Source organism: Petromyzon marinus, unplaced genomic scaffold, assembly GCF_048934315.1.
Source record: "Petromyzon marinus isolate PM22_M1 ecotype Great Lakes invasive population unplaced genomic scaffold, UKy_Petmar_22M1.pri1.0 PM_Scaffold_15, whole genome shotgun sequence".
Taxonomy (NCBI): domain Eukaryota; kingdom Metazoa; phylum Chordata; class Hyperoartia; order Petromyzontiformes; family Petromyzontidae; genus Petromyzon; species Petromyzon marinus.
Genome location: NW_027423113.1, coordinates 198144 through 270018, shown reverse-complemented (window position 1 = coordinate 270018; position 71875 = coordinate 198144). Strand labels below are relative to the sequence as shown.

General features: G+C 48.3%; 3 protein-coding genes and 2 long non-coding RNA genes across 8 annotated transcripts in view; all 5 read right to left on the bottom strand.

Annotated features, from left to right (window-relative positions):
- Positions 1–30786: 30786 nt before the first annotated feature.
- LOC142922724 (mucin-2-like) lies at positions 30787–40304 on the bottom strand. The gene is made up of 3 exons (XM_076063556.1): positions 40120–40304; positions 37052–38077; positions 30787–31080 (listed from the first exon to the last, which is right to left on the bottom strand). The coding sequence occupies exons 1-2, from the start codon at positions 40291–40293 to the stop codon at positions 37769–37771; spliced, it is 483 nt and encodes a 160-aa protein (XP_075919671.1). The 5' UTR covers positions 40294–40304; the 3' UTR covers positions 30787–31080; positions 37052–37768.
- Positions 40305–40319: 15 nt separating this feature from the next.
- Positions 40320–49635, bottom strand: LOC142922723 (mucin-6-like). 4 transcript variants are annotated; one of them, XM_076063555.1, is made up of 10 exons: positions 49495–49635; positions 49082–49234; positions 48449–48587; positions 46941–47070; positions 46482–46531; positions 46327–46356; positions 45404–45507; positions 44301–44445; positions 43559–43697; positions 40320–41109 (listed from the first exon to the last, which is right to left on the bottom strand). In XM_076063555.1, exons 8-10 carry the CDS (start codon positions 44420–44422, stop codon positions 40975–40977), a joined length of 396 nt encoding a protein of 131 aa, XP_075919670.1. In that variant the 5' UTR covers positions 44423–44445; positions 45404–45507; positions 46327–46356; positions 46482–46531; positions 46941–47070; positions 48449–48587; positions 49082–49234; positions 49495–49635; the 3' UTR covers positions 40320–40974. The 4 variants fall into 4 exon arrangements, 3 of the variants coding, with proteins under 3 accessions (XP_075919670.1, XP_075919668.1, XP_075919669.1); XR_012940259.1 differs by having other exon boundaries at positions 40347–41109; positions 49495–49629; XM_076063553.1 differs by having other exon boundaries at positions 40348–41109; positions 48449–49234; positions 49495–49627.
- A 99-nt stretch (positions 49636–49734) lies between these two features.
- On the bottom strand, positions 49735–52783 carry LOC142922727 (uncharacterized). The gene is made up of 3 exons (XR_012940261.1): positions 51010–52783; positions 50180–50248; positions 49735–50062 (listed from the first exon to the last, which is right to left on the bottom strand). It is a non-coding gene; the product is annotated as an uncharacterized LOC142922727 (long non-coding RNA).
- Positions 52784–55115: 2332 nt separating this feature from the next.
- Positions 55116–59215, bottom strand: LOC142922725 (uncharacterized). The gene is made up of 6 exons (XR_012940260.1): positions 58990–59215; positions 58165–58233; positions 57613–58047; positions 56793–56860; positions 56344–56675; positions 55116–56204 (listed from the first exon to the last, which is right to left on the bottom strand). It is a non-coding gene; the product is annotated as an uncharacterized LOC142922725 (long non-coding RNA).
- A 10666-nt stretch (positions 59216–69881) lies between these two features.
- Positions 69882–71875, bottom strand: part of LOC142922726 (mucin-6-like) — an 8592-nt gene continuing 6598 nt past the window's right edge. The window contains exons 10-11 of the mRNA XM_076063558.1: positions 70989–71092; positions 69882–70031 (exon numbers count right to left, since the gene is read on the bottom strand). Coding sequence (XP_075919673.1) covers positions 69882–70031; positions 70989–71092 — 254 coding nt within the window. The remainder of the gene's footprint in view (positions 70032–70988; positions 71093–71875) is intronic.

Sequence of the window (71875 nt, the reverse complement as noted above, 5' to 3'; positions counted from 1 at the left end):
GATTAACACTGAACCCTGTGGGAGTCTCACTGATTAACACTGAACCCTGTGGGAGTCTCACTGATTAGCAATGAACCCTGTGGGAGTCTCACTGATTAACAATGAACCCTATGGGAGTCTCACTGATTAACACTGAACCCTGTGGGAGGCTCACTGATTAACACTGAACCCTGTGGGAGTCTCACTGATTAACACTGAACCCTGTCGGAGTCTCACTGATTAGCAATGAACCCTGTGGGAGTCTCACTGATTAACAATGAACCCTATGGGAGTCTCACTGATTAACACTGAACCCTGTGGGAGGCTCACTGATTAACAATGAACCCTGTGAAAGTCTCACTGATTAACACTGACCCCATGGGAGTCTCAGTGATTAACACTGAACCCTATGGGAGTCTCACTGATAAACACTGAACCCTGTTGGAGTCTCACTGATTAACACTGAACCCTGTGGGAGTCTCACTGATTAACACTGAACCCTGTGGGTGTCTCACTGATTAACACTGAACCCTGTGGGAGTCTCACTGATTAACACTGAACCCTATGGGAGTCTCACTGATTAACACTGAACCCTATGGGAGTCTCACTGATTAACACTGAACCCTGTGGGAGTCTCACTGATTAACACTGAACCCTGTGGGTGTCTCACTGATTAACACTGAACCCTATGGGAGTCTCACTGATTAACACTGAACCCTGTGGGAGTCTCACTGATTAACACTGAACCCTGTGGGAGTCTCACTGATTAGCAATGAACCCTGTGGGAGTCTCACTGTTTAACAATGAACCCTATGGGAGTCTCACTGATTAACACTGAACCCTGTGGGAGGCTCACTGATTAACACTGAACCCTGTGGGAGTCTCACTGATTAACACTGAACCCTGTCGGAGTCTCACTGATTAGCAATGAACCCTGTGGGAGTCTCACTGATTAACAATGAACCCTATGGGAGTCTCACTGATTAACACTGAACCCTGTGGGAGGCTCACTGATTAACAATGAACCCTGTGAAAGTCTCACTGATTAACACTGACCCCATGGGAGTCTCAGTGATTAACACTGAACCCTATGGGAGTCTCACTGATAAACACTGAACCCTGTTGGAGTCTCACTGATTAACACTGAACCCTGTGGGAGTCTCACTGATTAACACTGAACCCTATGGGAGTCTCACTGATTAACACTGAACCCTGTGGGAGTCTCACTGATTAACACTGAACCCTGTGGGAGTCTCACTGATTAACAATGAACCCTATGGGAGTCTCACTGATTAACACTGAACCCTGTGGGAGGCTCACTGATTAACAATGAACCCTGTGGGAGTCTCACTGATTAACACTGAACCCTATGGGAGTCTCACTGATTAACACTGAACCCTGTGGGAGTCTCACTGATTAACACTGAACCCTGTGGGAGTCTCACTGATTAACACTGAACCCTGTGGGTGTCTCACTGATTAACACTGAACCCTGTGGGAGTCTCACTGATTAACACTGAACCCTATGGGAGTCTCACTGATTAACACTGAACCCTATGGGAGTCTCACTGATTAACACTGAACCCTGTGGGAGTCTCACTGATTAACACTGAACCCTGTGGGTGTCTCACTGATTAACACTGAACCCTATGGGAGTCTCACTGATTAACACTGAACCCTGTGGGAGTCTCACTGATTAACAATGAACCCTGTGGGAGTCTCACTGATTAGCAATGAACCCTGTGGGAGTCTCACTGATTAACAATGAACCCTATGGGAGTCTCACTGATTAACACTGAACCCTGTGGGAGGCTCACTGATTAACACTGAACCCTGTGGGAGTCTCACTGATTAACACTGAACCCTGTCGGAGTCTCACTGATTAGCAATGAACCCTGTGGGAGTCTCACTGATTAACAATGAACCCTATGGGAGTCTCACTGATTAACACTGAACCCTGTGGGAGGCTCACTGATTAACAATGAACCCTGTGAAAGTCTCACTGATTAACACTGACCCCATGGGAGTCTCAGTGATTAACACTGAACCCTATGGGAGTCTCACTGATAAACACTGAACCCTGTTGGAGTCTCACTGATTAACACTGAACCCTGTGGGAGTCTCACTGATTAACACTGAACCCTATGGGAGTCTCACTGATTAACACTGAACCCTGTGGGAGTCTCACTGATTAACACTGAACCCTGTGGGAGTCTCACTGATTAACAATGAACCCTATGGGAGTCTCACTGATTAACACTGAACCCTGTGGGAGTCTCACTGATTAACAATGAACCCTGTGGGAGTCTCACTGATTAACACTGAACCCTATGGGAGTCTCACTGATTAACACTGAACCCTGTGGGAGTCTCACTGATTAACACTGAACCCTATGGGAGTCTCACTGATTAACACTGAACCCTGTGGGAGTCTCACTGATTAACAATGAACCCTATGGGAGTCTCACTGATTAACACTGAACCCTGTGGGAGTCTCACTGATTAACAATGAACCCTGTGGGAGTCTCACTGATTAACACTGAACCCTATGGGAGTCTCAGTGATTAACACTGAACCCTGTGGGAGTCTCACTGATTAACACTGAACCCTGTTGGAGTCTCACTGATTAACACTGAACCCTGTGGGAGTCTCACTGATTAACACTGAACCCTATGGGAGTCTCACTGATTAACACTGAACCCTGTGGGAGTCTCACTGATTAACACTGAACCTTATGGGAGTCTCACTGATTAACACTGAACCCTATGGGAGTCTCACTGATTAACACTGAACCCTGTGGGAGTCTCACTGATTAACACTGAACCCTGTGGGTGTCTCACTGATTAACACTGAACCCTGTGGGAGTCTCACTGATTAACACTGAACCCTATGGGAGTCTCACTGATTAACACTGAACCCTATGGGAGTCTCACTGATTAACACTGAACCCTGTGGGAGTCTCACTGATTAACACTGAACCCTGTGGGAGTCTCACTGATTAACACTGAACCCTGTGGGAGTCTCACTGATTAGCAATGAACCCTGTGGGAGTCTCACTGATTAACAATGAACCCTATGGGAGTCTCACTGATTAACACTGAACCCTGTGGGAGGCTCACTGATTAACACTGAACCCTGTGGGAGTCTCACTGATTAACACTGAACCCTGTCGGAGTCTCACTGATTAGCAATGAACCCTGTGGGAGTCTCACTGATTAACAATGAACCCTATGGGAGTCTCACTGATTAACACTGAACCCTGTGGGAGGCTCACTGATTAACAATGAACCCTGTGAAAGTCTCACTGATTAACACTGACCCCATGGGAGTCTCAGTGATTAACACTGAACCCTATGGGAGTCTCACTGATAAACACTGAACCCTGTTGGAGTCTCACTGATTAACACTGAACCCTGTGGGAGTCTCACTGATTAACACTGAACCCTATGGGAGTCTCACTGATTAACACTGAACCCTGTGGGAGTCTCACTGATTAACACTGAACCCTGTGGGAGTCTCACTGATTAACAATGAACCCTATGGGAGTCTCACTGATTAACACTGAACCCTGTGGGAGTCTCACTGATTAACAATGAACCCTGTGGGAGTCTCACTGATTAACACTGAACCCTATGGGAGTCTCACTGATTAACACTGAACCCTGTGGGAGTCTCACTGATTAACACTGAACCCTATGGGAGTCTCACTGATTAACACTGAACCCTGTGGGAGTCTCACTGATTAACAATGAACCCTATGGGAGTCTCACTGATTAACACTGAACCCTGTGGGAGTCTCACTGATTAACAATGAACCCTGTGGGAGTCTCACTGATTAACACTGAACCCTATGGGAGTCTCAGTGATTAACACTGAACCCTGTGGGAGTCTCACTGATTAACACTGAACCCTGTTGGAGTCTCACTGATTAACACTGAACCCTGTGGGAGTCTCACTGATTAACACTGAACCCTATGGGAGTCTCACTGATTAACACTGAACCCTGTGGGAGTCTCACTGATTAACACTGAACCTTATGGGAGTCTCACTGATTAACACTGAACCCTATGGGAGTCTCACTGATTAACACTGAACCCTGTGGGAGTTTCACTGATTAACACTGAACCCTGTGGGTGTCTCACTGATTAACACTGAACCCTGTGGGAGTCTCACTGATTAACACTGAACCCTATGGGAGTCTCACTGATTAACACTGAACCCTATGGGAGTCTCACTGATTAACACTGAACCCTGTGGGAGTCTCACTGATTAACACTGAACCCTGTGGGTGTCTCACTGATTAACACTGAACCCTATGGGAGTCTCACTGATTAACACTGAACCCTGTGGGAGTCTCACTGATTAACACTGAACCCTGTGGGAGTCTCACTGATTAACACTGAACCCTGTGGGAGTCTCACTGATTAACACTGAACCCTGTGGGTGTCTCACTGATTAACACTGAACCCTGTGGGAGTCTCACTGATTAACACTGAACCCTATGGGAGTCTCACTGATTAACACTGAACCCTATGGGAGTCTCACTGATTAACACTGAACCCTGTGGGAGTCTCACTGATTAACAATGAACCCTGTGGGAGTCTCACTGATTAACACTGAACCCTATGGGAGTCTCACTGATTAACACTGAACCCTGTGGGAGTCTCACTGATTAACACTGAACCCTATGGGAGTCTCACTGATTAACACTGAACCCTGTGGGAGTCTCACTGATTAACACTGAACCTTATGGGAGTCTCACTGATTAACACTGAACCCTGTGGGAGTCTCACTGATTAATACTGAACCCTATGGGAGTCTCACTGATTAACACTGAACCCTATGGGAGTCTCACTGATTAACACTGAACCCTGTGGGAGTCTCACTGATTAACACTGAACCCTGTGGGTGTCTCACTGATTAACACTGAACCCTGTGGGAGTCTCACTGATTAACACTGAACCCTATGGGAGTCTCACTGATTAACACTGAACCCTATGGGAGTCTCACTGATTAACACTGAACCCTGTGGGAGTCTCACTGATTAACACTGAACCCTGTGGGTGTCTCACTGATTAACACTGAACCCTATGGGAGTCTCACTGATTAACACTGAACCCTGTGGGAGTCTCACTGATTAACACTGAACCCTGTGGGAGTCTCACTGATTAACACTGAACCCTGTGGGAGTCTCACTGATTAACACTGAACCCTGTGGGTGTCTCACTGATTAAAACTGAACCCTGTGGGAGTCTCACTGATTAACACTGAACCCTGTGGGAGTCTCACTGATTAACAATGAACCCTGTGGGAGTCTCACTGATTAACACTGAACCCTGTGGGAGTCTCATTGATTAACACTGAACCCTGTTGGAGTCTCACTGATTAACACTGAACCCTGTGGGAGTCTCACTGATTAACACTGAACCCTATGGGAGTCTCACTGATTAACACTGAACCCTGTGGGAGTCTCACTGATTAACACTGAACCTTATGGGAGTCTCACTGATTAACACTGAACCCTGTGGGAGTCTCACTGATTAACACTGAACCCTATGGGAGTCTCACTGATTAACACTGAACCCTATGGGAGTCTCACTGATTAACACTGAACCCTGTGGGAGTCTCACTGATTAACACTGAACCCTGTGGGTGTCTCACTGATTAACACTGAACCCTGTGGGAGTCTCACTGATTAACACTGAACCCTATGGGAGTCTCACTGATTAACACTGAACCCTATGGGAGTCTCACTGATTAACACTGAACCCTGTGGGAGTCTCACTGATTAACACTGAACCCTGTGGGTGTCTCACTGATTAACACTGAACCCTATGGGAGTCTCACTGATTAACACTGAACCCTGTGGGAGTCTCACTGATTAACACTGAACCCTGTGGGAGTCTCACTGATTAGCAATGAACCCTGTGGGAGTCTCACTGATTAACAATGAACCCTATGGGAGTCTCACTGATTAACACTGAACCCTGTGGGAGTCTCACTGATTAACAATGAACCCTATGGGAGTCTCACTGATTAACACTGAACCCTGTGGGAGTCTCACTGATTAACAATGAACCCTGTGGGAGTCTCACTGATTAACACTGAACCCTATGGGAGTCTCAGTGATTAACACTGAACCCTGTGGGAGTCTCACTGATTAACACTGAACCCTGTTGGAGTCTCACTGATTAACACTGAACCCTGTGGGAGTCTCACTGATTAACACTGAACCCTATGGGAGTCTCACTGATTAACACTGAACCCTGTGGGAGTCTCACTGATTAACACTGAACCTTATGGGAGTCTCACTGATTAACACTGAACCCTATGGGAGTCTCACTGATTAACACTGAACCCTGTGGGAGTCTCACTGATTAACACTGAACCCTGTGGGTGTCTCACTGATTAACACTGAACCCTGTGGGAGTCTCACTGATTAACACTGAACCCTATGGGAGTCTCACTGATTAACACTGAACCCTATGGGAGTCTCACTGATTAACACTGAACCCTGTGGGAGTCTCACTGATTAACACTGAACCCTGTGGGTGTCTCACTGATTAACACTGAACCCTATGGGAGTCTCACTGATTAACACTGAACCCTGTGGGAGTCTCACTGATTAACACTGAACCCTGTGGGAGTCTCACTGATTAACACTGAACCCTGTGGGAGTCTCACTGATTAACACTGAACCCTGTGGGTGTCTCACTGATTAACACTGAACCCTGTGGGAGTCTCACTGATTAACACTGAACCCTATGGGAGTCTCACTGATTAACACTGAACCCTATGGGAGTCTCACTGATTAACACTGAACCCTGTGGGAGTCTCACTGATTAACAATGAACCCTGTGGGAGTCTCACTGATTAACACTGAACCCTATGGGAGTCTCACTGATTAACACTGAACCCTGTGGGAGTCTCACTGATTAACACTGAACCCTATGGGAGTCTCACTGATTAACACTGAACCCTGTGGGAGTCTCACTGATTAACACTGAACCTTATGGGAGTCTCACTGATTAACACTGAACCCTGTGGGAGTCTCACTGATTAATACTGAACCCTATGGGAGTCTCACTGATTAACACTGAACCCTATGGGAGTCTCACTGATTAACACTGAACCCTGTGGGAGTCTCACTGATTAACACTGAACCCTGTGGGTGTCTCACTGATTAACACTGAACCCTGTGGGAGTCTCACTGATTAACACTGAACCCTATGGGAGTCTCACTGATTAACACTGAACCCTATGGGAGTCTCACTGATTAACACTGAACCCTGTGGGAGTCTCACTGATTAACACTGAACCCTGTGGGTGTCTCACTGATTAACACTGAACCCTATGGGAGTCTCACTGATTAACACTGAACCCTGTGGGAGTCTCACTGATTAACACTGAACCCTGTGGGAGTCTCACTGATTAACACTGAACCCTGTGGGAGTCTCACTGATTAACACTGAACCCTGTGGGTGTCTCACTGATTAAAACTGAACCCTGTGGGAGTCTCACTGATTAACACTGAACCCTGTGGGAGTCTCACTGATTAACAATGAACCCTGTGGGAGTCTCACTGATTAACACTGAACCCTGTGGGAGTCTCATTGATTAACACTGAACCCTGTTGGAGTCTCACTGATTAACACTGAACCCTGTGGGAGTCTCACTGATTAACACTGAACCCTATGGGAGTCTCACTGATTAACACTGAACCCTGTGGGAGTCTCACTGATTAACACTGAACCTTATGGGAGTCTCACTGATTAACACTGAACCCTGTGGGAGTCTCACTGATTAACACTGAACCCTATGGGAGTCTCACTGATTAACACTGAACCCTATGGGAGTCTCACTGATTAACACTGAACCCTGTGGGAGTCTCACTGATTAACACTGAACCCTGTGGGTGTCTCACTGATTAACACTGAACCCTGTGGGAGTCTCACTGATTAACACTGAACCCTATGGGAGTCTCACTGATTAACACTGAACCCTATGGGAGTCTCACTGATTAACACTGAACCCTGTGGGAGTCTCACTGATTAACACTGAACCCTGTGGGTGTCTCACTGATTAACACTGAACCCTATGGGAGTCTCACTGATTAACACTGAACCCTGTGGGAGTCTCACTGATTAACACTGAACCCTGTGGGAGTCTCACTGATTAGCAATGAACCCTGTGGGAGTCTCACTGATTAACAATGAACCCTATGGGAGTCTCACTGATTAACACTGAACCCTGTGGGAGGCTCACTGATTTACACTGAACCCTGTGGGAGTCTCACTGATTAACACTGAACCCTGTCGGAGTCTCACTGATTAGCAATGAACCCTGTGGGAGTCTCACTGATTAACAATGAACCCTATGGGAGTCTCACTGATTAACACTGAACCCTGTGGGAGGCTCACTGATTAACAATGAACCCTGTGAAAGTCTCACTGATTAACACTGACCCCATGGGAGTCTCAGTGATTAACACTGAACCCTATGGGAGTCTCACTGATAAACACTGAACCCTGTTGGAGTCTCACTGATTAACACTGAACCCTGTGGGAGTCTCACTGATTAACACTGAACCCTATGGGAGTCTCACTGATTAACACTGAACCCTGTGGGAGTCTCACTGATTAACACTGAACCCTGTGGGAGTCTCACTGATTAACAATGAACCCTATGGGAGTCTCACTGATTAACACTGAACCCTGTGGGAGTCTCACTGATTAACAATGAACCCTGTGGGAGTCTCACTGATTAACACTGAACCCTATGGGAGTCTCACTGATTAACACTGAACCCTGTGGGAGTCTCACTGATTAACACTGAACCCTATGGGAGTCTCACTGATTAACACTGAACCCTGTGGGAGTCTCACTGATTAACAATGAACCCTATGGGAGTCTCACTGATTAACACTGAACCCTGTGGGAGTCTCACTGATTAACAATGAACCCTGTGGGAGTCTCACTGATTAACACTGAACCCTATGGGAGTCTCAGTGATTAACACTGAACCCTGTGGGAGTCTCACTGATTAACACTGAACCCTGTTGGAGTCTCACTGATTAACACTGAACCCTGTGGGAGTCTCACTGATTAACACTGAACCCTATGGGAGTCTCACTGATTAACACTGAACCCTGTGGGAGTCTCACTGATTAACACTGAACCCTGTGGGTGTCTCACTGATTAACACTGAACCCTATGGGAGTCTCACTGATTAACACTGAACCCTGTGGGAGTCTCACTGATTAACACTGAACCCTGTGGGAGTCTCACTGATTAGCAATGAACCCTGTGGGAGTCTCACTGATTAACAATGAACCCTATGGGAGTCTCACTGATTAACACTGAACCCTGTGGGAGGCTCACTGATTAACACTGAACCCTGTGGGAGTCTCACTGATTAACACTGAACCCTGTCGGAGTCTCACTGATTAGCAATGAACCCTGTGGGAGTCTCACTGATTAACAATGAACCCTATGGGAGTCTCACTGATTAACACTGAACCCTGTGGGAGGCTCACTGATTAACAATGAACCCTGTGAAAGTCTCACTGATTAACACTGACCCCATGGGAGTCTCAGTGATTAACACTGAACCCTATGGGAGTCTCACTGATAAACACTGAACCCTTTTGGAGTCTCACTGATTAACACTGAACCCTGTGGGAGTCTCACTGATTAACACTGAACCCTGTCGGAGTCTCACTGATTAGCAATGAACCCTGTGGGAGTCTCACTGATTAACAATGAACCCTATGGGAGTCTCACTGATTAACACTGAACCCTGTGGGAGGCTCACTGATTAACAATGAACCCTGTGAAAGTCTCAATGATTAACACTGACCCCATGGGAGTCTCAGTGATTAACACTGAACCCTATGGGAGTCTCACTGATAAACACTGAACCCTGTTGGAGTCTCACTGATTAACACTGAACCCTGTGGGAGTCTCACTGATTAACACTGAACCCTATGGGAGTCTCACTGATTAACACTGAACCCTGTGGGAGTCTCACTGATTAACACTGAACCCTGTGGGAGTCTCACTGATTAACAATGAACCCTATGGGAGTCTCACTGATTAACACTGAACCCTGTGGGAGTCTCACTGATTAACAATGAACCCTGTGGGAGTCTCACTGATTAACACTGAACCCTATGGGAGTCTCACTGATTAACACTGAACCCTGTGGGAGTCTCACTGATTAACACTGAACCCTATGGGAGTCTCACTGATTAACACTGAACCCTGTGGGAGTCTCACTGATTAACAATGAACCCTATGGGAGTCTCACTGATTAACACTGAACCCTGTGGGAGTCTCACTGATTAACAATGAACCCTGTGGGAGTCTCACTGATTAACACTGAACCCTATGGGAGTCTCAGTGATTAACACTGAACCCTGTGGGAGTCTCACTGATTAACACTGAACCCTGTTGGAGTCTCACTGATTAACACTGAACCCTGTGGGAGTCTCACTGATTAACACTGAACCCTATGGGAGTCTCACTGATTAACACTGAACCCTGTGGGAGTCTCACTGATTAACACTGAACCCTGTGGGTGTCTCACTGATTAACACTGAACCCTATGGGAGTCTCACTGATTAACACTGAACCCTGTGGGAGTCTCACTGATTAACACTGAACCCTGTGGGAGTCTCACTGATTAGCAATGAACCCTGTGGGAGTCTCACTGATTAACAATGAACCCTATGGGAGTCTCACTGATTAACACTGAACCCTGTGGGAGGCTCACTGATTAACACTGAACCCTGTGGGAGTCTCACTGATTAACACTGAACCCTGTCGGAGTCTCACTGATTAGCAATGAACCCTGTGGGAGTCTCACTGATTAACAATGAACCCTATGGGAGTCTCACTGATTAACACTGAACCCTGTGGGAGGCTCACTGATTAACAATGAACCCTGTGAAAGTCTCACTGATTAACACTGACCCCATGGGAGTCTCAGTGATTAACACTGAACCCTATGGGAGTCTCACTGATAAACACTGAACCCTGTTGGAGTCTCACTGATTAACACTGAACCCTGTGGGAGTCTCACTGATTAACACTGAACCCTATGGGAGTCTCACTGATTAACACTGAACCCTGTGGGAGTCTCACTGATTAACACTGAACCCTGTGGGAGTCTCACTGATTAACAATGAACCCTATGGGAGTCTCACTGATTAACACTGAACCCTGTGGGAGTCTCACTGATTAACAATGAACCCTGTGGGAGTCTCACTGATTAACACTGAACCCTATGGGAGTCTCACTGATTAACACTGAACCCTGTGGGAGTCTCACTGATTAACACTGAACCCTATGGGAGTCTCACTGATTAACACTGAACCCTGTGGGAGTCTCACTGATTAACAATGAACCCTATGGGAGTCTCACTGATTAACACTGAACCCTGTGGGAGTCTCACTGATTAACAATGAACCCTGTGGGAGTCTCACTGATTAACACTGAACCCTATGGGAGTCTCAGTGATTAACACTGAACCCTGTGGGAGTCTCACTGATTAACACTGAACCCTGTTGGAGTCTCACTGATTAACACTGAACCCTGTGGGAGTCTCACTGATTAACACTGAACCCTATGGGAGTCTCACTGATTAACACTGAACCCTGTGGGAGTCTCACTGATTAACACTGAACCTTATGGGAGTCTCACTGATTAACACTGAACCCTGTGGGAGTCTCACTGATTAACACTGAACCCTATGGGAGTCTCACTGATTAACACTGAACCCTATGGGAGTCTCACTGATTAACACTGAACCCTGTGGGAGTCTCACTGATTAACACTGAACCCTGTGGGTGTCTCACTGATTAACACTGAACCCTGTGGGAGTCTCACTGATTAACACTGAACCCTATGGGAGTCTCACTGATTAACACTGAACCCTATGGGAGTCTCACTGATTAACACTGAACCCTGTGGGAGTCTCACTGATTAACACTGAACCCTGTGGGTGTCTCACTGATTAACACTGAACCCTATGGGAGTCTCACTGATTAACACTGAACCCTGTGGGAGTCTCACTGATTAACACTGAACCCTGTGGGAGTCTCACTGATTAACACTGAACCCTGTGGGAGTCTCACTGATTAACACTGAACCCTGTGGGTGTCTCACTGATTAACACTGAACCCTGTGGGAGTCTCACTGATTAACACTGAACCCTATGGGAGTCTCACTGATTAACACTGAACCCTATGGGAGTCTCACTGATTAACACTGAACCCTGTGGGAGTCTCACTGATTAACACTGAACCCTGTGGGTGTCTCACTGATTAACACTGAACCCTATGGGAGTCTCACTGATTAACACTGAACCCTGTGGGAGTCTCACTGATTAGCAATGAACCCTGTGGGAGTCTCACTGATTAACAATGAACCCTATGGGAGTCTCACTGATTAACACTGAACCCTGTGGGAGGCTCACTGATTAACACTGAACCCTGTGGGAGTCTCACTGATTAACACTGAACCCTGTGGGAGTCTCACTGATTAGCAATGAACCCTGTGGGAGTCTCACTGATTAACACTGAACCCTATGGGAGTCTCACTGATTAACACTGAACCCTGTGGGAGTCTCACTGATTAACACTGAACCCTGTGGGAGTCTCACTGATTAACAATGAACCCTATGGGAGTCTCACTGATTAACAATGAACCCTGTGGGAGTCTCACTGATTAACACTGAACCCTATGGGAGTCTCAGTGATTAACACTGAACCCTGTGGGAGTCTCACTGATTAACACTGAACCCTATGGGAGTCTCACTGATTAACACTGAACCCTGTGGGAGTCTCACTGATTAACACTGAACCCTGTGGGAGTCTCACTGATTAACAATGAACCCTATGGGAGTCTCACTGATTAACACTGAACCCTGTGGGAGTCTCACTGATTAACAATGAACCCTGTGGGAGTCTCACTGATTAACACTGAACCCTATGGGAGTCTCACTGATTAACACTGAACCCTGTGGGAGTCTCACTGATTAACACTGAACCCTATGGGAGTCTCACTGATTAACACTGAACCCTGTGGGAGTCTCACTGATTAACAATGAACCCTATGGGAGTCTCACTGATTAACACTGAACCCTGTGGGAGTCTCACTGATTAACAATGAACCCTGTGGGAGTCTCACTGATTAACACTGAACCCTATGGGAGTCTCAGTGATTAACACTGAACCCTGTGGGAGTCTCACTGATTAACACTGAACCCTGTTGGAGTCTCACTGATTAACACTGAACCCTGTGGGAGTCTCACTGATTAACACTGAACCCTATGGGAGTCTCACTGATTAACACTGAACCCTGTGGGAGTCTCACTGATTAACACTGAACCTTATGGGAGTCTCACTGATTAACACTGAACCCTGTGGGAGTCTCACTGATTAACACTGAACCCTATGGGAGTCTCACTGATTAACACTGAACCCTATGGGAGTCTCACTGATTAACACTGAACCCTGTGGGAGTCTCACTGATTAACACTGAACCCTGTGGGTGTCTCACTGATTAACACTGAACCCTGTGGGAGTCTCACTGATTAACACTGAACCCTATGGGAGTCTCACTGATTAACACTGAACCCTATGGGAGTCTCACTGATTAACACTGAACCCTGTGGGAGTCTCACTGATTAACACTGAACCCTGTGGGTGTCTCACTGATTAACACTGAACCCTATGGGAGTCTCACTGATTAACACTGAACCCTGTGGGAGTCTCACTGATTAACACTGAACCCTGTGGGAGTCTCACTGATTAACACTGAACCCTGTGGGAGTCTCACTGATTAACACTGAACCCTGTGGGTGTCTCACTGATTAACACTGAACCCTGTGGGAGTCTCACTGATTAACACTGAACCCTATGGGAGTCTCACTGATTAACACTGAACCCTATGGGAGTCTCACTGATTAACACTGAACCCTGTGGGAGTCTCACTGATTAACACTGAACCCTGTGGGTGTCTCACTGATTAACACTGAACCCTATGGGAGTCTCACTGATTAACACTGAACCCTGTGGGAGTCTCACTGATTAGCAATGAACCCTGTGGGAGTCTCACTGATTAACAATGAACCCTATGGGAGTCTCACTGATTAACACTGAACCCTGTGGGAGGCTCACTGATTAACACTGAACCCTGTGGGAGTCTCACTGATTAACACTGAACCCTGTGGGAGTCTCACTGATTAGCAATGAACCCTGTGGGAGTCTCACTGATTAACACTGAACCCTATGGGAGTCTCACTGATTAACACTGAACCCTGTGGGAGTCTCACTGATTAACACTGAACCCTGTGGGAGTCTCACTGATTAACAATGAACCCTATGGGAGTCTCACTGATTAACACTGAACCCTGTGGGAGTCTCACTGATTAACAATGAACCCTGTGGGAGTCTCACTGATTAACACTGAACCCTATGGGAGTCTCACTGATTAACACTGAACCCTGTGGGAGTCTCACTGATTAACACTGAACCCTATGGGAGTCTCACTGATTAACACTGAACCCTGTGGGAGTCTCACTGATTAACAATGAACCCTATGGGAGTCTCACTGATTAACACTGAACCCTGTGGGAGTCTCACTGATTAACAATGAACCCTGTGGGAGTCTCACTGATTAACACTGAACCCTATGGGAGTCTCAGTGATTAACACTGAACCCTGTGGGAGTCTCACTGATTAACACCGAACCCTGTTGGAGTCTCACTGATTAACACTGAACCCTGTGGGAGTCTCACTGATTAACACTGAACCCTATGGGAGTCTCACTGATTAACACTGAACCCTGTGGGAGTCTCACTGATTAACACTGAACCTTATGGGAGTCTCACTGATTAACACTGAACCCTGTGGGAGTCTCACTGATTAACACTGAACCCTATGGGAGTCTCACTGATTAACACTGAACCCTATGGGAGTCTCACTGATTAACACTGAACCCTGCGGGAGTCTCACTGATTAACACTGAACCCTGTGGGTGTCTCACTGATTAACACTGAACCCTGTGGGAGTCTCACTGATTAACACTGAACCCTATGGGAGTCTCACTGATTAACACTGAACCCTATGGGAGTCTCACTGATTAACACTGAACCCTGTGGGAGTCTCACTGATTAACACTGAACCCTGTGGGTGTCTCACTGATTAACACTGAACCCTATGGGAGTCTCACTGATTAACACTGAACCCTGTGGGAGTCTCACTGATTAACACTGAATCCTGTGGGAGTCTCACTGATTAACACTGAACCCTGTGGGAGTCTCACTGATTAACACTGAACCCTGTGGGTGTCTCACTGATTAACACTGAACCCTGTGGGAGTCTCACTGATTAACACTGAACCCTATGGGAGTCTCACTGATTAACACTGAACCCTATGGGAGTCTCACTGATTAACACTGAACCCTGTGGGAGTCTCACTGATTAACACTGAACCCTGTGGGTGTCTCACTGATTAACACTGAACCCTATGGGAGTCTCACTAATTAACACTGAACCCTGTGGGAGTCTCACTGATTAGCAATGAACCCTGTGGGAGTCTCACTGATTAACAATGAACCCTATGGGAGTCTCACTGATTAACACTGAACCCTGTGGGAGGCTCACTGATTAACACTGAACCCTGTGGGAGTCTCACTGATTAACACTGAACCCTGTGGGAGTCTCACTGATTAGCAATGAACCCTGTGGGAGTCTCAATGATTAACAATGAACCCTATGGGAGTCTCACTGATTAACACTGAACCCTGTGGGAGGCTCACTGATTAACAATGAACCCTGTGAAAGTCTCACTGATTAACACTGACCCCATGGGAGTCTCAGTGATTAACACTGAACCCTATGGGAGTCTCACTGATAAACACTGAACCCTGTTGGAGTCTCACTGATTAACACTGAACCCTGTGGGAGTCTCACTGATTAACACTGAACCCTATGGGAGTCTCACTGATTAACACTGAACCCTGTGGGAGTCTCACTGATTAACACTGAACCCTATGGGAGTCTCACTGATTAACACTGAACCCTGTGGGAGTCTCACTGATTAACACTGAACCCTATGGGAGTCTCACTGATTAACACTGAACCCTATGGGAGTCTCACTGATTAACACTGAACCCTGTGGGAGTCTCACTGATTAACACTGAACCCTGTGGGTGTCTCACTGATTAACACTGAACCCTGTGGGAGTCTCACTGATTAACACTGAACCCTATGGGAGTCTCACTGATTAACACTGAACCCTATGGGAGTCTCACTGATTAACACTGAACCCTGTGGGAGTCTCACTGATTAACACTGATCCCTGTGGGAGTCTCACTGATTAACAATGAACCCTGTGGGAGTCTCACTGATTAACACTGAACCCTATGGGAGTCTCAGTGATTAACACTGAACCCTATGGGAGTCTCACTGATTAACACTGAACCCTATGGGAGTCTCACTGATTAACACTGAACCCTGTGGGAGTCTCACTGATTAACACTGAACCCTGTGGGAGTCTCTTTGTCTGGCTCTGTGAGCCATCTCACCGCTCAGTGCTGAGGTAGGCTGTGACGTCATGGGGCGGGGCACGTGACACCAGGCAGGGAGGCGTCTGATTGGTCACCTGGCGGCTCACGCTGGGACCCAGGCGCATGGTGAAGCCGTCGAAATACCTGGGGGGGGGGGGGGGGGGGGAGAGTCACGCCCATCGTGAACCCAAACCACTAACTCACTAACTCACTCACCAACTCACTCACCTACTCACTCACCCACCCACCCACTCACCTACTCACTCACTCACCTACTCTCTCAGCCACTCACTCACTCATCTACTCACCCACCCACCCACTCACCCACCCACTCACTCAACCACTCACTCACCAACTCACTCACTCACTCACCCACTCACTCACCCATCCACTCACTCACTCATTCACCCACTCACTCACTCACCCACCCACCCACCCACTCACCCACTCACTCACCCACTCACCCACCCACTCACCCACTGACTCACCCACTAACTCACCCACTTACCCACCCACTCACCCACTCACTCACTCACCCACTAACCCACCCACCCACTCACTCACCCACCCAATCACCATCGTTTCAGGCCGGTCCCGAGAGAGAGTTTCACGGCGGAACAATAGACGAAGCTCCCCTCCCTTTCTTCCCGGTTCAGTTTATTATCCCCATATTATTTATTCCTTTACTCACGGGGCGCCCGAGCAAGATTACGCCTCGAGCAACCCGTGAGTTCACGCCGGGTAACAACGACGTCGGCAGCAGCAGGAGTGCCGACGGGAACAACGAAACCACGCGCGCAGGTGTGTTGTAGCCGGCTACCATCATGGCTACACACACGAAACTGGAGAACCTCACACGGCAGCACGCGATCGTCGCGTTCCCTCCATCGGAGGTGTCCGTGGAGGCCGTCGCAACCGCAGTGGCGGGGCATGTGGGATGCTCCGCCGTCCTCGCAGCCCAGAGAGAAAACCGTGGCGTCACCGTCTACGTGGCGGAGGAGGGGATGGTGGCGCGCCTGGTGGAAGCGGGGCTGACCATTGGGGACGGTTTGTTCCTGACGTGTTCCCCGCTCGCGACGCCCGCAGTCCGGGTGGTGATTTCGGGCGCACCACCTTTCCTTCCAACCGCGGACATACAGAGGGATTTGCGGAGGTTCGGCACGATGGTGTCGAGGATTACAATGCTACCTTTACGCACGACGAACCCGAGGATGGCGCACGTGATGACACTGCAGCGCCATGCTTTTATGATTCTAAAGGGCGGTGACACTGAGCTGAATGTGACTCTTAAGTATAATATAAAAGGGAACATTTACATGGTGTATGCATCCTCAGCTTTGCCGCTATGCTTCGGGTGTGGTGGAGTCGGACACACCCGGAGACATTGCCAAAACAAGAAAAGCGGGAGCGACGTTCCTGCCGTACCACCCACACCGGCGCGTGAGGAGCAGAGGCAGCAAGAGAAGCTGGAGCAGCAGCAACAGCCGCAGCGGCAGAAGCAGCAGCAGCAACCGCAGCAGCAGCAGCTGCAGTAGCAAGAGGGGCAGCAGCAGCAACTGCAGCAGCAGCAAGAGGGGCAGCAGCAGCAGCAGTCCACCCGAGGTGAACCGCAGGAGCCGGCGCCCAGCTGCGGCGCGCCGGCCCCTGGGGACGACGCCGCGGGCTTTACCCTGGTCCGGAGGAAGAAGCGAAAGGCCAAGGAGGGCTCTGCAGTGGGGGATCGCGCCGGCGCTCCCTCGAAGCGGACGGCGGGAGCCGGGAGAGCTGCGTCGAAGGAGACCGTCGACGCCGAGGCGGTGCCGCAGGAGGAGGAGATGGACCTCGACGGCGGCTGCCTCGACTCGTCGGACGAGGACGAGAGCGCAGAACATGCGAAGGATCCGGCGGAGGGAGGGGACCGGCCACCTGCCGCGGAGGCGCCTGACGCCGCCGCGGCTCCTCAGGTTGGACCGCCGCCCCCCCCCCCCCCCCCCCCCGTGACGTGGCATCGGCGACGACGATGGCAGTGACAGCGGCCGCGGCGCCGGTGGAGGAGAGCCGCCCTGGACCTAGCGGAGTCTCGGCCCCAGGTGGCTCAGCGGAGGCGGTGGTGGCCGAAGCCAGTGCCGCATGCGGAGATGGCGACGACGACGACGAGCTGGAGGAGGAGGAGTTCGGGGAGTTCGACGGCATCGACGGAAGGGAATGCGCCAGGAGCTATGTGTCGGTCCCGGAGGAGAGGGAGATCCCCCTCGGGGAGATCCTCCGCTACCTCCGGGTCAATTACAGGAGGAAGAAGAAACCCTTGGAGACCTTCCCAGATTACATGGCCCTCCTGCAGGGTGCGCAGAAGATTGTTCGGAAGCCGGCAGAGTTCAGTTGCACTGAGCAAGAGCGCTACCATCTGAAGGCGCTGGTTACAATGCTGAGGACGCATTCCCGCGTCCGGCCTCAGAAAAAACCGGGCATCAATCTCCCCTAATACGTCATGGCCTCACACATTAGAGTGGTGAGCCTCAACTGCAATGGTGCTCGCAGTGATAAGAGGTGGCACCGTATCTGCCTGTTTCTCAAGGAGCAGAGAGCGGACGTGGCTCTCCTCCAGGAGACACATTTTGATGATGCGCTGCAAACCGCTCGACAGCCCCTGATGGGCAGCCAAACTTTCTTCAGCAACGGAGACGGCGGGCTTGCAGGGGTCGCGGCTGTGTTCGGCTCGAGCTTCTCCCCCAATTGCGTAGCCTTTAGGGAAGTTGTGAAGGGCCGCCTGATGACGGCGGAACTCAAGGTCAATGGCGTGTGACTGAAGTGCATCAATCTGTATGCACCAAGTAAGAGCCGAGAGAGGGGGGAGTTCTTCGCCGGCGCCCTGCGGTCCACTCTGGAGGCTGGCGTCGATGAGGACGTCGTCACCTTGGTCGCCGGCGATTATAACTGCACCCTTGCCCCGGCCCTGGATCGGAACGGCGATGAACCGCACCCGGAGACTGCGCGGCCGCTGGCCGACGTGGTGCAGTGCCTGGGTCTGGTGGACACGTGGCGGCTGCACCACCCGGGGCAGCGGCAGTACTCGTGGTGTCGCGTGACTCCCCAGGGGAGGGTAAGCCTTGCCAGGCTCGATCGGATTTACGTTAGTGCCGGCGCGGCCAGCCTGCTGGGCGACAGCACCATCACCCCGTCCGGTTTTTCAGACCATCACCTCGTGAGTGTGCGGCTGCGGTTCCCCGGGATAGAGCGCCGCAGCGCCTACTGGAAGCTGGACGTGCGGCTGTTGGACAATGAAGGGTTCAAGGCGACATTCAGGGCCTGTTGGGCTCGTTGGGAGGCCGGTAAAAGTGCCTTCGTCTCGGCACGGCAGTGGTGGGAGGACACAAAGGCCCAGGTCAGGGCCCTCTGCCTGCAGCTGCGGGGCCACTACGCGACCGTCGGGGCGGAGACAGAGCGACGGCTGGGGCGTGAGTTGCTGCTGCTCGAGGGAGAGTTGGGCTTGGTCCAAAGCGCGAGCGGCAGCGGCGGCGACCCTGATGACAAGGGGAGGGTACTGCTGGGGAAGCAGCGGCTTTTCCGAGCAGTCACGGACCAGCAACCCCACGACTTTTTTATGCGGGAATAGATTGCATCATTTAATGCACATGGACGCGCCCTCTAAATATTTTTTTGGGCTGGCAAAAAAAACCCCGGTCGGGAGGAGCATTTCGGGACTAAGGACCGCGACAGGGGAGGAGGCCACGGAGGAGGGTGAGATTGCCAGGGTGGCGAGGGATTACTATGCTGGGCTTTTTAGCGAGGGCGTGGTAGATAACGAGGCTGTGCGGGATCTACTGGAAGGAGTCCCCGCTCTGGAGGTCTCGGATAGCGAGCGTCTCGACAGCCCCATCGCTCTGACCGAGCTCACCAACGCAGCGAATGGCCTCGCGACTGGCAGGGCCCCGGGGTTAGATGGTTTGCCGGTAGAGTTTTATAAAGTCTTCTGGAATGAGATTGCTCCCCACCTGCTCGAGGTGCTGGAAGAGAGCCTGCGAGAGGGAGAATTCCCGCTGAGCTGTAGGAGGGCCGTGATCACGCTGCTGCCCAGGAAGGGGGACTTGAGGCGCATTGAGAACTGGCGGCCCGTCTCCCTCTTGTGCGTAGACTACAAGATCTTCGCCAAGGTCGCGGCGAATCGGCTCAAAGCGGTTGTGGGGAAACTGGTTGGCCCTGAACAGACTTATTGCATCCCTGGCCGGTGCATTTACGACAACATCAGCACGGTCAGGGATGCAATATCTCTGATTTTCATGGCAAGGAATCAGGCCTCCTCTTCATGGACTTAGAAAAGGCCTTTGATAGAATTGACCGCACGTACCTGGGGAAGCTGCTCACCTCTCTGGGTTTCGGACAGTTTTTTTTGCATATGTGAAGCTCCTGTATGAGGGCACGTATAGTCTGGTAAAGACAAATCAGTGGCTCGGTCCCCCCTTCCCTGTGACGAGAGGGATCAGGCAGGGGTGCCCGCTCTCAGGGCTCCTCTACGCCCTGAGCGTTGAGCCGCTGGTGCGCAGGCTGAAGGAAGTTTTACCTGGGCTCGCGGTTCCAGGCCCGGGGAACGTCGCTATAAAGGTGTCGGCCTATGCAGATGACGTGTGCGTGGTGGTCAGCGACGCACGAGACCTCTCAACGCTCTGCAGGGCTGTGGCGACATTCGAACGAGTGTCCGGCGCCAAGGTCAACTGGGAGAAAAGCGAGGCCCTCTGCCTGGGAGCGCTTGGCGTCGTGCGCTCTGTGCTCCTCCCCGGGGCAGTCACGTGGCAGGACGAGGGTGTGCGGTACCTGGGGGTTCACCTGGGCAGACCGCGGGCGGTTGAACGAAACTGGACTGAGCTGAAAGAAGCATTTGAGGCCAAGCTGTCGGCATGGACAAAGCTGGCCCCACTACTGTCCTTCAGGGGGCAGGTACTGGTGGGAAACAACCTGGTGGTGTCTGTTTTATGGCACCGGGCTAAAGTCCTTCAGCCCCCTGACTGGTTGCTCCGGGGGACGGGCCATTCGCTCGTCAACTTCGTCTGGTGCGGTAAGCACTGGATGAAGCCGGGCGTGCTCCACCTGCCGGTGCGAGAGGGCGGTCAGGGCCTGGTGGATGTCACCGCCAAAGTTATGTTTTTCAGGCTGCAGGCCGTGCGGCGCCTGTTGTACCAACGAGAGGGACCCCAGTGGACAGCGCTGGCCCTCAGCCTGTTGAGGGGTGCGGGCGGGCGCCTGGGGTACGACAGGGAGCTGGTCCTATTGGACTTGGACCTTGTTGACTATACGGGGCTGCCCGAGTACCATCGGAGCTTACTGGACGCGTGCCGGAGTCTTGCGTGGGACAGGGCGAAGCCGCGGGATGGCCTCGCACAGTTCCTGCGGGAGCCTCTGTTCTTTAATCGACTTTTTGCAGGGATTAGGGAGGAGAGGACGCTCGCCCTCCGCTTCACCGGGGCGGGGGTGCGGAGGGTGGGCGACCTCGTGAAGTGCCGCGACTGCCGCCTGGCGTGGAAAACCGCGGCGGAGGTGAGCGGCACTGCGGGACTCCGCACCATGCTCGCGGGGGAGAAGTTGCTGCGGGAGGCGCTCAAAGTAATGCGGGGGCTGTGCTTAGTGGTGTATGTGCCGGAGGACCGTGGCACCGAGGGACCCCCCACCCCGACCCCCCCCACCCACCCCCCCCCACCCACCTCTACCCCCCCCACCACCCCCCCCCCCCCACCCTTCCCGGGGCTCCTCCTCTCCTGCGCGCAGCCCCCCGGGCGCTACGATGCCGGAAAGCTGCAGCGGCTCGATCAATGCAAAGACGTGGCCCTCGAGGGCGCTCCGAAGAAGGCGCTCTACGAATGCTGCGTGAAAGCGCTCCACTGCACAGAGCTGGCGGACATGCCGGACATCAAATGGAGGGCTCATTTCCCCCCCATGACTGAGGCCCACCCCCAGTGGGAGTGTTTTTACAAGTCCCCCGTAACGAAGCGCTGCGGAGACCTCCAATGGAGGCTCGCGCACTGGACGCTGCCCTCTGCCGTGTGGCTCAGCAAGATCACCCCCGGGGCGTCGGACCTGTGCGAGTTCTGCGGCGCGGTCGAGGACCTGGCTCACCAATATCTGGAATGCCCACGGCTCGGCCCGCTGTTTCAGCTCCTGGGAACGTTTTTTGTGAAACTGGGGGTCCCCTTCTACAGGAGCCGTTTTGTCTGCGGGGTGCCTTACCTGACAAGCAGGTGGCACCACTTGGCGAACTTTGCCATCGCGCAGGCGAAAATGGCTATATACAAGACCCGCAAAAAGAAATTGCAGGGTGTCGCCGACAGCAGCTGCTCCGCGGTGGCGGTGCTGCGTGGACATCTTAAAGCGCGCATTCGGTTGGAATATGAATATCACGCCTCCGCCGAGGGCGCGCTGGCCGGCTTCCTTGAGCGGTGGGGGGCTGGCCAGGCCCTGTGTACCGTCACGGACGGCACGCTGACTTTTACTTTTTGAACGCTCCTGGTGCCCGCCCACACGTCATGCGAGCCGAGGCTCCTTCTGGCAGCGTGGGGCGAGCATGGACTTGTGTGGCGTTTTTTTTTTGAGGATTGTGTTTTTTCTATTGTCTGTGCGCACGCAGGGATGAGTGGAGGTTGCGGTGTAACTCTCACTTCATCCGCGCTATGAAGTCCGTGCTTGTATGCACCAGTTGTGCCGTCGGTCGTGCGGGCGTTGACGCGCTTTACCGGTGTCGTTGTCATTTTTTGCTGTTTTTAGCTGGGACTACCCCCCCCCCCCCCCCCCCCATAAGCCTGGCGCGGATGACGCCCGGTCGCGCGCGTCGTTTGAGAAGGGGTTTTTTTTTCCGTGTACGGGATGCTGTAGGTGACCGCGTGTGTGCAGCCGCCCAGTGTCGTTTTTTTCCCCCCATCACCGTTGCTGCCTGGACTATGATCCAATGCACTGTGGCTCCACTGCAATAGCAGGTGGAAGCCTGAATAAAGGCAGTCAAAAGTCAAAGTCTCTCTCCCCGTGTCTCTCTCTCTCCCCGTGTCTCTCTCTCTCACCGTGTATCTCTCTCCCCGTGTCTCTCTCTCCCCGTGTCTGTCTCTCCGTGTCTCTCTCTCCCCGTGTCTCTCTCTCTCCCCGTGTCTCTCTCTCCCCGTGTCTCTCTCTCTCTCCCCGTGTCTCTCTCTCCCCGTGTCTCTCTCTCTCCCCGTGTCTCTCTCTCTCCCCGTGTCTCTCTCTCTCCCCGTGTCTCTCTCTCTCCCCGTGTCTCGCTCTCCCGTGTCTCTCTCTCCCCGTGTCTCTCTCTCCCCGTGTCTCTCTCCCCCCGTGTCTCTCTCTCCCCGTGTCTCTCTCTCCCCGTGTCTCTCCCCGTGTCTCTCTCTCCCCCCGTGTCTCTCTCTCTCCCCGTGTCTCTCTCTCCCCGTGTCTCTCTCTCCCCGTGTCTCTCTCTCCCCGTGTCTCTCTCTCCCCGTGTCTCTCTCTCCCCGTGTCTCTCTTTTTTTTACGATCAGAAGAAACAAGAAGATGCTCGGTGTAGTCGGCACTTTGCTCCGTTCATGATTTCGGGTTTTTTTTTAATGCTTTGCTTTATGTAACACCCCCCCCCCCCCTTTTAAATGAAAGACCCAACATTTTTTTCTTTTTTATTTCCCCTTTCCCTCTCACTCTACCCCCCTCTCTGCCCCCCTCTCTCTCTACCCCCCTCTCTGCCTCTCCTCTCTCTCTACCCCCTCTCCGCCCCCCCTCTCTCTCTGCCCCCTCTCTTCCTACTCCATTGGGCTCTCTCTCGCTCTCTCTTTTTTCTTTGTAACTACGACAAGTGCTGCATCTGCACGCAGCCCTTCCCACAGTCAAACGGCCTCCGACGGGTAGCTTAGATCTGCATGCAGAGCTCTCCGTCATCTGCCACCGAGCACACGGCCTCCTCCAGCGCCCACTGCTCCTTGAAGGCCGGCACGGCGTGGGTCAGCCGCGCGTGGCGGAACTCCAGCCACACCCTGGCTCCGACCAGAGCGCGGAAGATGCCCAGGCTGCTGGCTGGACGTTGCCCCTCCAGAGCCACCTTCCTCGCCCTGTATATGGCGAACTTGGCGTAGCCGAACAGCACGTTGACCAGCCCCTGAAGATGTTGGGGTCCGTCGCCCTTCGGGTATCCAAAGATGAGGACCGTCGGGGAGAAGTGGAGGCTGAACCTTAGGAGGATGTTTCTCAGGACCTTGAACAGCGAGTCCAGGCTCTTGCACTCCACGTATTGGTGCGCCACCGTCTCCGCTTTACCGCAGAACCGGCACTCCGGGGACGTGTCGGTGAAGCGCGCCAGGGAGAAGGTGGTGGTGACGGTGCCGTGGGCGATGCTCCAGCTGAGGTCGCCGATGCGGTTGTACGTCGGTCTGCAGTAGAGTTGCCTCCAGCGAGGCCTCTCCGGAGAGACGCAGGGCAGGGCTTTCCTCCAGGCATGGTCCTTGTGGCTCCTCAGGGTGTCGTGTTGGTGGAACCGGACCATGTAGGAGTAGAGCACCTTCCTCTCTCCCCGTGTCTCTCTCTCTCCCTGTGTCTCTCTCTCTCCCCGTGTCTCTCTCTCTCCCCGTGTCTCTCTCTCTCCCCGTGTCTATCTCTCCCCGTGTCTCTCTCTCCCCGTGTCTCTCCCCGTGTCTCTCTCTCTCCCCGTGTCTCTCTCTCTCCCCGTGTCTCTCTCTCCCCGTCTCTCTCTCTCCCCGTCTCTCTCTCTCTCTCCCCGTGTCTCTCTCTCCCCGTGTCTCTCTCTCCCCGTGTCTCTCTCTCCCCGTGTCTATCTCTCCCCGAGTCTCTCTCTCCCCGTGTCTCTCTCTCCCCGTGTCTCTCTCTCCCCGTGTCTCTCTCTCTCCCCGTGTCTCTCTATCCCCGTGTCTCTCTCTCCCGTGTCTCTCTCTCCCCGTGTCTCTCTCTCCCCGTGTCTCTCTCTCCCCGTGTATCTCTCTCCCCGTGTCTCTCCCCGTGTCTCTCTCCCCCCGTGTCTCTCTCTCCCCATGTCAATTACACACAGATACATACACAGATACATACAGATACAGATACACACAGACACACACACAGACACACACAGATACACAGACACACACATATACATACAGATACACACAGATACACACAGACACACACAGATACACACAGACACATATAGATACACATAGATACACACACAGCCACACACAGACACACACAGATACACACAGATACAGACAGATACACACAGATACAGACAGATACACACAGACACATACAGATAAACGTCTTCATTAACATAGTAGATTAAAACCAGCGTTCAGGGTTTGTGACTTGGTGCTCACATAATCGCAAACATTTAAGCAAGCAAACCAATTACTTTAAGAAACAAGAATAGACAATTTTGCATTCTCCATGTTTTTTCTTTATACGACTTAATCCCTCCGCCCCAGGAGTGATGGCACAGAGGTCACAGCGTTGAGTTGGTACCACTGTTCACCTGGGTTCGATTCCAGGCAGCTGCCTGTGGATATGTATATGGTCCTCAAGTGCAATTAATTTATTGACTGTCTGGTCACCAATGATTTATGCACTTGATTTAGCTCAATTCCAGCTGTGAGATAAAAAATGTCAGGTTGACTACCATGCAAATTACCTCACTCTCATTAGCAGAGCGAGTCGGAGGTTAAGGTGTGTAATATGTGTGTGGACATTAGAAATAGCTTCAAGGGATTTGTGAGGTCGCTTTATAATATCCGTTTTTGTGGGCTGTTTTCAAACACGAAGGACTGAACTTCTCTGGCAGAGTTCCATTCGTCTTCTGACGTGTCACCAATACTAAAATCAGGATAAACTGGGGGGGGGGGGGGGGGGGGGGGAATTACACCAATAAATTTCCATCCTGAAACCCACCATCAAAGCATAAGTTACCTTCATCTGGCACTGGGGATGTCGGTGCTGTTGACAGAGGAGCAGTGGTTGCTGGAGAAATCAGCGAGCAGCAAAACCTGACCTTGTAGTTGTAGCAGAATGGCATGGTCTGATCCGTGTGTGAGCATTTCAACCCCACGTCCTTGTTACAAGTGATTGCCTGGCCCAACTCCTCCCAATGGTGTGTTCGGGTATTTGTCCGCACGGCAGTCGATGTTTTCCACCAAGAATCCCGGTGCGCAGACAACTTTCCCTGAGGCTATGACCTTCTGGTACGACTCCTCGTCGCCATCGTTGTCGGCGTCCGGAGAATGTTCGCTGTACCACTCAGACCAGCTTCCTGAGCAGGGCACTTGACTCACGCTCGTCGTCGCTGTTGGCTGCTGCACGGTGGCACCTTCAACCGGAGCGCCCACCGTGGTCGAACGTCCCTTGGGCGGTTGCATCGGAGCCACGTCGGGCACAGCTGTGCTCGAGCCGACGATGGGTGGCTCGGTTGGGAGCGGCGGTACGGCGGTGGTGGTGGTGGTGGCGTTGTTCACGTCGATGGGAGTTATCCCGCACTCCACGGAGTCTTCCACCTCCCCGAGTTGCAAGCAAGTTTTGGTGGTCGCGCAGTACTGATCGGGGTCTAATTCTCTTGATATGAAGGCGCCCAGCTCGTACAGTTGTTCGTGGTAACAGCATCCATCTGGATATAAAATATTAGTGAGCGTTATGGGGTCGGGGGGGGGGGGGTTGTAATAACTGGCTTTTGAGCAATTGATTGCTCATTCCACTGCTAACACACTGCTGGGTGGACAGAGGCGAGGGGGGGTTTGAGAAACCTTCACCATATTTTCAACTTCTGCGCTGAGAGATTGAATCAAACTGGCAGCCTCTGGATTGCAAGCCCAGTATGCCAAGCATTACGCCGCAGCAGTACACCAATGTTGGTTTAATCGCACTGGTTATGCAATTCATTCGAGGGTGGCTACGTATTATGAAAGAGATCGCAATAATATCAGCTAATGACACGTATGCAAAAAGGTGATTTTGAGACAACAAAAGGTGACCATAGCCTCGGTCTTCCCATCGTGCCTGGGCATGTCACAGGCCATCTTAAAGAAAAGGTTCCCCCCTGTCCCTGACATGAAGGAATGGCTGTCCTTGGGTACCTGGTATTTCGCAAAGCAGCTCAGCATTGTCGCATGTGCTGCAGTCACACAGAGAAGACACACAACAAGGGCAATTATACAGGCACATGCCGTTGTATTTATAAAATAATGTTCAAAGTGAATGTGATACTGGAGAGAACGAGCACTCAAGCAGAGCACATGGATGGCCGTCGGTGTCCAGTGGAAGAGGTTCAGTAATTCCGCACAAACCGATGGCTTTTCAATCACCAGTGCGCATACTCATGCCGTCTGCTGCTGCATGCAGCTTAAATTATCACGCAAGCAATGTTCCAACCGAATGTTTTCAGTTTATCTTTTGTGTTGCAATTGCCGCGATTGGGGATTTACCTTGTGACCTACGTTGTAACAGGACTGTAAATTATCATAATATAAACTATCTACATAAATAAAGATATTTAACCTGTATGTATCAAAAACCTCTAGTGTACTTTCCGACAAGGTAGGAAGCTGAAATGTGCTACCCAGTAAACTTTTATGACACAAATAGCAGGAGAAACAATCTGAATATTCGAGATTTTTTTTATTTTAAGGCCCCCAAATCTCTATTTTAAGCACTCAATAAACATGTTTGTTCGTGTCATTCAGCAGAAACCATTCAAAATATAACATTGCGGGTTTTTTTCTTTTGATAAAACGTTAAACAGCAATAAAATTCTATCTTTTATTGTTTTTGAGACATTTCGGATTCAAGTGGTTTTGAATGAAAAAATAACACATGTTATGATGTTCAAATCTGAATAATTCCAAAACGGTAAAAGATAGGAGCTTCCCCTCATAGAATATAAAGTTCATTTTTTTGTGTTCTTTCTAATAAAAAAAAAGAGCGTAATCTTTAAATTGAGCGATTTCTGATGGGTACGTCTTTAAATATAAGAAGTTGAATCAAGTTGTCAACACATTTGTGTTTTTTTTGCGGAAAATACCTAATTTTTTTAGTAGGTGTTAGTGTCTGATCGTAGATAAAAATTGTAAAAAAAAACATCAGGTTCATTTTTATATTTATTGAAAACTTGTGTCTGGCGAAGACAGGCTTAATGAACTAATTCTAATATAAACAATGATAATTATTTTTTCTTATTTTACCAGGTAAGGCTCACTGTACCTATTCAGCTCTTTTTCTTAGAAGCCACCTTGCCCACAAGTGAGAGCCCAACAAAGTGGCTTATCACGTGTCAATATATATCAGCCAAATCCTCTAAATGCGTGTTCCTTAATGTGGAGGGAAAAACCGGAGGACCCCGGGGAAAAATCAATGTGACCACGAGGAGAGAGACACGCAAACTCCAAATATAAAAGCGTCAGGGTCGGGATCGAACCCACGACCTCCTGCATAACAGGCGAGGCAGTCAACATCTCCTAGCCACCGTGCTAACCCATCGCACCACGGCAGCATCCGTGCATTCGGGACAGACGAAACATGTCAAATGGACGCGATGTTGATCCTTGAGCACGCGGTGTCAATGTGGGTGAAAGCAGAGGGATCTCACCAGATTTGGCAAGTCTTGACGATGTGGATCTGCTGCCTGGCCAGAATGACGTCATCCTCAACAAAGCAGCTGCAGTTGGTTTTTGGCACGCAGTATTGCGCGTCTGGCGGGCAGTGCGGGTAGCAGCCTGCAGCAAGAATAGCGGTGAATCGTCATCCCTACGGCTCGCACCAACACCAGGACTACCGTCACTACTAAGACCAAGGGGCCATCCATAAATGACGTCACGCGATTTTGGACGATTTTTGACCCCCCTACCCCCTTGTCACACGGCGTCACAAAAAGTCAGACCCCCCCCCCCTCAAATATGACGTTACAAAGTTCTGCATTCTGATGTTGTAGGACTGTGGTTGTTATAACAATTCTATATTTATTTAAAGTTGCGCATTTTTATGTGACGTCACATTTCTCAAACCCCCCCCCCCGTCACACATCGTGACGTCATTTATGGACGGCCCCATAGCTCGCACCAACACCAGGACTACCGTCACTACTAAGACTAACACCAACCGCCATTCACCACTAGTGGCGGTTACATCACCACGGCACTTGTGCCATGCTAAGGGGCCATCCATAAATGACGTCACGCACCTGGGGGGGGGGTCAGACATTTGTGACGATGTGTGACGGGGGGGGGTTAGAAATATGACGTCACGTCAAAATGCGCAACTTAATTAAATAGACTTTTTAAGCAATGTTTTCTCCTACAACATCAGAGTGCAGCATCACATTAAATACGCACTACAATGACAATAGTTTAAAGCGATTTGAAGCATGTTTTATTTTTGTGGGGGGTGGGGGGGCAGAGCTTTGTGACGTCATATTTGAGGGGGGGTCTGACTTTTTGTGACGCCGTGTGACTAAGGTGGGGGGGGGGGGGGTGTTAAAAAAAATCGTCCAAAATCGCGCGACGTCATTTATGGATGGCCCCAAAGTGCACTTTGAGGTCACGTGAAGTGGCGAAGGCCCACTGGCAGGAGGTCACGGAACAGACCCAGGTGCCACGGGTTGAATGACTGGGATGAGTGGCAGATGCACCAACTGTGCTTCCCACTGCGCCACTGTTCTGCGTTTTAGCTGCTTGTTGTTGTGAGCGTCGCTCCTCTGCCCTCCTTTATTGCTGGAGGACGACTGCCGCCAACTCCCCAAGGAGCGTCCTTCTCGCGCCTCCCACAGGGGCCGATCTTGACACTGCTGCTGCTGTTGTTGTTTTCCTCGCACTTTCTGTTTATAGGTGGCGTCGTGTCGCCACTTTCGAAGGGTTTAGCCAGAGATCAATCTATTTAATTTTTGGTCCGTGTTTTAGGCAACTGAGAAAATGGGAGACGTCTTCTGGCGTTGCTTGGCACAAAGGGCAGCAGTTTGGGTCGTTTGGGTGGATTCGATTTTGGTAATCGGCGAGCATGGAGCAGTGACCTGCCGCTGCTCGTACCAGTTGTCGGTAAGTCCAATCAGCTCCACATCCTTCGGCTCCACATGAGTCCATCTTTTCTCTAGCCTGTGCCATGCCCGTTTAGTCCCATATATCTGGCCAAACAGATGCTCCTTGGGCATGTGGTGGCTTAGCATGCAGGCTACATAACCCAGCTAACGCAGCCAACCACTAACACCACCACTACCGCTATTAACATTGGCAACCAATGCCATCAGTACTGGCACCACCACTGCCACCACAACTATCAAAATAATGGAGCGTTTTGTAAGGTTGCACTCAGGGTCAGCAGATCAGAGGAGGTGGACAAACGTATGCATTCAGAGGATGTTGATACTGACGATGACGATGATGACGACGATGACAATGATGACGACAAGAACGATTATTATGATGCTAATGAGTTGATAGTGATGATGCAGTCAAAACAAACCTTCGATGGGAGGCAGAGAACCTTGGTTCAGTTTCTGGAGGTGGCTGCAGGTGCTGGGAAGGGAACTGCATGGATTGCAGTGCCACGTGCATTCCGATTCCTCGTTGTAGAAGTCGCAGAAGACGGCTGAAGGTGGGGGGGGGGGGTGCGTCGCGCGGAGGGGAGAGGGATTAACAGAGGTAACATCATAAGAAACTCATCATTGGCATCGATCTCCGCGATGCCTGAAGGGTTGCACCACTAGCTCGGCACGACATCCAACGTTTCTCACCACGCGCTAGGGGTTTCTTCAGGAATTTCATCTGCTAGAGAAGCTCGTAGCGCGCGAAGCAAAATGTCGGGAAAATCGTCCGGAGCAAAACGTGGAACGACCCGAAAAACACACCGTCAGGCTATGTGTGTGTGTGTGTGTTTGTTGAACTTCTTTCCCACCGTACGTAGCCAATCGTGCTAATCGGTGGTGTGGACTATACGGTAGACACCCTCTTAACGACGGCATTTGGTTCAACAAAACCGGTCATTAAGTGATTTGGTCGTTAAGCGAGTATAGTAAATACAGGCAAGTCCCCGGGTTACGGAAGGGTTAGGTTCCTGAGCAATATCCACAATCCGAATTTTCCGTATGTCGGAAACTGAACCATTTTCCCCGAAAATCACGATGAAATCCCACATCCGGAAATAGTTGTGCCTCCCCTACGGTTTGCACTCAGTGCTGTATCGTGCTGTTGTCCGTTTTCTATCACTACCCATGTCGTATCGCAGTACATACGCTCTGCACTTCTTATGATTCTTTCATTTGATCGAATATCTACCCTAACACTGCCCATAATTAAACTAATGGAACATAAACTGTATCCAATTGTTGATTTTAATATTCATTGTTAACAGAAAGCAGTCACTTCCGAATGTTTACCGTGCATTTGGCTAGACCTAGACTTCACATACAAAAAGACAAAGATCCCCCAGTATCGCCTTAACAGACTTCTAGGGCAAGTGCTGAGTCGCTGAGAGCAGAGTTGCTGTGTGCAGAGTGTCTGAGTGCGGAGTCTCTGTGTGCGAAGTCTCTGTGTGTGGAGTCGCTGTGTGCAGAGTCTCTGAGTGTGGAGTCGCTGTGTGCAGAGTCGCTGTGTGTGGAGTCGGTGAGTGCGGAGTCGCTGAATGTAGAGTCTCTGTGTGTGAAGTCGCTGAGTGCAGAGTCGCTGTGTGCAGAGTCGCTGAGTGTGAAGTCGCTGAGTGTGAAGTCGCTGAGTGCAGAGTCACTGTGTGCAGAGTCGCTGAATGCGGAGTCTCTGTGTGTGAAGTCGCTGAGTGTGGAGTCGCTGTGTGCAGAGTCGCTGAGTGTGAAGACGCTGTTTGCGGAGTCTCTGAGTGTGGAGTCGCTGTGTGCAGAGTCGCTGTGTGCAGAGTTTCTGAGTGCGGAGTCGCTGTGTGCAGAGTCGCTGAGTGTGAAGACACTGAGTGTGGAGTCGCTGTGTGCGGAGTCGCTGAGTGCGGAGTCGCTGAATGCGAAGTCTCTGAGTGCAGAGTCGCTGAGTGCGGAGTCGCTGAGTGCGGAGTCGCTGTGTGCGGAGTCGCTGTGTGCGGAGTCGCTGTGTGCAGAGTTGCTGTGTGTGGAGTCGCTGAGTGTGGAGTCGCTGTGTGCAGAGTCGCTGAGTGTGAAGACGCTGTTTGCGGAGTCTCTGAGTGTGGAGTCGCTGTGTGCAGAGTCGCTGTGTGCAGAGTCTCTGAGTGCGGAGTCGCTGTGTGCAGAGTCGCTGAGTGTGAAGACGCTGAGTGTGGAGTCGCTGTGTGCAGAGTCGCTGAGTGTGAAGACGCTGAGTGTGGAGTCGCTGTGTGCGGAGTCGCTGAGTGCGGAGTCTCTGAGTGTGGAGTCTCTGAGTGCAGAGTCTCTGAGTGTGGAGTCTCTGAGTGCGGAGTCTCTGAATGCGAAGTCTCTGAGTGCAGAGTCGCTGAGTGCGGAGTCGCTGAGTGTGGAGTCGCTGTGTGCAGAGTGTCTGAGTGCGGAGTCGCTGTGTGTGGAGTCTCTGAGTGCAGAGTCGCTGAGTGCGGAATCGCTGAGTGTGGAGTCGCTGTGTGCGGAGTCGCTGTGTGCAGAGTCTCTGAGTGTGGAGTCGCTGTGTGCAGAGACGCTGTGTGCAGAGTCTCTGAGTGCGGAGTCGCTGTGTGCAGAGTCGCTGAGTGTGAAGAAGCTGAGTGCAGAGTCTCTGAGTGCGGAGTCTCTGAGTACGGAGTCTCTGAATGCGAAGTCTCTGAGTGCGGAGTCTCTGAATGCGAAGTCTCTGAGTGCCGAGTCGCTGAGTGCAGAGTCGCTGTGTGTGAAGACGCTGAGTGTGGAGTCGCTGTGTGTGAAGACGCTGAGTGTGGAGTCGCTGTGTGCGGAGTCGCTGAGTGCGGAGTCTCTGAGTGCGGAGTCTCTGAATGCGAAGTCTCTGAGTGCAGAGTCGCTGAGTGCGGAGTCGCTGAGTGTGGAGTCGCTGTGTGCTGAGTGTCTGAGTGTGGAGTCGCTGTGTGCAGAGTCGCTGTGTGCGGAGTCGCTGTGTGTGGAGTCGCTGTGTGCAGAGTCTCTGAGTGCGGAGTCTCTGAGTGCGAAGTCTCTGAGTGCGGAGTCTCTGAGTGCGGAGTCTCTGAATGCGAAGTCTCTGAGTGCAGAGTCGCTGAGTGCGGAGTCGCTGAGTGTGGAGTCGCTGTGTGCTGAGTGTCTGAGTGTGGAGTCGCTGTGTGCAGAGTCGCTGTGTGCGGAGTCGCTGTGTGTGGAGTCGCTGTGTGCAGAGTCTCTGAGTGCGGAGTCTCTGAGTGCGGAGTCTCTGAGTGCGGAGTCTCTGAATGCGAAGTCTCTGAGTGCAGAGTCGCTGAGTGCGGAGTCGCTGAGTGTGGAGTCGCTGTGTGCTGAGTGTCTGAGTGTGGAGTCGCTGTGTGCAGAGTCTCTGAGTGCGGAGTCTCTGAATGCGAAGTCTCTGAGTGCGGAGTCCCTGTGTGCAGAGTCGCTGTGTGTGGAGTCTCTGAGTGCAGAGTCGCTGAGTGCGGAATCGCTGAGTGTGGAGTCGCTGTGTGCAGAATCGCTGTGTGCAGAGTCTCTGAGTGTGGAGTCGCTGTGTGCAGAGTCGCTGTGTGCAGAGTCTCTGAGTGCGGAGTCGCTGTGTGCAGAGTCGCTGAGTGTGAAGAAGCTGAGTGTGGAGTCTCTGAGTGTGGAGTCTTTGAGTGCAGAGTCTCTGAGTGCGGAGTCTCTGAGTGCGGAGTCTCTGAATGCGAAGTCTCTGAGTGCCGAGTCGCTGAGTGCGGAGTCGCTGAGTGTGGAGTCGCTGTGTGCAGAGTCGCTGTGTGTGAAGACGCTGAGTGTGGAGTCGCTGTGTGCGGAGTCGCTGAGTGCGGAGTCTCTGAGTGCGGAGTCTCTGAATGCGAAGTCTCTGAGTGCAGAGTCGCTGAGTGCGGAGTCGCTGAGTGTGGAGTCGCTGTGTGCTGAGTGTCTGAGTGTGGAGTCGCTGTGTGCAGAGTCGCTGTGTGCGGAGTCGCTGAGTGCGGAGTCTCTGAGTGCGGAGTCGCTGAATGCGAAGTCTCTGAGTGCAGAGTCGCTGAGTGCGGAGTCGCTGAGTGCGGAGTCGCTGTGTGCGGAGTCGCTGTGTGCGGAGTCGCTGTGTGCAGAGTCGCTGTGTGTGGAGTCGCTGAGTGTGGAGTCGCTGTGTGCAGAGTCGCTGAGTGTGAAGACGCTGAGTGTGGAGTCGCTGTGTGCAGAGTCGCTGAGTGTGAAGACGCTGAGTGTGGAGTCGCTGTGTGCGGAGTCGCTGAGTGCGGAGTCGCTGAGTGCGGAGTCTCTGAGTGCGGAGTCTCTGAATGCGAAGTCTCTGAGTGCAGAGTCGCTGAGTGCGGAGTCGCTGAGTGTGGAGTCGCTGTGTGCAGAGTGTCTGAGTGCGGAGTCGCTGTGTGTGGAGTCTCTGAGTGCAGAGTCGCTGAGTGCGGAATCGCTGAGTGTGGAGTCGCTGTGTGCGGAATCGCTGTGTGCAGAGTCTCTGAGTGTGGAGTCGCTGTGTGCAGAGTCGCTGTGTGCAGAGTCTCTGAGTGCGGAGTCGCTGTGTGCAGAGTCGCTGAGTGTGAAGAAGCTGAGTGTGGAGTCTCTGAGTGTGGAGTCTTTGAGTGCAGAGTCTCTGAGTGCGGAGTCTCTGAGTGCGGAGTCTCTGAATGCGAAGTCTCTGAGTGCCGAGTCGCTGAGTGCGGAGTCGCTGAGTGTGGAGTCGCTGTGTGCAGAGTCGCTGTGTGTGAAGACGCTGAGTGTGGAGTCGCTGTGTGCGGAGTCGCTGAGTGCGGAGTCTCTGAGTGCGGAGTCTCTGAATGCGAAGTCTCTGAGTGCAGAGTCGCTGAGTGCGGAGTCGCTGAGTGTGGAGTCGCTGTGTGCTGAGTGTCTGAGTGTGGAGTCGCTGTGTGCAGAGTCGCTGTGTGCGGAGTCGCTGTGTGTGGAGTCGCTGTGTGCAGAGTCTCTGAGTGCGGAGTCTCTGAGTGCGAAGTCTCTGAGTGCGGAGTCTCTGAGTGCGGAGTCTCTGAATGCGAAGTCTCTGAGTGCAGAGTCGCTGAGTGCGGAGTCGCTGAGTGTGGAGTCGCTGTGTGCTGAGTGTCTGAGTGTGGAGTCGCTGTGTGCAGAGTCGCTGTGTGCGGAGTCGCTGTGTGTGGAGTCGCTGTGTGCAGAGTCTCTGAGTGCGGAGTCTCTGAGTGCGGAGTCTCTGAGTGCGGAGTCTCTGAATGCGAAGTCTCTGAGTGCAGAGTCGCTGAGTGCGGAGTCGCTGAGTGTGGAGTCGCTGTGTGCTGAGTGTCTGAGTGTGGAGTCGCTGTGTGCAGAGTCGCTGTGTACGGAGTCGCTGTGTGTGGAGTCGCTGTGTGCAGAGTCTCTGAGTGCGGAGTCGCTGAATGCGAAGTCTCTGAGTGCAGAGTCGCTGAGTGCGGAGTCGCTGAGTGCGGAGTCGCTGAGTGCGGAGTCGCTGTGTGCGGAGTCGCTGTGTGTGGAGTCGCTGTGTGCAGAGTCGCTGTGTGTGGAGTCGCTGTGTGCAGAGTCGCCGTGTGCGGAGTCTCTGAGTGCGGAGTCCCTGTGTGCAGAGTCGCTGTGTGTGGAGTCGCTGTGTGCAGAGTCGCTGTGTGTGGAGTCGCTGTGTGTGGAGTCGCTGTGTGCAGAGTCGTTGAGTGTGAAGACGCTGAGTGTGGAGTCGCTGTGTGCAGAGTCGCTGAGTGCAGAGTCTCTGTGTGTAGAGTCGCTGAGTGCAAAGTCGCTGAGTGCAGAGTTGCTGAGTGCGGAGACGCTGAGTGCGGAGTCGCTGTGTGCAGAGTCGCTGAGTGCGGAGACGCTGAGTGCGGAGACGCTGAGTGCAGAGTCGCTGAGTGTGGAACCGCTGATAGCAGAGCTGCTGAGTGCAAGATAGGTGGGGTGCAGAATAGACAAGAGCGGGGAGAAGTCAAGTGTATGTGACCGTAAAGAAAAGAGATATAGGAGTGCCTACAACTGGCGCGAGACAGCAGAAATAAAGTGTAAGCAGGTGACTTATTACTCCGTGTCGGTGTGAGGATTTTTTAAAGACACTAGACTATATAGCAGTGTACACTACACTACTATACACTACACTACTATATACTACACTGCTATCCACTAAACTACTATATACTACACTATACACAACACTACTATCTACTACACTATACACAACACTACTATATGCTACACATTTGGCTCTATGGAGGCCCGTGGTTAAGTGATTAGTCGTGAACAGGGGTGCTCGTTAAGAGGGGTTCTAATCTCCTGTGAAAACACATGCGGTGATTTTTTTAAATGGTCGCTGTCATCGTGGCCATCATCATCATTATCATCCTCGCTTCGGCAACCCAAAGCCCCCGGTCGGTCAGTCCGCATTTGCTGGGAAGTCGCTCCCTCTCACACGAACCGTCGTGTCGGGACAATGGCGCCGTGGGAGATGCGCTGAGCGGCTGAGCAAACCGTTCATTGCCCGAGGCCGAGCGGCCGGGTTTGAGGAGCAAAGAGGACAAACGAGCAGGCCGGTGAGTGGAGCGACCGTGACCACCTACCGCCCCCCCCCCCTCCCCCTGTCACATGCATTCCACTCACGGCAGCGGTCGGGAGTCCTCCACTTGATGCACACGCCGGCCTCGTTGCAGACCTGGGCGTACGCAGCCACCGCAGTGCAGAAGCACTCGCAGTCGCTGCCATCGCATGCGCACGAGTCGTGAATGCACGCCTCCAGGAACGGCGCATGGTCCACCTGGGTCAGGACAAGGGGAGCGAGGTGATATTGGAAATCCGCGATCAGTCGCCGACAGAAAGACAAGGGAGAGGCGCAGCCACGTCGGGTGTCGAGGACGTCCACAAAACAACAACAACCGCCGTTCACCACTAAGTGGCGGTGACGTCACCACGTCAGGTGAAGAAACGGGACTCTCCGGAAGACAGCGCTGTCTTCCGGACAGTCCTGTTTCTTCACCTGAGGAAGGCTACTTGTGTTGTGGCCAAAACGTCGTGAGAATTTATTCTGTTATTATTTTTTAATTATTATTTTATCTCCATTCTACGTGACTTTACCGAAAGAACCCAGAAGATGAATCCCTGCAGTCACGAAAGCTTTAAATCGAAATATAATTGTGGCTGTGTCGGGTGGTGGCGGATTTAACGACACATTTATATTCACACGATCTAGCCCAAAAAAAACCATATAGTTGTATGGTGCACACTACCATGGCCACGGGGAAACCACAGACAAGCAGGAAGGCAGCCAGAACCAGTGTCAACAATTGCCTAAGCTCTGTGGTCATATATTTGGGTGTCTATTTATATCATTGACCCCTCCACTTGCTCCTCATGCCTTCTCATCGTGGACCATCGACGACCCACGGGTAGTGGGTCGTGGCATGAGCTGAAGACGTCACTGGCGAGGACGTAACACTGGCGCAGCGCCCACGCTTGGTGGTGCGGATTCTGCTGGCAAGGCTCCGCCGCCTCTGTCATGGCGGCGCAGCTCTCCTTTATCCTCCAACTGTTGCCGAACGCCAGCACGGACGCGGCCGTGGAGCCGTCGGCCGCTGTCAAGTCGTCGCTGTCGCGCCCATTGTAGTTGCCGCAGAGGCCGCACAGGGTGCTCTGGGGTGGGGTGTGGGGGGGGTCGGGAGCGGGGTGGCACCGAGCCGTGAGCGAAACGAAGCCGAGAGTTTACGACTCCCGGGCAGCCCAAAGGGGGTGACCCCCTCGGATTCGCGAGAGAAACTGTATCAACTTGAACTCGTTTGATCCTAATCTAATGATTATAATTATCCGGTGGCTTCCGGTGGGGAGGGAGGGTGCAGATTTTCATAAATGTCGGAAAATCACCAAACATCATAATTTAAAATAACCTCATTTTGGGCATTCTTGTATGACATAACTTTTTTTAGGTGTTGCCGTATGTTTTCAGCGTTTACTATCGTAGTGTAGTAGTATAGTAGTTTAGCATAATAGTGTAGTAGTAGTATAGCAGCATACTAAAGTAGTATAGTAGTGTAGTAGTAATGTAGTAGTATAATAGTGTAGCAGTATACTATAGTAGTGTGATGGGACTTTGTAGGATGAACGTTGAGAGATTTATAAGGGGCACGGGATGACCAATAAGGTCTGAATTGGTCTGTAATAAGGTAGGGCACTAATAAGGTGTTGACAGGTATGAATCTAAGATCGGCAGTTCATGCGCATGTGGAGGAGTAAAGTACGCAGCTCCGATCTCTTCCGGGACATCTCGCCGGTGTAGGACTTTCTAGAACTCCCCTCTAAGAGGCCGTTCCGTCGGCATGGTTATAAGCAACCATTTGCAGTGCTCCACAATTCTCTTTGTCCCTAACACCTCTCTTTGTCCGGGCAGTTGGCTCGGCAGTTGAGCGAGTGGCTCGCAATCGAAAGATTGCAAATCTCTGGTTGGGAGGTGACAACTCGGCCTCCATAATCCGTCTGGGATCTATATGCTGATTAAGACTCTTTGGGGAAGTCTGAATAATCATTTGAGTAGGATAAAAGTGTGGGTTTTTTTATTTAAAAAATACAGTGAGGGAAAATAGTATATCATCCCCTGCTGATGTTGTACGTTTGCCCACTGACAAAGAAATGATCAGTCTATAATTTAAAAGTTAGGTTTATTTGAACAGTGAGAGACAGAATAACAACACCAAAATCCAGAAAAACGCATGTCAAAAATGTTATAAATTGATTTGCATTTTAATGAGGGAAATAAGTATTTGACCCCTCTGCAAAACATGACTTAGTACTTGGTGGCAAAACCCTTGTTGGCAATCACAGAGGTCAGACGTTTCTTGTAGTTGGCCACCAGGTTTGCACACATCTCCGGAGGGATTATGTCCCACTCCTCCTTGCAGATCTTCTCCAAGTCATTAAGGTTTCGAGGCTGACGTTTGGCAACTCGAACCTTCAGCTCCCTCCACAGATTTTCTATGGGATTAAGGTCTGGAGACTGGCTTATAATCTCTCGCTCACCTCCATCTAACAATAATAAGCGGAATAATTAGTATTATTCTACACGCACAGGTTTCGCTCTCCCCGTTGAAAAGACAGAACTCGGACACGCGATTAATAGTAGACGAGTGGGAAAGGAAGTAGGAAAATGATCCCGGTGCCAACAGCTGCCCAAGCCCTACGGACCTCGATGTGTTAATGTTTTTCAGCTAATTATTAAGTGCTTATACACATATACACAAAGACAACCCATGTGCCCGAGAGGGCAACAACAACAACACCACTACCCCATGCAGATCGAAACAGATGGCTATTAATCCACGTGCTCCACTGCCAACTCTTGGCGAGCCAGGGTGTGGATCCTCCTCAACGCCGCATCCTAGGGGAAGGGATATTCGCAACATCTGTGTGGTGATCCGCCAAACCCTCGCTGCTGCCTCCACGGAGCTTGATCACACCGCGGGGGAGGCAGCCACGTCCAGCAGCAGCATAGCAACCACCGTCCATTTCTATCTCCTATACATTGCACCACCTTGGCTTTGGCCCTGACCGTGTACTTGGAGTCGACCTGTGACGAAGATGCTTGTGCGCTGGTCCCACGTGACCATGACGCCACCACCACCTCCAGCACCATCACCACCAACCACCACCAAAATCACCACCAACACCACCACCGCGACGCTGACCTTGTACTTGGAGTCGACCTTGACGAAGATGCTCGTGCGCCGGTCCCACATGACCATGATGCCGATGCCGGTCTGCACGATGCGGTAGAGCCCCACCGAGTGGATGGTCAGGTCATCCACCATCGCCGGGATCTCTCCGGCCACGGGCACCACCATCACCTCCCTGGCCACCATGTGAACCTCCACGTTGTAATCCTGTAGTGGACGAGGAAGGGAGAGAGGGAGGGAGAAGACGGAGGGAGGTGAGGGGGGGGGGGTTACAGAGGGAGGTGAGGGGAGGGAAAGTTTGAAGAGGGAGGGAGACGACAGAAAGAGCCCAGTGGCCAAGCACATTCGGCATGGACCCTGATGCCAGGGAATAAACTAAACTGGCGATGGGGGTGAGGGAACCTGTCGTCTAAACTTCCTGGACCTCCCCTGGCCCGTGGATACCGCGAACTTTTGCACTCCCTCGTTTGCACACTCAATTGCTATGCTAAGAACAAAGAGCCAGCGAAGACTTACTCTTTGGTTCTATTCGGTAAAGTCACGTAGGTAAAAAATAAAACAACAAAAATCACGACGTTTCGCCACAACACAAGCGGCCTTCATCACAAGCGGCCTTCATCAGGTGATGAAGGCCGCTTGTTTTGTGGCCGAAACGTCGTGATTTTTGTTGTTTTGTTTTTTACCTACGTGACTTTACCGAATAGAACCAAAGAGTATGGATCCTTGCAGTCACGAAAGCTTCAAATCTAGAACAGCATAGACTTATCGAAGAAACCAATCGACTCGCGCGTACACCGAGACGCGCAAGCTCATCAACTCGCAGCGCTTGGAAAGCTCGCGCTTAACCCAGCCCGCGTCGCAGCGCGGTCAGCCAGCCATTGGAGTGGCTCTTGACTTCACCTTGATGTAGAAGCGGATCGCCTTGGAGCAGCTCGAGTCCACAGCGCTGCAGCCCTTGCCGGTGATGATCTGAAAGTTGCCCTCGGCTGTGGAGCAGTAGTCCTGGTCGGCACAAAGCGAGCGCAATTAGGTGATCCATCCATCCAATCGTCGTGCATCCCTCCGTTCGTTCATAGGTAAATCCGTCCATTATGTGCGATCATTCTCCCCCACCCAGTTGTGGCGCTGCCTGCTGTAAAGTGTATAGTGTACTATACACTATACAGTAAACATTACTATACACCACTATACGCTACACTACACACTATACTATACACTACACTATACACCACTATACACTACACTACACACTATACTAGACACTACACTATACACTACACTATACACTACACTATACACTACACTATACACTACACTATACATTACTATACACCACTATACACTACACTATACACTACATACTACACTATACAGTAAACATTACTCTACACTACTATACACTACACTACACACTACACTATACACTACTATACACTACACTACTATACACTACTATACACCACTACACTATACACTACCTTATACTACCACTACACACTGCCTTATACTATTATACACTACACAAGTATACTACACTACATACTACACTATATACTACACTATACACTACTGTACTACACTGCTATACACTACACTACTATACTACACTTTACACTATACACTACACTACATACTACACTTTACACTATGTACTACACTACACTATATACTATACTACATACTACACTTTACACTATGTACTACACTACACTATATACTACACTACATACTACACTTTACACTACATACTACACTACACTATATACTACACTACACTATATACTACACTACTATACACTACACTATACACTCCACTACTAAACACTACACTACTATACACTACACTTAACACTGCTATACACTGCACCACTGTACTACATATTCTTGGTTCTTTCGGTAAAGTCACGTAGAAGGGAAATAATAAAATAATAAAAGTATAAAATAATAAAATTCTCACGACGTTTCGACTGCAACACAAGCAATCATCATCAGGTGTCAAAACCACAGCAAGAAAATTTGAAAGAAAAAACGCCACTTTTTTCAAATTTTCTTGCTGTGGGTTTCACACCTGTTGATTATTGCTTGTGTTGCAGTCGAAACGTCGTGAGAATTGTACTATTTTATAGTTTTATTGTTGTATTGTTTCCCTTCTATGTGACTTTACCGAAAGAACCAAGAATATGAATCCCTGCAGTCACGAAAGCTTTAAATAAATTTTTTACTATACTACACTTTAGACTATGTACTACACTACACTATATACTACACTACATACTACACTTTAGACTGTGTACTACACTACACTATATACTACACTACATACTACACTTTACACTGTGTACTACACTACACTATATACTACACTACTATACACTACACTATATACTACACTTTACACTATGTACTACACTACACTATATACTACACTAAATACTACACTACACTATATACTACACTACTATACACTACACTACTATACACTACACTACTAAACACTACACTATACACTCACTACTATACACTACTAAACACTAGACTACTATTCACTACACTTAACACTGCTATACAATACACTACTATACTACACTTTACACTATGTACTACACTATATATTACACTACTATAGACTACACGATACACTACACTACTATACACTACACTACTAAACACTACATTACTATACACTACACTAAACACTACTATACACTACACCACCATACTACACTTTACGCTATGTACTACACTACACTATATACTACACTGCTATACACTACACTATATACTACACTACTATACACTACACTACTATACACTACACCACTATACACGACACTACTATACACTACACTATACACTACTAAACACTACACTACTATACACTACACTACAATACACTACACTAAACACTACTATACACTACACTATACACTACTATACACTACACCACTATACTACACTTTACACTATGTAATACACTACACTATACACTACACTACTATACACTACACTACTAAACACTACTATACACTACACCACTATACGCTACACTATACACTACTATACGCTACACCACTATACTACATTTCTTTTGAACTGCTTGTTGTGTTTAGTTTGTTGTCCTTACCCCGCACCTCCGATTAGCACGGTTGGCTAAGTACGGTGCGAAAGAAGTTCAACACACATGTAGAAATGTCGATGTTTGTAAGTCCCGACCAAAAACCAGTTTCCTCTCATGCACTTTGATCCTCTGGCTCTTCTTCTGCCCTTCACACCCCCCCCCCCCCCCGGTTCATGCTTATTCTTCTTTGTGCGTGGCACCTCGAGATTTTATCGTGAAAGGCGCCTGATAGTCACAAATTATTGTTACGGATTCATTATGAATTAATGAATTCACTCGCCCGACGTCAGTCCGTGGCGTGCGTGAGCAAGGCGCGTCCGTTCTGGTGCCCACCTGCACGATGCTGGAGTCGCAGTTTCCGTCGAAGACGAACCTCTTGCCGTCGAAGGTGATGTAGTGGCCGTCCCCGTACATGCGGCACGTGCCAGGGCGCTCGGCCGAGTTGCAGCTCCACGCGCCGCTGCCGCTCGTGCTGCACCCGCGCACGCGCGCGACGTCTCAAAGGGAGGGGGCGGCGAGCCCTTCAAACCCCTTAGCCCAATATTTTCTCTCGGAATAACAACATTTTTTATATCCCAACGGGTATTTGGTCAAGTCTAAGGAGACTCAAAAGTAGGTGGCTTCCGCGCCACCCGGATATGACGTCACAGGCCGGTCCCGGCTGCTTTCACAATGTCACGGATGCGCTCCTGGAAAACCCCGTCCTCGCAAATCGGATACCTTTAATTCTCCCATAAATGGCAGAAACAGTAGACGCGTCGCTTGCCCGTGTGTATTTTTCCTCCTTATCAGCCACATTCAACGGGGTTTAAACGGTACAAAATTCACCAACGCACTTAATAATTATACAAAAGCTCGCTGCGCCAAAATGACACTGGAAACTGGACCATGTCCAAACGTGCTCGGAGTCTTGTCGGAAGACGCGCCGTAATTCAAGTTTCTGCGTCCTAAACCTATGCAGGTGAAGAAATGCTGTTGTCTTTCCCCCCCCCCCCCCACACAAAGCGGTAGCCATCTTAACGCGCAGCCACCAGGCTCGGGACAGCCGCGCCGCGCTAAGCCCCCACTTGCTCACCACACGTTGCAGTCCACCTTGATTGTATCCCCCTTGCCATAGACAATGCCGTGGTGCCGGCACGGGCAATCCTCCGCGGGATACAGTTGCCGTTGTCGTCTGGGATGAATCCATCCCCGCATGGGCAGTCCGATTCGCACGGCGGCTAAGACGGAGGCCGAGAAGTGGGGCAAACAACAGAGGAAGAGTAAGAAGCCGGGGATTCGCCTTTCGCTCCGAGCCATCCATCGCGCAATGCCTGTGCTACTAGTCTGGCCAAGAGGGCATCGAAGAAGGTCGCTTTTTCCTCTCCATGTCAAAGTCCGTCTTTAACGCCGAGCAATTATCACTGTCGCACGAAGGACACTTTTCGGCTAAGGTTTTCCCCTGCTGATGTCGTGGCTGTAGTGGAGTGCCCAGTGACTGCCTCACTGCTGCAGCAGAGAGAATTCGGAGTGAATCAAGTTGTCACGGGGGGCGATCGATGCTCCAGCACTCACCGATTCACTCCAGTCAGCTCCTGATTGCTCACCGGCAGTCAGTCGCCTGCTGGTCGCTCTTCTATCGCTACTACTACCGTGGTTACTCGTTCCCGTGAGCTTCACTCGCCCGTGTTGAAGACTCTATCTCTACTGGACACTAACCGTTTCGTCCCGTCCATACTGTGTTCAACCACCACCATCACACAGGTCAAAAAGCTTGTGCCCTGAAGCATACGATTATCACTGTTGCTAAGCACAGACCAAATAGCTTAAAAGCCAGTAAAGGACATTTGCTAAAGTCTGAATTCATATCCCACGGTTTAATACTTTATGTCCCCATGCTCAATGCATGACATGGGCAAAAGACAAAGCTACCCGAGTGGCATGGAACAGGTAGTAAGCCACTTTGGTCTGCGCTATTTCTAAAGAAGAGTAGCAAAGCGACGCTAACTTTATCCTCTTAAGCCCTCTTGTCGTGGCCAGCAGCCCTCAGACATTGGCTATTTAACTGCTGAATCATATTGCTGATGCTGCTACTGCTGCTGCTGCGATCATACAAGAGAGCATAGAACAGAACCCTCTGAGTGGTGGGTGAAAGCCAACCCCGTGGGCTGTGTCTAAGGGGGGGTCGAGTGTACTCACGCAGGGCAAGTTGATGGTCTGGCAGGTCCTCTCGCAGGCCTTCGTGTGGCTCCTGCCTCTCAGGGCGCTGCCATCGACCAGGAGTTGGAGGGCATTTTCGACCTCTGCCCAATGACATTTCACCATGGAGGACGTCAAATACAAAATATCCCGTGCCGCCATTCGCGAAAAGAGTAGCAGGCCAATGCGCACGCTGGGCACGTCAAAAACACAAATTTGCCAATTTCGAACACAAAAAAATTGACCGCAAATTACTCGATTAGCATCACAACGACAACAGCCGCTATTTGCCACTAAGTGGCGGTGACATCACCATGGCGCATGTGCCAGGCTATGTGCACGTTAAGGCCATCATGTGAGGTGTGTTGAACGCTAACCGCCGGCAGGAGGCCATGGGACAGACCCTCCTGGCACCATGAGAAACGGTGCGATTGCCAAAGGTGTTCGTGATTTAATTCTGTTCGTTGAGATGGGCCGAGGTTGCCCGGGAGGGAGGTAATTCTACTGTTGAGCGGTGCGAGGGAAGAAGCGGACAGAGAAGTGGACGTGACCTGCAGTGTGGTGAGTGGGTGGGTGGCTGAGTTGGGTGGTGAGTGTGGGGAGAGCGGCAGTGTGGCGGTTAGCGTGCTGCGCTATGGACCCGGCGACCCGAGTTTGATTCCCGCTCACGACCAATAACGCTGGTGAATATCTGAATCGGTCCTGGGCCTCTCCTAGGTCGACTCAGCTGTGCTGGCCTTGCTGACAGTACTTACCCAACAACAGCACATTAAGGCTATGTGGGGGGTCTTTTTTGTCTTTGAATTAGTAAGCGAGCGAACGAGTTGGTTGAGTGAGTGAGTGAGAAAGTTAACAAGTGAGCGAGTGAGTTGTGAGCCGTGGTGGTGGTGGTTGATGCGGTCTGTGAGGGCAGGCAAACTTACGGAGGGGGCTTTCACGTCGCATTCTTCCGCCTGCGGTCACGCGGGGATACAGAGAGCGCCAGACATCGGTGAGAACCTCGCGTGGTGGCAGTGTGGTCAATGGTATCGTTTGTGGTGTTGGTGGTGGGGGGGGGGATTGGCGCTGCAGGACTCACCGAGCATGGTGATGGGGTTTTCGCACCTGAGAACTCCGTACTCGCAAGCACTGCCAAGGAGACACATCAACATGGCGTGGTTAAAGCTCTCATGTGTACTAATTCACCCCCCCCCCCTCCCCTCCCTGGGAAAGTGACATGACCCGGCTAGAAAAAAAAGCCAGAAATCGATTATTTCAATTGTTGGTAAGGACAATCCTTAGAGCAAGCCAAGGCACGTGCAAATGGCGCGGCGATGTCGCGTCATTTGCACGTGTTATTTATTGAATGTCACGCCGCCACAAAGGCATCATTTGCCCAGGCCCCTGGCCCTGCTTGGCAGATGTTTCAGCTATAGCTCGGCACTTGCTAACGGCCAGTGGGGGGAAAAAAATCCCACCTATACCGCGAAGGGTCACTCTGCTCTGGCTCGGCTCAGATGCGGCAGTGGAAAAGGCCCATGAAGGCGACCATTCATACCAGGCTAGATCGCCGACCCAGTAGAATTTCCCAGGCGGGACAATGTCGTGACCTGTGTAGCATGGGCACTCGATGCCCGGAACACACTCTCCCTCGTGGTCCATGAAAGTCCCCTCTGCACACACGCAGCCTGTGGGTTACAGAGAGAGGGAGAAGGTCAGAGGAGGAGGGCCAGAGAGCGGTGCCAATGTAGAGGCTCAGTTTCAGTTTCTTTATTTTGGTATAGCCCTGTGAGCCATTCGGCTCTTGAATCGGGTGCAACCACAACAAACAAAAAAACAAAAACACGAACAAGAAAAACATCTTAAAGTGACTATGTGTGACTGTGCAAACAGAAAATCCATGAAAAAAACAGCAAAAATATTCCTGAGAAAAGCACCGTACACCAACGCTGTGTGCAAAAAATCCCAGTGGGATGCAAGTCAAACAACAACAACAACAACCACAAGACAACTTAGATTAAGGCCATCAGTCTAACTCCGTACTACAACAAAAACAAACATGTCCAAACCCAAAAACTTTTCGAAATCACGAAAAATAAAGCCATAATTGCAACGTAACAGTGATCATAGGGACTATGACCGGATTTTTACAATAAACTACATAAATAACATGTAACACCAAATCCTAGAGCCATAGCTGGCTGCATGAGTTACTCCACAACAACAGAAGCATCAGTCGGAGTATCAAATTTTTCAATGCACCTTTAAGATCAGCACGCTAAATCAAAATACAGAAAATACTTTGCTGCGTCATTGGGAGCAAAAACATTTTATTTCATTTTACGCCAATGAATAGCAGTGGCAGCTAGGGGTGTACAACTCCTCTAGAGCAGTTTTGAGAGAAGATCTCATTGGTAGCGATTCAAGTTGCAGTTTATTGGCAATAGCATTCCAGACCCTGGGGGCATCAATAGCAAAGGCCCTTCCTCCAGTTTTTGTACGGCAATAGGGAATTTGAAGCTGGTATATGAGCGAAGACCTGAGGCCAAATTTGTTCTTTGAAACAGAGAGGAGATCCAGAAGCTAGTCTGCGGATTTTTTTGTAAGTACATCGTGAATAATTAAGATCTGGTGCACAAGCCGTCGAACATTAAGAGATGTTACGTTTGACCCAATGTAGATATCACAGTGGTGAGACCTATATGAGCAGTTCAATGTAAATCTTAAGGCCGAGTGACAAATTGAGTCAAGCGTCTTCAGTACAGTACTTGGGGCTGATTTATACACGATGTCACAGTAGTCAAGTAGAGGCAGTATGGTAGCGTTTATCAATTCCAAACGGAACATTGGGGGGAAGCAGTGCTTGTGTCGATACAGAAAATCTAATTTTAAACAATGGAGCGAGTTTGTGAAATCCGACCCACGGCAACCACCCCCCCCCCCTCTGGCCCACCCAACTACCCAGCAGTGTCAATGAGTTAAGTCTGTCGGGCAGGTTACAAAGCAGTGGGTAAACGAGCATAATATGAATGTGATGATAATATAGGACCCTGCCTAATATAGGACCTTGGTTCTGGCTCCTTGTTGCTGGAGGTTGGAGGTGGGGGTGTCTTGTCCTTCGATCCAGTTGGTTCTTGAGGAGGAGGGCCACTCTCTTCAGGAGCTGGCTTTGTTGGCTTTTCCTCAACCGGGGGTTTCGGTGTCACTATGAAAGAAAAGCAAGGGATGGATGTTGACAGAATTAAGATTGCTCATGCATTCTCAATAACTCCTTGTAAAATGTTGTAAACAACCTTCAGACGATACTTTTAATCTGCATCTCAAATGAGTTACTTGGAAGTGTTCCAAAATAATGTACAGCTTTGCCAATCCACTGTTCAATTAAAGCCTCCCCAAGTTGTCTGGGTTTGTGGGATTGTTTGACCGCGCTTCATCATTTTCTTTAGTGTGAGTGTGGGAATCATGGACGGGGAAGCATGGAAGTACAGCACAATAAAGGGTTCTGGCATTCTGCCCTCTGTATTCCACATTGTAAATATTCAGCCTTATGACATCGATTATGCAGGTAGTCACCCATCTAAAATCATCCATGCGTCACCATGTTTAGTTTCTAGCATCTAACGAATTCAGTCACATTCTGTGTGATTTGAACCTAAGCACTATACATCCTGTATATATACTCTGACAAAATGAACACACCTGGCCCTTCTGCGGGCGATGGTCCTGGCTCCTTGTTGCTAGAGGTTGGAGGGTGGGGTGACTTCTCCTTCGATGGAGTTGGTTCTGGAGGAGGTCCACTTTCTTCTGATGCTGCCTTTGTTGGCTTTTCCTCAACCGGGGGTTTCGGTGTTACTTTGAAGATCTTGAAAGAATTACATTTAAAAGACGTGGGAGCATGGACGTACAGCACAAAAAATTAGTTTAGCATTCAGACCTCTGCAGCCTAAAACTTTCAGTTTATAAATCATGTTAACTGCCGTGGTCACTCATTCATACCATCCAGTTACAATCATACTTCGCCTCTGAGATCTAAAAATGTAGTCGCATTTTGCGTGAATTGATTATGAGTATTATACATCCTGTGTATATATATTCTTAGAGCATGGACACACCTGACCCTTCTGGGTTTGAGGGTCCTGGCTCCTTGATGCCAGAGGTTGGAGGTGCGGGTATCTTGTCCATCGATGCAGTTGGTTCTGGGGGAATAGTGCAAACCTCACTGATTGGCTGTGCCAGGTGGTGGTGCATTTAAAGACACATTTACCTGATCTAAAAAAAACCTAAATTTTGAATGATGGCATTTAATATATTATCCATGTGATTTTGCAACTAATTCCAGAATGGTATCTGGGCTTGCTTTAGATGGAGTTGGTGCAGGGGGTTCACCTGTTCTGGAGCAGCAGAATCTGACCTTGTAGTTGTAACATGGCAAATAGTCCTGATCGTTATTAGAGCATTTCAAGCCTGTGGTCTGGTCACAAGTGATCGTCTGGCCTAATTCCTCCCATGGGGTATTCGGGAATCTTTCTGCTTTGCAGTAAAATTTTTCCACTGATGAGTCAGGCAGACAGACCTCTCTCCCCGAGTCTATAATCTTTTGGTAGGATTCCTCATCTCCGCCATTTTCTTCATCAGGATATTGATCATCGTACCAGTCAGACCAGCCTAAAGCACAATCTTCTGTAAACATAGAACATTAATCAGTGATGAAATTCAAACAGATTATGGAAAATATTTAAACCATATGTATGCATTAAAACAGGCCTCAAGACTATCTTACCACACTCCAATCCTTACCTTGTTTGGTGGGTGTTTCATTTGGTTTTGTAGCCTCAATTGGTTGCTGTGTTGCAGGCACAATCAATTCTGCAAAAAATATAAGTGAATTATGGTGTGTATCGCGTAAAATAATACACATAATCATCATCACTGAATATTACATCTCCCAAAATAATGTTTGTTAGGACAGGTAAGCAGTTATGAGTTTCTATTGATTGCATTGAAGTGGACCCATCCAAATGTTGGGTTTACAAATTGAAATGGATGCTGCATCATTTGACCAAATGGCTGCCTTTTTACAACATTCGATTTTGTTAAAAACGTTCTAAACATTGACTCATAGAGACGCATGGAATGGGGGAATAATAACTTCAGAAAATTAGTATCTGGAGCACTGTTAACATCAGCAATTGGGAAATTAGCCAGGTGTAGTGTGTGTATTAAATACGTGTATACCTGTAGCATGATGTTTATCTATGTAGCTTGCATACACGGGCAATGTATTTTACTTGAATTTGTTTACTTTTCAAACGTCTATTATTTTAACGTGGATTATAACCTATCATGTGAAGTCACAAAACGTGTTTAATCTAATTTAAAGTGTTTTTGATCTCACGTGTTTCGAATATATTCATAAGTCAAATATTAGAAAAACTGCCCAAGCATTATGCTTATTTCCCAAAGTATCGGTTTTCAATGTTGAGTAAAAGCTGTCTTTGATCTCAATAAAGGTACAATACTTCTGATTGGTGGAATGTTTACAAGGTGAAGGACGGTCATGTTACTGACGTGATTTATTTTAACTAGAAGATAATTGATGTTGTTCATGTTCCCATTGTCATAGTTACCTTCACCGATAGTGATGATCTCTTTAGGCACTGGTGGGGACTTTGGTTTCCTTTTCGTTGTTTCCGGAGCAGCTGCTGTTGGTGGTTTCTCAGGGGCCCCTTTGGTTGGGGCCTGAGTAATGGGTGGTGGAGGGGGGCCACCTGATTTGGAGCAGCAGAATCTGACCTTGTAGTTGTAACATATAAACATGCCTTGATCGTCATGAGAGCATTTCAGGCCTGTGCTCTTGTCACATGTGATCGTCTGGCCCAATTCCTGCCATGGGGTATTAGGGAATCTCTCTGCTTTGCAGTCATTTTTTTCCACTGATGAGCCAGGCAGACAAACCACTTTCCCTGAGGTTATGACCTTCTCGTATGATTCATCATCTCCACCATTTTCTTCATCAGGATATTGATCATCGTACCACTCAGACCAGCCTGTAGCACAGTCTTCTTCTGCAAAGATACATTCTCAATCAGTCTTCAAACGGTTACAATGTATATATGAACTCCATTTCTCTAAGATAATGTTCTGACAGCTATAAAATGCATCATACCTATGAATGCGCCGTTGGTAGGAGTGTACAGCGAAATATGTATTTACGTACAGCAAGGATACAGTGAGCCTCTTAATCATGAAAGGACTGTACATAGAGCTGCCGAATTTTCGTTGAGTATCAACCCGAAAGACTGATGAGCTGCAATACCCCTTCTGTTAGCACCACCTTCTTTTACGAAGATACGGTCACTCAATAACTCTGACACAGAGTGACCTACTGCTTCGTAAGTTCCTCCTATTCTGCTACCAACCCAGCCTAGAGTCTGTGAGTCATACCCTCTTCCAGTAAATGAGCCAAGGTTGGGACCAGAACACTGTAAAGTGGTACAAAAGCCCAAATTAAAATGCTTCAGGACACTAGCATAGTCTTTTTGCAACCGGGAATGTCCCGGCACAACCAGAACAACTGGTTGCTTTGACTGAACATATGATGTATTCATAATAAAGGTTTTTGGGTTAGATCGCGTTATTTATAAATGTGTGGTAACCCTCCACCACCCGACACGGCCAATCAGCAAAAAGTGTCACGTTGAGAAAAGACAAATAGTTCACTACTTTAGCCCACCGGTGTGTTGAAGAGTGAATCCACAACATTTACAGTTTGAGTACGACGTTTCGCTGGTAATTACATCCAGCATCATCAGGGAATTCGCCAGAATGGCAAAGCCCTCACTTGATCCCGGTCTTAAATAGAGCAGCAGGGTGACGTCATCTTTTAACTCATTCAGGTGCAGTGATTTGAGGCAGAGGGGGGGGGGTATTGTAATTATATAATCGATTGGTAATCAGTCAATGGTTATGATTAGTAATGAGTTGTAGATTAGTATTAGTTACGTGTGTTTGTGTGATTATATGCTATGTTAGTAATACGTTAATTAGTATGTGTTTCCCCTATAAGGAATTGTAATATGTATTATTTAATAATACGCTTCCAAGCCGCACTAATCCTGTAGCTGATCCTAAGTAGTGTACCTTTATTATGAATCATAGTGGACGCGAAAGCCTACGTGTTAAACTGATATGATTGTATGTAATATATTATCCACATGTGATCTTGCAACTAATTCCACCATGGTACTTGGGCCTGGAGTTGGGGGTGATGGTTCTGGCTCCTTGCTGCTGGAGGTTGGAGGTGCGGGTGTCTTGTCCTTCGATCCAGTTGGCTCTGGAGGAGGAGCGCCACTCTTTTCAGAAGCTGGCTTTGTTGGCTTTTCCTCTACCGGGGGTTTCGGTGTCACTTTGAAAAAAAAGCAAGGGATCGATGTTGACAGAATGTAGATTCATATTCTTAGTTTTTTCGGTAAAGTCACGTTGAAGAGAAACAACAGAATAACAAAATATATATAAACAATAAAAAATTCTCACGACGTTTCGACCATAACTCAAACGGTCATCATCAGGTGTGTCGGTTTGCATAAATGTATTTTTAAAACGGCATATTTATTTATTTATATTTTAAAAAATAACGTTTGCGTCACGCGCAACGATTGGCAGTTTGCCCAGGACTAGTCCATCTATTTTTTGAAAAGAGGAGGGGGGAGACGAATTTTTTATGTATGCTGTCTGAAAGCCACTGTAAGCGTGAACAATCAATCAAGAACTGAAATGATTTATCAAATCTTTCCAATGATTGCTAAGATAGAATCCATCTTCTCGGTTGAAATTGTCTCTGTGCATGTATATGTGGATAGCCTCATGAACGAATCTCTCATGGAAGCCAGATGGCTTACAAAGAACCTCCGTCTTGGAAAAGTCAATGGCATGTGAGCCTACTGAATTAGAACAATGATCTGCTACGGCCGAGGTGTTGGTCCTACCGTGTTTAAGGTCTGCTTTATGTTCACGAATGCGGTCCGAGATATGGCGTTTGGTTTCTCCAATGTAACTACTACCACAGAGGCAACTTAGTTTGTAGACACCAGGGTATTGTATGTCCGGAATCACATCTTTTACAGACGGAACCAGATCACGGATTTTATGTAATGTGTTGAAACGGACCTGGATCTTGTGTTTATTCAAGATTTTGGAGATCTTTTTTGTGATCCCAGCAATGTAGGGTAAAGTGATGGTTTTGAAAGGCTCCTCAAGAGGGTTCTTCTTCATGGTTTGAGTGATAGCTTTGCGGATTGTATAGTCGGAGTAACCATTAGCCCTAAGAGCTTGGTGTACGTGCTTGAGTTCACTGCTTATGTGTTCCTGGTCGGATATGCATTGGGCTCTATGATACAGAGTCTTGATGAGAGAATTCTTCTGTGATGGATGGTGGTGGGAATCCGGTTTCAGATAAGCATCCGTATGGGTAGCTTTCCTGTAGACAGAGTGGCTCATTGAACCATCAGGTCTCTTTTTAATTAGGACATCCAAAAAAGGTATCTTGCCATCTATTTCGACTTCCATGGTAAATCTGATGGCTGGGTGTATGGAATTGATGTGGTCGAAGAATTGGTCTAGAGCAGGCCGGCCATGTGGTCCGTTTCAACACATTACATAAAATCCGTGATCTGGTTCCGTCTGTAAAATATGTGATTCCGGACATACAATACCCTGGTGTCTACAAACTAAGTTGCCTCTGTGGTAGTAGTTACATTGGAGAAACCAAACGCCATATCTCGGACCGCATTCGTGAACATAAAGCAGACCTTAAACACGGTAGGACCAACACCTCGGCCGTAGCAGATCATTGTTCTAATTCAGTAGGCTCACATGCCATTGACTTTTCCAAGACGGAGGTTCTTTGTAAGCCATCTGGCTTCCATGAGAGATTCGTTCATGAGGCTATCCACATATACAAGCACAGAGACAATTTCAACCGAGAAGATGGATTCTATCTTAGCAATCATTGGAAAGATTTGATAAATCATTTCAGTTCTTGATTGATTGTTCACGCTTACAGTGGCTTTCAGACAGCATACATAAAAAATTCGTCTCCCCCCTCCTCTTTTCAAAAAATAGATGGACTAGTCCTGGGCAAACTGCCAATCGTTGCGTGTGACGCAAACGTTATTTTTTTTTATATATAAATAAATAAATATGCCGTTTTTTAAATACATTTATGCAAACCGACACACCTGATGATGACCGTTTGAGTTATGGTCGAAACGTCGTGAGAATTTTTTATTGTTTTATATATATTTTGTTATTCTGTTGTTTCTCTTCAACGTGACTTTACCGAAAAAACTAAGAATATGAATTACTGCAGTCACGAAAGCTTTAAATCAGAATGTAGATTGTTTAGACGTGGGAGCATGGATATACAGAACAATAAAGGTGCGTGGCATTCTGCCCTCTGCAGCCACATTGTTAAACATTAGCCTATGATATCTGTTACACAAGTAGTCACCCATCCCAACCTCATCCAGGTGCAAGTCTAATTCGATTATGAGATCTAACATATTAAGTCGCATTGTGTAATCTGATCCTAAGTAGTATACAGCCGTTATATTTATAAATAATCTTGCAAAATGAACACACCTGGCCCTTCTGGGGGTGATGGTTCTGGCTCCTTGTTGCTGGAGGTTGGAGGTGGGGGTGGCTTCTCCTTCGATGCAGTTGGTTCTTGAGGAGGAGGGCCACTCTTATCAGGAGCTGGCTTTGTTGGCTTTTCTTCAACCGGGGATTTCGGTGTCACTTTGAAAGAAAAGCAAGGGATGGATGTTGATAGAATGAAGATTGTGCATGCATTCCCAATTACCCCTTGCAAATAGTTGTAAACAACCTTCAGACGATACTTTTAATCTGCATTTCAAATGAGTTACTGGAAAGTGTTCCGAAATAATGTACAGGTTTGCCAATCCACTGTTCAATTAAAGCCTCCCCACGCTGTCTGGTTTTGTGAGGTTATTTGACCGTGCTTCATCATTCTCTTTAGTGCGAGTGTGGGAATTATAGACAGGGAAGCATGGAAGTACAGCACAATAAAGGGTTCTGGCATTCTGCCCTCTGTAGTCCACATTGTAAATATTCAGCCTTATGACATCAATTATGCAGATAAATAATCTTGCAGGTAGTCGCCCATCTAAAATCATTAATGCGTCACCATGTTTTGTTTCTAGCATCTACCGAATTCAGTCACAATCTGTGTGATTTGATCCTAAGCAGTATACATCCTGTATATATATTCTTACAAAATGAACACACCTGGACCTTCTGCGGGCGATGGTTCTGGCTCCTTGTTGCTAGAGGTTGGAGGTGGGGGTGACTTCTCCTTCGATGGAGTTGGTTTTGCAGGAGGAGGGCCACTTTCTTCTGATGCTGCCTTTGTTGGCTTTTCCTCAACCGGGGGTTTCGGTGTTACTTTGAAAGAAGAGAAAGGGATAGATCTTGAAAAAATGTACATTTAAAAGACGTGGGAGCATGGCCATACAGCACAATAAATGAGTTTAGCATTCAGACCTCTGCAGCCTAAAACTTTCAGTTTATGAATCATGTTAGCGTAAGTGGTCACCAATTCATACCATTCAGTTACAATCATACTTCCTCTCTGAGATCTAAAAATGTAGTCGCATTTTGCGTGATTTGATTCTGAGCAATATACATCCTGTGTATATATATTCTTAGAACATGAACACACCTGGCCCTTCTGGGTTTGAGTGTCCTGGCTCCTTGATGCCAGAGGTTGGAGGTGCGGGTGTCTTGTCCTTCGATGCAGTTGGTTCTGTAGGAAAAGTGCAAACCTCACTGATTGGCTGTGCCAGGTGGCGGTGCATTTAAATACACATTTACCTGATCCAACAAAAAATGATGGCATTTAATATATTGTCGATGTGATTTTGCAACTAATTCCAGAATGGTACCTGGGCTTGCTTTAGATGGAGTTGGTGCAGGGGGTCCACCTGCTCTGGAGCAGCAGAATCTGATCTTGTAGTTGTAACATGGCAAATAGTCCTGATCGTTATTAGAGCATTTCAAGGCTGTGCTCTGGTCACAAGTGATCGTCTGGCCCAATTCTTCCCATGGGGTATTCGGGAATCTTTCTGCTTTGCAGTCAATTTTTCCACTGATGAGTCAGGCAGACAGACCTCTCTCCCCGAGTCTATAATCTTTTGGTAGGATTCCTCATCTCCGCCATTTTCTTCATCAGGATATTGATCATCGTACCAGTCAGACCAGCCTAAAGCACAATCTTCTGCAAATATAGAACATTAATCAGTGATGAAATTCAAACAGATTATGGAAAATATTTAAGCCATATGTATGCATTAAATCAGGCCTCAAGACTATCTTTCCACACTCCAATCCTTACCTTGTTTGGTGGGTGTTCATTTGGTTTTGTAGCCTCAATTGGTTGCTGTGTTGCAGGAGCAATCAATTCTGCAAAAAATATACATGAATTATGGTGTGTAATGCAAAAAATAATACACATCATCATCACTGAATATTACATCTCCCAAAATAATGTTTGTTAGGACAGGTAAGTAGTTATGAGTTTCTATTGATTTCATTGAAGTGGACCCATTAAAATGTTGGGTTTACAAACTGAAATGGATGCTGCATAATTTGACCAAATGGCTGCCTGTTTACGTTTGATTTTGTTAAAAACGTTCTAAACATTGACTCATAGGGATGCATGGAATAGGGGAACAATAACTTCAGAAAATTAATATCTGGAGCACTGTGTTAACATCAGCAATTGGGAAATTAGCCAGGTGTAGTGTGTGTATTAAATACGTGTATACCTGTAGCATGATGTTTATCTATATATGTTGCATGGGCAATGTATTTTACTTGAATTCGTTTACTTTTCAAACATCTATTATTTTAACGTGGATTATAACCTATCATGTGCCGTCACAAAACGTGTTTAATCTAATTTAAAATGTTTTTGATCTCACGTGTTTCGAATATATTCATAAGTCAAATATTAGAAAAAACTGCCCAAGCATTATGCTTATTTCCCAAAATATCGGTTTCAATGTTAAGTCAAAGCTGTCTTTGATCTCAATAAAGGTGCAATACTTCTGATTGGTGAAATGTTTACAAGGTGAAGGCCGGTAATGTTACTAACGTGATTAATTTAACTAAAAGATAATTGATGTTGTTGATGTTCCCATTGTCATAGTTACCTTCACCGATAGTGATGGTCTCTTTAGGCACTGGTGGGGACTTTGGTTTCCTTTTCGTTGTTTCCGGAGCAGCTGCTGTTGGTGGTTTCTCAAGGGCCCCTTTGGTTGGGGCCTGAGTAATGGGTGGTGGAGGGGGGCCACCTGATTTGGAGCAGCAGAATCTGACCTTGTAGTTGTAACATATAAACATGCTTTGATCATCATTAGAAAATTTCAGGCCTGTGCTCTGGTCACAAGTGATCGTCTGGCCTAATTCCTCCCATGGGGTATTCGGGAATCTTTCTGCTTTGCAGTAAAAATTTTCCACTGATGAGTCAGGCAGACAGACCTCTCTCCCCGAGTCTATAATCTTTTGGTAGGATTCCTCATCTCCGCCATTTTCTTCATCAGGATATTGATCATCGTACCAGTCAGACCAGCCTAAAGCACAATCTTCTGTAAACATAGAACATTAATCAGTGATGAAATTCAAACAGATTATGGAAAATATTTAAACCATATGTATGCATTAAAACAGGCCTCAAGACTATCTTACCACACTCCAATCCTTACCTTGTTTGGTGGGTGTTTCATTTGGTTTTGTAGCCTCAATTGGTTGCTGTGTTGCAGGAACAATCAATTCTGCAAAAAATATAAGTGAATTATGGTGTGTATCGCGTAAAATAATACACATCATCATCATCACTGAATATTACATCTCCCAAAATAATGTTTGTTAGGACAGGTAAGCAGTTATGAGTTTCTATTGATTGCATTGAAGTGGACCCATCCAAATGTTGGGTTTACAAATTGAAATGGATGCTGCATCATTTGACCAAATGGCTGCCTTTTTACAACATTCGATTTTGTTAAAAACGTTCTAAACATTGACTCATAGAGACGCATGGAATGGGGGAATAATAACTTCAGAAAATTAGTATCTGGAGCACTGTTAACATCAGCAATTGGGAAATTAGCCAGGTGTAGTGTGTGTATTAAATACGTGTATACCTGTAGCATGATGTTTATCTATATAGGTTGCATGGGCAATGTATTTTACTTGAATTCGTTTACTTTTCAAACATCTATTATTTTAACGTGGATTATAACCTATCATGTGCCGTCACAAAACGTGTTTAATCTAATTTAAAATGTTTTTGATCTCACGTGTTTCGAATATATTCATAAGTCAAATATTAGAAAAAACTGCCCAAGCATTATGCTTATTTCCCAAAATATCGGTTTCAATGTTAAGTCAAAGCTGTCTTTGATCTCAATAAAGGTGCAATACTTCTGATTGGTGAAATGTTTACAAGGTGAAGGCCGGTAATGTTACTAACGTGATCAATTTAACTAAAAGATAATTGATGTTGTTGATGTTCCCATTGTCATAGTTACCTTCACCGATAGTGATGGTCTCTTTAGGCACTGGTGGGGACTTTGGTTTCCTTTTCGTTGTTTCCGGAGCAGCTGCTGTTGGTGGTTTCTCAAGGGCCCCTTTGGTTGGGGCCTGAGTAATGGGTGGTGGAGGGGGGCCACCTGATTTGGAGCAGCAGAATCTGACCTTGTAGTTGTAACATATAAACATGCTTTGATCATCATTAGAAAATTTCAGGCCTGTGCTCTTGTCACATGTGATCATCTGGCCCAATTCCTGCCATGGGGTATTAGGGAATCTCTCTGCTTTGCAATCTATTTTTTCCACTGATGAGTCAGGCAGACAGACCACTTTCCCTGAGGCTATGACCTTCTGATAAGATTCCTCATCTCCGCCATTTTCTTCATCCGGATATTGCTCATCGTACCAGTCAGACCAGCCTGGAGTACAGCCTTCTGCAAAAATACATTCTTTATCAGTCTTCAAACGGTTACTATGTTTATATCAACTACATTTCTATAAGGTAATGTTCTGACAGATATCAAATGCATCATACCTACGAATGTGCCGTTGGTAGGAGTGTACAGCGAAATATGTATTTACATGCAGTAAGTATAGTGAGTCTCTTCATCATGAATGGACAGTACATAGAGCTGCCGAATTTTCATTGAGTGTCAACCCGAAAGGCTGGTGAGCTTCCATACCCCTTCTGTTAGCACCACCTACTTTTTGCGAAGATACGGTCGCTCGATTACTCTGACACAGGCTGACCTACTAATCCGTGAGTTCCTCCTATTCTGCTACCAACCCAGCCTAGAGTCTGTGAGTCATAACCTGTTCCAGTAAATGAGCCAAGTTTGGGACCAGAACACTGTAAAGTAGGACAAAAGCCCAAATTTAGAATGCTTCAGGACACTAGCATAGCCTTTTTGAAACCGGGAATGTCCCGGCACAACCAGAACATTTGGTTGCTTTGACTGAAAATAAGATTGTATGTAATATGTTATCCACATTTGATCTTGCAACTAATTCCACCATGGTACCTGGGCCTGGAGTTGGGGGTGATGGTTCTGGCTCCTTGCTGCTGGAGGTTGGAGGTGGGGGTGTCTTGTCCTTCGATCCAGTTGGTTCTGCAGCAGGAGCACCACTCTCTTCTCGAGCTGGCTTTGTTGGCTTTTCCTCTACCGGGGGTTTGGGTGTCACTTTGAAAGAAAAGCAAGGGATGGATGTTGACAGAATTCAGATTACTCATGCATTTTCAGTTGAACCTTGTAAAATGTTGTAAGCAACCTTCAGACGATACTTAAAATCTGCATTACGAATAAGTTACTGGAAAGTGATACTAAATAATGTAGAGATCTTTGCCAATACACTGTTCAATTAAAGCCTACCCACGGTGTCTGGCTGGGGGGGGTTATTTGACGATGCTTCATCATCCTCTTCAGTGCGAGTTATTGACCGAGGAATGGGGAGCATGGAAGTACAGCATAATAAAGAGGTGTGGCATTCTGCTCTGTGCAGTCCATATTGTAAATATTCAGTCGATGACATCTGTTACACAGATTGTTACCTATCCAAAAACTATCCAGGAGCAAGTCTTAATTAGTTCATGAGATCAAACAAATTAAGTCACGTTGTTTGATTTGATCCTAAGCAGTATACGTCCTGTATATATATAATCTTACAAAAGGAACACACCTGGCCCTTCTGGGGGTGATGGTTCTGGCCCCTTGTTGCTGGAGGTTGGAGGTGCGGGTGTCTTGTCCTTCGATGCAGTTGGATCTGGAAGAGGAGCGCAAACCTTACTAATTGGCTGTGTCGGGTGGTAGCGGAGTTAAAAACTAATTTATATTTATGCGATCTAACCCAGAAAACATCATGGATATGATGATATCAATATATTAACCATGTGCTTTGCAACTAATATTACCAATGTACCTGGGCTTCGTGAAGATGGACTTGGTGCAGGAGGTCCACCTGCTCTGGAGCAGCAGAATCTGACCTTGTAGTTGTAACATGGCAGTCCTCCTTGATCCTCATTTACACATTTCAGTCCTTTATTCTTGTCACAAGTTATTGTCTGGCCCAATTCCTGCCATGGGGTATTGGGGAATCTCTCTGCTTTGCATTCAATGTTTTGCACTGGTGAGTCAGGCAGACAAACCACTTTCCCTGAGGCTATGACCTTCTGGTAAGATTCCTCATCTCCGCCATTTTCTTTATCAGGATATTGCTCATCGTACCAATCAGACCAGCCTGGAGTACAGTCTTCTGCAAAGATACATTTTAAATCAGCCTTCAAACGATTACTATATATATCAACTCCTTTTTCTCCATGGTGATGTTCTGACAGCTAGAATTTTTATCGAAACTATGAATGCTCCATTGCTATGAGCGTAATACAAACTTTGAATATCATTTTGCACAGGAAGTATACAATGAGTCTCTTCATCCTGAGTTAACCGTACGTAAACCTTTAGAATGTTGTAGAGGCTCAAAGCTAAAGAACAGTGAGCTGCCAACTCCTTCTGTTAGCATGACCCACTTTTACATAGATACGCTGCCTTAATCACCAGCACTGCCCACATAGTTGGTAGTTTCACGTGGTAACAAGGTGACCTACTGCTCGGTAAGTTACTCCTATTCCGCTACGAACACAGCCTAGAGTTCATTAGTCCCACCCTGTTCCAGTAAAATGAGCCAAGTATGGGACCAGAAGACTATAAAGCAGGACAAAATCACACTTTTACAATGCTTCAGGACCCTACAATAGACTTTTGTAACCGGCAATGTCCCGACCCTACCGGAGCATATGGTGGCTTGAATTGAACATATGATTGCATTTAATATATTATCCATATTTGATTTTGCAACTAATTCCAATATGGTACCTGGGCCTGGAGTTGGGGGTGATGGTTCTGGCTCCTTGTTGCTGGAGGTTGGAGGTGGGGGTGTCTTGTCCTTCGCTCCAGTTGGTTCTTGAGGAGGAGCGCCACTCTCTTCAGGAGCTGGCTTTGTTGGCTTTTCCTCAACCGGGGGTTTGGGTGTCACTTGGAAAGAAAAGCAAGGGATGGATGTTGACAGAATTTAGATTGCTCATGAATTTTCAGTTGAACCTTGTAAAATGTTGTAAGCAACCTTCAGTCGATATTTTCAATTTGCATTACGAATAATTTACTTGAAAGTTATACTAAATCATGTATAGCTGTTTGCCAATACACTGCTCAATTAAATCCTCCCCACGGTGTCTGCGTTGGGGGAGTTATTTTACCATCCTTCATCATGCGCTTCAGTGGGGTTTATTGAACGTCCGATGAGGGAACATGGAAGTACATCACAATTAAGAGGTGTGGCATTCTGCTCTGTGAAGTCTATATTGTAAATATTCAGCCTATGACATCTTCTTCTTTGGTTCTTTCGGTAAAGTCACGTAGAATGATAATAAAATAATAAATTGATAAAATAAAATAACACAATAATATTCTCACGACGTTTCGGCCACAACACAAGCGGCCTTCATCAGGTGAAGGGGGCGAGACTGTCTGGTAGGACAGCGCTGGAGTGAAAGAGCCACGTTCAGATACGGCCTTTAAGCTGTGTGAGAGGAACAAAGCGCCTTGACAAAGGAATTAGCATATAATTTAGCATTGAAATGGCTGAATGATTAGCTTGTGACTGGTCACAGAAATAGCTATGTTAAAAGTTAAAGCATACACACCCGCAGAGGCACCCATTGTTAAAGGGATTAGCATAGAATTTAGCATTGAAATAGCTAAGTTAAGGCATACACATCTTGACAATGGAATTAGCATAGAATTTAGCATTGAGATAGCTGAGTGATTAGCTTGTACCTGCTGCAGAAACAGAGCTTGTACCTGCTTTAGAAATAGCTACGTTAAAGTCAGAGCATACACATTCACCGAGGCCCTTAGTACAAATCAAACAGGAGAATTTAGCATTGAAATAACTAGGCGAATCCAGCATTGAAACAACTGAGTGATTAGCTAGTGACTGGTCACAGAAATGACTACACATCTGAGCTATTCACAGTACTATATAGTGAACCAATAAAAACTAAAATATAAATTACCTTCATGTTATCAATAAACTCTATATTCTCCAATCAGCTAAGCTACCAACAATAAGTCGTTATATATCACAATGCTATATGGCGAAAAAATGGGTGGATTCTTACCCTCAAATTTCAGCACCACGGATAGCTACGGGCCCCGTTCAGACGGACGAGTTCGTCCATGGTCGGAACAGAGGAGGGGGAGAGAGACAGCTGCGAGGCCCTAGTATACTCCATGTTGTAAAACTATACCATTAACCGTGGTGTGAGAGGTATTAAGAGGCAATGCTGGCGAAAGAGCTGCGGTCTGAAGGTCATCGTAAAAATACAATTAATTAAGAACAGAAATGATTTAAAACATCTTTCCAGTGGTTACTAAGCCTGAATCCATCTTCTCGGTTGAAATTGTCTCTGTGCTTGTATATGTGAATGGCCTCATGAACGAATCTCTCATGGTAGCCGGTTGGTTTGCAAAGAACCTCCGTCTTGGAGAAGTCAATGTCATGTGAGCCCACTGAATTATAACAGTGATCTGCCACGGCAGAGGAGTTCGTCCTACCGTGTTTCAAGTCTGCTTTGTGTTCGCGGATGCGGTCCGAGATATGTCTTTTGGTTTCTCCAATGTAGCTACTACCACAGAGGCACTTTAGTTTGTAAATGCCCGGGTACTGTATGTCTGGAACAGCATCTTTTACAGATGGAACTAAATCACGGATTTTATGTACTGTGTTGAATCGGACCTGGATCTTGTGTTTGTTCAGGATTTTGGAGATCTTTTTAGTGACCCCTGCAATGTAGGGTAAGGTGATGGTTTTGAGTGGCTCCACAAGAGGATCCTTCTTCATGACTGGAGTGATGGCTTTGCGGATTGTGTAGTCGGAGTAGCCATTAGCCCTGAGAGCCTGGTGTACGTGCTTGAGTTCACTGGTAATGTGTTCCTGGTCGGAAATGCATTGGGCTCTATGGTATAGAGTCTTGATGAGGGAGTTCTTCTGGGATGGATGGTGGTGGGAATCCGGTTTCAAGTAAGCATCTGTATGGGTAGCTTTCCTGTAGACAGAGTGGCTCATTGAACCATCATGTCTTCTTTTAATTAAGACATCCAAAAAGGGTAGTTTGCCATCTTTATTATCATCTTTATCATTGCCATCTTTATTATCATTCTACGTGACTTTACCGAAAGAACCAAAGAAGATGAATCATTGCAGTCACGAAAGCTTTAAATCGAAATTTAACCGCCTCTACGGGGAGGGATTCCACACATCCTTAAGATCATTCAACAGACTTCGGGATAAGAAGGCTCAACTAATCGAGTCTCTCACCTTTCTGAAGAGATGCCGCGACTCTAAGGTAATACCAACCGCATTTACACTAACCTCTGCTGTTGCAACTTCTCTCAATGCAAAACGAATTCTAGCTAGAACTAGCTTCGCTCTTATCTCGGAAAAAATCAGACTTACACGCACCGAACTCGATCAGTTAGACAAGACACTCTACAAATCACACTTAAAATTGACAGCAACAATGTCTACATCGGATTGGGAACATGTAGACAATATGACTACCTCTTCGGCTGCCACTATGTCGAACAAATGTAGGGACAATTTGATTTCCAAATTCAATCACCTCTCCAGCAAAAAATCGGATCCACACACCGAAAAGATAGACGTCAACAAAGTCGTAATTAATCGCAGTAACAGTTCCATTTCTGATGGTCTGAAATCCGTTTTAGCTAAAGGTCTAAACTTTGCTGTCACACCGAGACACTTACCGGTTAATGATATCATTGCCCATGTCGACGTTGCACTCAAGGGCTTGAGTCACATCGCTGCAGACGTAGCAAGATCTGAAATCGCTGCAACCCTCAAAAACGCTAAGTTGCCACCCAGCAACATCAGCAAAGACGAACGTTTTGAATTATCTCAATTAAAAAATAGGGATGATATTGTCGTCCTCTCAGCCGACAAAGGCAATGCCACTGTCATCATGGACAAAACAGAATATAACAACAAAATTCAAGAACTACTCAACGATGGCAGCTACACAAAAATAAAAAGAGATCCCACCAACAGCCTGGTCACCAAAACGAACAAAATAATCTCTGATTCAACAGCATTAATTGATGAGATCAAACAGTTCTCGTTGAAGCCCTCTGCTGCCAGACCACCAAGATTATATGGCCTTCCAAAGATACACAAAGAAGATACACCCCTTCGTCCCATCGTCTCTACTATCAGCTCCCCCACCTACAAACTGGCACGTTTTCTTGCTGATATACTGCGACCTTTCACTGGAAAAACCACCTCTGCGGTACTAAATTCTACTCACCTGGTATCGACAATCAAAGGCATTTCCCTGTCCCCAAACGACCTGCTTGTCAGTTTTGATGTGGTGTCCTTGTTCACCAAAGTCCCGGTACCTGACACCATCGCTATCATTGAAGACCTGGTTCATCAAGGACTGCATACTGATGTACCCCCCCTGGTGAGACATTGCTTAACCAACACTTACTTCACCTGGAATGGAACTTTCTACAAACAAACTGAGGGCACCCCAATGGGCTCCCCCCTATCTCCGGTTGTAGACAACGTATTCATGGAAAAATTTGAAACTGACGCCATCCAGACTGCCACTCTACGCCCGACCTTATGGAAGAGGTACGTTGATGACACCTTTGTCATCTGGCCACATGGCCAGCCTGCTCTAGACCAATTCCGCGACCACATCAATTCCATACACCCAGCCATCAGATTTACCATGGAGGTCGAAAAAGATGGCAAACTACCCTTTTTGGATGTCTTAATTAAAAGAAGACATGATGGTTCAATGAGCCACTCTGTCTACAGGAAAGCTACCCATACAGATGCTTACTTGAAACCGGATTCCCACCACCATCCATCCCAGAAGAACTCCCTCATCAAGACTCTATACCATAGAGCCCAATGCATTTCCGACCAGGAACACATTACCAGTGAACTCAAGCACGTACACCAGGCTCTCAGGGCTAATGGCTACTCCGACTACACAATCCGCAAAGCCATCACTCCAGTCATGAAGAAGGATCCTCTTGTGGAGCCACTCAAAACCATCACTTTACCCTACATTGCAGGGGTCACTAAAAAGATCTCCAAAATCCTGAATAAACACAAGATCCAGGTCCAATTCAACACAGTACATAAAATCCGTGATTTAGTTCCATCTGTAAAAGATGCTGTTCCAGACATACAGTACCCGGGCGTTTACAAACTAAAGTGCCTCTGTGGTAGTAGCTACATTGGAGAAACCAAAAGACATATCTCGGACCGCATCCGCGAACATAAAGCAGACTTGAAACACGGTAGGACGAACTCCTCTGCCGTGGCAGATCACTGTTATAATTCAGTGGGCTCACATGACATTGACTTCTCCAAGACGGAGGTTCTTTGCAAACCAACCGGCTACCATGAGAGATTCGTTCATGAGGCCATTCACATATACAAGCACAGAGACAATTTCAACCGAGAAGATGGATTCAGGCTTAGTAACCACTGGAAAGATGTTTTAAATCATTTCTGTTCTTAATTAATTGTATTTTTACGATGACCTTCAGACCGCAGCTCTTTCGCCAGCATTGCCTCTTAATACCTCTCACACCACGGTTAATGGTATAGTTTTACAACATGGAGTATACTAGGGCCTCGCAGCTGTCTCTCTCCCCCTCCTCTGTTCCGACCATGGACGAACTCGTCCGTCTGAACGGGGCCCGTAGCTATCCGTGGTGCTGAAATTTGAGGGCGCTTTGTTCCTCTCACACAGCTTAAAGGCCGTGATCTGAACGTGGCTCTTTCACTCCAGCGCTGTCCTACCAGACAGTCTCGCCCCTTCACCTGATGAAGGCCGCTTGTGTTGTGGCCGAAACGTCGTGAGAATATTATTGTGTTATTTTATTTCATCAATTTATTATTTTATTCTCATTCTACGTGACTTTACCGAAAGAACCAAAGAAGAGGAAAATGTGACCACATCCATAACATGTGTCATAGTCTGCATGTTATAGGCTGCAGAGGGCAGGATAACACATTCCTTTATTTTGCTGTAAATACATGCTCCCAAGTCAATGCAAAATACCTTCTGTCAACACCAATCCCTTGCTTTTCTTTCAAAGTGACACCGAAACCCCCGGTTGAGGAAATGCCAACAAAGCCAGCTCCTGAAGAGAGTGGCGCTCCTCAAGAACCAACTGCACCGAAGGACAAGACACCCCCACCTCCAACCTCCAGCAACAAGGAGCCAGAACCATCACCCCCAGAAGGGCCAGGTGTGTTCATTTTATAAGATTATATATACAGGAAGTATACTGCTTATGATCAAATCAAACAACGGGACTTAATTTGTTAGATCTCAGAAACTAATTAAGACTTGCTTATGGATAGGTGTTGGATAGGTGACAATCTGTGTAACAGATGTCATAGGTTTCGATTTAAAGCTTTCGTGACTGCAATGATTCATCTTCTTTGGTTCTTTCGGTAAAGTCACGTAGAATGATAATAAAATAATAAATTGATAAAATAAAATAACACAATAATATTCTCACGACGTTTCGGCCACAACACAAGCGGCCTTCATCAGGTGAAGGGGGCGAGACTGTCTGGTAGGACAGCGCTGGAGTGAAAGAGCCACGTTCAGATACGGACTTTAAGCTGTGTGAGAGGAACAAAGCGCCTTGACAAAGGAATTAGCATATAATTTAGCATTGAAATGGCTGAATGATTAGCTTGTGACTGGTCACAGAAATAGCTATGTTAAAAGTTAAAGCATACACACCCGCAGAGGCACCCATTGTTAAAGGGATTAGCATAGAATTTAGCATTGAAATAGCTAAGTTAAGGCATACACATCTTGACAATGGAATTAGCATAGAATTTAGCATTGAGATAGCTGAGTGATTAGCTTGTACCTGCTGCAGAAACAGAGCTTGTACCTGCTTTAGAAATAGCTACGTTAAAGTCAGAGCATACACATTCACCGAGGCCCTTAGTACAAATCAAACAGGAGAATTTAGCATTGAAATAACTAGGCGAATCCAGCATTGAAACAACTGAGTGATTAGCTAGTGACTGGTCACAGAAATGACTACACATCTGAGCTATTCACAGTACTATATAGTGAACCAATAAAAACTAAAATATAAATTACCTTCATGTTATCAATAAACTCTATATTCTCCAATCAGCTAAGCTACCAACAATAAGTCGTTATATATCACAATGCTATATGGCGAAAAAATGGGTGGATTCTTACCCTCAAATTTCAGCACCACGGATAGCTACGGGCCCCGTTCAGACGGACGAGTTCGTCCATGGTCGGAACAGAGGAGGGGGAGAGAGACAGCTGCGAGGCCCTAGTATGTTCCATATTGTAAAACTATACCATTAACCGTGGTGTGAGAGGTATTAAGAGGCAATGCTGGCGAAAGAGCTGCGGTCTGAAGGTCATCGTAAAAATACAATTAATTAAGAACAGAAATGATTTAAAACATCTTTCCAGTGGTTACTAAGCCTGAATCCATCTTCTCGGTTGAAATTGTCTCTGTGCTTGTATATGTGAATGGCTTCATGAACGAATCTCTCATGGTAGCCAGTTGGTTTGCAAAGAACCTCCGTCTTGGAGAAGTCAATGTCATGTGAGCCCACTGAATTATAACAGTGATCTGCCACGGCAGAGGAGTTCGTCCTACCGTGTTTCAAGTCTGCTTTGTGTTCGCGGATGCGGTCCGAGATATGTCTTTTGGTTTCTCCAATGTAGCTACTACCACAGAGGCACTTTAGTTTGTAAACGCCCGGGTACTGTATGTCTGGAACAGCATCTTTTACAGATGGAACTAAATCACGGATTTTATGTACTGTGTTGAATCGGACCTGGATCTTGTGTTTGTTCAGGATTTTGGAGATCTTTTTAGTGACCCCTGCAATGTAGGGTAAAGTGATGGTTTTGAGTGGCTCCACAAGAGGATCCTTCTTCATGACTGGAGTGATGGCTTTGCGGATTGTGTAGTCGGAGTAACCATTAGCCCTGAGAGCCTGGTGTACGTGCTTGAGCTCACTGGTAATGTGTTCCTGGTTGGAAATGCATTGGGCTCTATGGTATAGAGTCTTGATGAGGGAGTTCTTCTGGGATGGATGGTGGTGGGAATCCGGTTTCAAGTAAGCATCTGTATGGGTAGCTTTCCTGTAGACAGAGTGGCTCATTGAACCATCATGTCTCCTTTTAATTAAGACATCCAAAAAGGGTAGTTTGCCATCTTTTTCGACCTCCATGGTAAATCTGATGGCTGGGTGTATGGAATTGATGTGGTCGCGGAATTGGTCTAGAGCAGACCAAATAGGAGACTCAAAAGTAGGTGGCTTCCGCGCCACCCGGATATGACGTCACAGGCCGGTCCCGGCTGCTTTCACAATGTCACGGATGCGCTCCTGGAAAACCCCGTCCTCGCAAATCGGATACCTTTAATTCTCCCATAAATGGCAGAAACAGTAGACGCGTCGCTTGCCCGTGTGTATTTTTCCTCCTTATCAGCCACATTCAACGGGGTTTAACCGGTACAAAATTCACCAACGCACTTAATAATTATACAAAAGCTCGCTGCGCCAAAATGACACTGGAAACTGGACCATGTCCAAACGTGCTCGGAGTCTTGTCGGAAGACGCGCCGTAATTCAAGTTTCTGCGTCCTAAACCTATGCAGGTGAAGAAATGCTGTTGTCTTTCCCCCCCCCCCCCCCCCCCCACATAAAGCGGTAGCCATCTTAACGCGCAGCCACCAGGCTCGGGACAGCCGCGCCGCGCTAAGCCCCCACTTGCTCACCACACGTTGCAGTCCACCTTGATTGTATCCCCCTTGCCATAGACAATGCCACGGTGCCGGCACGGGCAATCCTCCGGCGGGGTACAGTTGCCGTTGTCGTCTGGGATGAGTCCATCCCCGCATGGGCAGTCCGATTCGCACGGCGGCTAAGACGGAGGCCGAGAAGTGGGGCAAACAACAGAGGAAGAGTAAGAAGCCGGGGATTCGCCTTTCGCTCCGAGCCATCCATCGCGCAATGCCTGTGCTACTAGTCTGGCCAAGAGGGCATCGAAGAAGGTCGCTTTTTCCTCTCCATGTCAAAGTCCGTCTTTAACGCCGAGCAATTATCACTGTCGCACGAAGGACACTTTTCGGCTAAGGTTTTCCCCTGCTGCTGTCGTGGCTGTAGTGGAGTGCCCAGTGACTGCCTCACTGCTGCAGCAGAGAGAATTCGGAGTGAATCAGTTGTCACGGGGGGCGATCGATGCTCCAGCACTCACCGATTCACTCCAGTCAGCTCCTGATTGCTCACCGGCAGTCAGTCGCCTGCTGGTCGCTCTTCTATCGCTACTACTACCATGGTTACTCGTTCCCGTGAGCTTCACTCGCCCGTGTTGAGGACTCTATCTCTACTGGACACTAACCGTTTCGTCCCGTCCATACTGTGTTCAACCACCACCATCACACAGGTCAAAAAGCTTGTGCCCTGAAGCATACGATTATCACTGTTGCTAAGCACAGACCAAATAGCTTAAAAGCCAGTAAAGGACATTTGCTAAAGTCTGAATTCATATCCCACGGTTTAATACTTTATGTCCCCATGCTCAATGCATGACATGGGCAAAGGACAAAGCTACCCGAGTGGCAAGGAACAGGTAGTAAGCCACTTTGGTCTGCGCTCTTTCTAAAGAAGAGTAGCAAAGCGACGCTAACTTTCTCCTCTTAAGCCCTCTTGTCGTGGCCAGCAGCCCTCAGACATTGGCTATTTAACTGCTGAATCATATCGCTGATGCTGCTACTGCTGCTGCTGCGATCATACAAGAGAGCATAGAACAGAACCCTCTGAGTGGTGGGTGAAAGCCAACCCCGTGGGCTGTGTCTAAGGGGGGGTCGAGTGTACTCACGCAGGGCAAGTTGATGGTCTGGCAGGTCCTCTCGCAGGCCTTCGCGTGGCTCCTGCCTCTCAGGGCGCTGCCATCGACCAGGAGTTGGAGGGCATTTTCGACCTCTGCCCAATGACATTTCACCATGGAGGACGTCAAATACAAAATATCCCGTGCCGCCATTCGCGAAAAGAGTAGCAGGCCAATGCACACGCTGGGCACGTCAAAAACACAAATTTGCCAATTTCGAACACAAAAAAATTGACCGCAAATTACTCGATTAGAATCACAACGACAACAGCCGCTATTTGCCACTAAGTGGCGGTGACATCACCATGGCGCTTGTGCCAGGCTATGTGCACGTTAAGGCCATCATGTGAGGTGTGTTGAACGCTACCCGCCGGCAGGAGGCCATGGGACAGACCCTCCTGGCACCATGAGAAACGGTGCGATTGCCAAAGGTGTTCGTGATTTAATTCTGTTCGTTGAGATGGGCCGAGGTTGCCCGGGAGGGAGGTAATTCTACTGTTGAGCGGTGCGAGGGAAGAAGCGGACAGAGAATTGGACGTGACCTGCAGTGTGGTGAGTGGGTGGGTGGCTGAGTTGGGTGGTGAGTGTGGGGAGAGCGGCAGTGTGGCGGTTAGCGTGCTGCGCTATGGACCCGGCGACCCGAGTTTGATTCCCGCTCACAACCAATAACGCTGGTGAATATCTGAATCGGTCCTGGGCCTCTCCTAGGTCGACTCAGCTGTGCTGGCCTTGCTGACAGTACTTACCCAACAACAGCACATTAAGGCTATGTGGGGGGTCTTTTTTGTCTTTGAATTAGTAAGCGAGCGAACGAGTTGTTTGAGTGAGTGGGTGAGAAAGTTAGCAAGTGAGCGAGTGAGTTGTGAGCCGTGGTGGTG

Coding starts and splice junctions, on each gene's coding strand:
- LOC142922723 (XM_076063553.1), bottom strand. CDS start 47,044: ATGGACCACGAGGGAGAGTGTGTTCCGGGCATCGAGTGCCCATGCTAC. Junction 45,508..46,326: donor GCGACGTGAAAGCCCCCTCC/GTAAGTTTGCCT, acceptor GTCATTGGGCAG/AGGTCGAAAATGCCCTCCAA. Junction 41,110..43,558: donor GCGACTCCAGCATCGTGCAG/GTGGGCACCAGA, acceptor TGTGCCGACCAG/GACTACTGCTCCACAGCCGA.
- LOC142922724 (XM_076063556.1), bottom strand. CDS start 40,293: ATGGTGGCCAGGGAGGTGATGGTGGTGCCCGTGGCCGGAGAGATCCCG. Junction 38,078..40,119: donor AGGTCGACTCCAAGTACAAG/GTCAGCGTCGCG, acceptor ACCCCACCCCAG/AGCACCCTGTGCGGCCTCTG.